Source organism: Procambarus clarkii, chromosome 60 (assembly GCF_040958095.1).
Source record: "Procambarus clarkii isolate CNS0578487 chromosome 60, FALCON_Pclarkii_2.0, whole genome shotgun sequence".
Lineage (NCBI taxonomy): Eukaryota > Metazoa > Arthropoda > Malacostraca > Decapoda > Cambaridae > Procambarus > Procambarus clarkii.
This window is the reverse complement of record NC_091209.1, coordinates 11,981,062-12,053,150: the sequence shown is the minus strand read 5'-3', so window position 1 is coordinate 12,053,150 and position 72,089 is coordinate 11,981,062. Positions and strand designations below refer to the sequence as shown.

Genomic DNA, 72,089 nt, shown 5'->3' with positions numbered 1-72,089 from the left:
AAATAATAGTTAATTTTAGACAATATAAACCAATCATACCATGAAGTTATACAAATTTGCATACCCTCAGCATTCTACATCAACAAATCGATAATGCAATAAAGCATAGTTAATCTTTATGATAAAAAATGAGTCAATAAAACAGTTATTAACCTTTATGATAAAAAAAATGAGACTAACAGGATTTATACACGTCAAGAGACCATTTTGAGAGACACAGGTTCGTTTTCTGATGTGCAGAGCGGCGCTCCTCCTTCCCTGTTTTCTGCCCCGGCGGCCGCGGGGGACACTGGTCTAAGTGGTATGATGTGATAACGCTGCCTCCGCTAATTGGTGTTTTGTTGAGCTCTAAATGGTGTTTTGAACGATCAAGTGTCTCGCGTAAAGGGGAAACTCAAGATTGTTGAGTGTGTGTGTGTGTGTAGGTGTTTGTGAGGCTGGTTGGCTCTCTCTCTCTCTCTCTCTCTCTCTCTCTCTCTCTCTCTCTCTCTCTCTCTCTCTCTCTCTCTCTCTCTCACCCTTGCCTCCAGTTACACATAATACTCCCGGACTTTATAGCTGGCCTTAAGGGATGCTGTCAGACGCAGTAAAGACACAAGAAATAGTTTTAGCTGCTGTAAAATTTAATGACAAAAAGGGGGGAGAGAGAGAGAGAGAGAGAGAGAGAGAGAGAGAGAGAGAGAGAGAGAGAGAGAGAGAGAGAGAGAGAGAGAGAGAGAGAGAGAGAGAGAGAGAGAGAGAGAGAGAGAGAGAGAGAGAGAGAGAGAGAGAGAGAGAGAGAGAGAGAGAGAGAAAGAGAGAGAGAAAGAGAGAGAGAAAGAGAGAGAGAGAGAGAGAGAGAGAGAGAGAGAGAGAGAGAGAGAGAGAGAGAGAGAGAGAGAGAGAGAGAGAGAGAGAGAGAGAGAGAGAGAGAGAGAGAGAATTTTCCATTATTTTTTGCTTCTAACTATTGAACTAGGGGGCATCTCTCAGGTGTTGTATCCCATGATAATTAGCTTCCTGGTTCATCTCCCGCCAGGCCAGTGTGATGCTGCGCTGGGGATGCAGTCGGGCGCCATCCCCGACGACCACATCTCCGCCTCCTCCTACTTTGACGCCGCCGTCAACGCCATCTATGGCAGGTGAGGACAACCTCCAATGTCAACATTGTATCTTGGAGAGTCGTGTGAGGCAGTTCATTTGCTTCAATTGCCTTGCTTCAAATTAAGTTTTGAGTCTTCAAAGAAGATCTTTTTTTCCATTTACATTTTCTTATCGATCAGGCTGTTTATATTGACACGTTTCCTGTAAATTAATCACGCTACTGAATTCGCTAAAGCAGTTGATAAACACAGTCAATTATAATGTTAAAAAAAAAGCTCTTGAGTAGTAATTGACCAATCACCGCCACTGTACTAGGGTTACTTGCCAATCACAGACAACATACCAGAGCTGTTGACCAATTAGCGTCAAGGTACCGAATCTTCTGGTCAATCAGCTGGAAGCTCAGACCAGGAAGGAATGTCTCAGGTAGCCTTGGGTACTGGTCCTATTTAATGTATAATGACCTGAATATTTGGCCCGCTTCTAGGTGCATATACAGCGAAAGATTACTTTAATAATCTAAAGATTACTTTAATAATCTAAAGATTACTTTAATAATCTTAAGATTACTTTAATAATCTAATATTACTAATAAATAAAGATTACTAATAAATAAAGATTAATAAAGATTATTAAAGTAATCTAAAGATTACTTTAATAATCTAAAGATTACTTTAATAATCTAAAGATTACTTTAATAATCTAAAGATTACTTTAATAATCTAAAGATTACTTTAATAATCTATATACAAATCTAATATATCTTCGCTGGTTAGTCAATAAGTCCTAGTGATGACCTTAACAACCCCCTTAGAGGCTAATTGCCCAATGGCCGTACGACAAACTGTATTTAAATTTGATACCATGTTAGTGTAACATTTTCTGATCAAATCACGCCGCAGGTTCGAGCCCTCTGCCCTGCTCCAAAGATTTGATCAGAAATATATCACGTTATTGTGATATTTTTCTGTTTGTTGTTGTTTAAGATTCGCTACATGGAACAAAAAGTTCCAAGTAGCACGGGCTATGGCGAGCCCGCAGGGATATTTTGCTGTTTACTGATATTTTCTTGTTGGGTACAGGGCGCACGTGGAGGTGGGAGGAGGGGCGTGGTGCCCGAGGGAGATGGTGTACCAGGAGGGCCTCCAGTACCTGGAGGTTAACCTCGGCGGCGTCCACGTCGTCACCAAGGTCGAGGTCCAGGGCAGGTTTGGCAACGGTCAGGGCAGAGAGTTCGCCAAGCAGTACAAGCTCCAGCTCTGGCGGCCCGGCATGGCCCACTGGACCACTTACAGCGACGGTCGTGGCGAGGAGGTGAGTACTGGTGGCCCGGTGTGGTCCACTGGTGGTCCGGCATGGTCCACTGGTGTTCCAACAAGGGCCAGTTCATCAACACCAGCAATGATTTTCGTTAATTTAAAAATGTATCCCTTACACCAGTGGTTCCCCACTCCCCCACTCCCCCCAGTCATTAATACCACCAATACCCAAGGTTGTATACACAAGAGAGGTGTATACTGCTCTCAGTGTGTATACTCTAGCAGTTTACAATAGTATACTGCCCAATAAACAAGTATAGTCTAGTCCTGGACTTTGTACAGAAATAAAGTGTATTTTAGGTCACTAAATTGGTCAATAGATCACTTAATAACCCTTCACAGTATTAAAGACCTCAAGCAAATGTCACTGTTGTTGTTGTTGTTGTTTAAGATTCGCTACTTGGAACAAAAAGTTCCAAGTAGCACGGGCTATGGTGAGCCCGTGATGTCACTGATGATATATCGTGATCCATAACGGTGTTACATAATTATAATTCATATAAACCATTATACAAAATAATTTAATACCAGGGCCTATAGGATTCATCAAATATATATACGAAACCTGTGTATCTTTCTTCAATCAATGCAGCTTTGTTGATGTTTATTGCAAACAATAAATGCACTACAGGGTTGTTTATAAGAAAATAACAACCTTGGGTTTTCAAGTTTCGATGCTCGTTAACTATTAAACCAGTGTAAACAAAGCCACTATGAATGAGGGAAAGATATATAGGTTTCGGAGGTGGGTTTGATGAAATGTTTGAGGGAACCTGGTCCCAGGAGATAGAGTCTGACTTCTAGAACTCTACACATGGAGTTTGTATTCCCAATTCCTAACATATCCTTTGTGATGTTCCGTGCTCATGGTGTAGGTATTAGGCAAGGATCTAGCCTCGAATGGTCCATCTGCATGACAGGAATTAATAGGGACAGATGTCTGTGTTTTCAAACTCCACACTCACCTCTCCCCCTCTCTCCCACACTCACCTCTCCCCCTCTCTCCCACACTCACCTCTCCCTCTCTCTCCCACACTCACCTCTCCCCCTCCCTCTCTCCCACACTCACCTCTCCCCCTCTCTCCCACACTCACCTCTCCCACTCTCCCACACTCACCTCTCCCCCTCCCCCTCTCTCCCACACTCACCTCTCCCCCTCTCTCCCACACTCACCTCTCCCCCTCTCTCCCACACTCACCTCTCCCCCTCCCTCTCTCCCACACTCACCTCTCCCCCTCTCTCCCACACTCACCTCTCCCACTCTCCCACACTCACCTCTCCCCCTCCCCCTCTCTCCCACACTCACCTCTCCCACTCTCCCACACTCACCTCTCCCACTCTCTCCCACACTCACCTCTCCCCCTCTCTCCCACACTCACCTCTCCCACTCTCCCACACTCACCTCTCCCACTCTCCCACAGCTACTGGAAGGGAACACGAACACGTACCTGGCCCAGACCTCACAGTTGAGTCCACCCATTATAGCGGCCAGGGTGAGGTTTGTGCCCTACAGCGACCACCCCCGTACAGTGTGCATGAGGGTGGAGGTCTACGGCTGCCGCTACACTGGTGAGTCCCACCGCTATATTGTAGCGTAGGTCTACGGCTGCCGCTACACTGGTGAGTCCCACCGCTATATTGTAGCGTAGGTCTACGGCTGCCGCTACACTGGTGAGTCCCGCCGCTATATTGTAGCGTAGGTCTACGGCTGCCGCTACACTGGTGAGTCCCACCGCTATATTGTAGCGTAGGTCTATAGCTGCCGCTACACTGGTGAGTCCCACCGCTATATTGTAGCGTAGGTCTATGGCTGCCGCTACACTGGTGAGTCCCACCGCTATATTGTAGCGTAGGTCTACGGCTGCCGCTACACTGGTGAGTCCCACCGCTACATTGTAGCGTAGGTCTACGGCTGCCGCTACACTGGTGAGTCCCGCCGCTATATTGTAGCGTAGGTCTACGGCTGCCGCTACACTGGTGAGTCCCACCGCTATATTGTAGCGTAGGTCTACGGCTGCCGCTACACTGGTGAGTCCCGCCGCTATATTGTAGCGTAGGTCTATAGCTGCCGCTACACTGGTGAGTCCCACCGCTATATTGTAGCGTAGGTCTACGGCTGCCGCTACACTGGTGAGTCCCACCGCTACATTGTAGCGTAGTGTTTCGGAGGGTTGGTAGTAAGATAAGCATGGTGGAGCTTCCTTGATGGTGTAGTATAGTAATTTAGCCGTCTGTGGCGACTGAACCCTTAAATAACTCAACGTCTCCATTATATTGCCATTTATCTTTGTTTTACCCCATTAGATGCAGCCTATTGACCCATTATATATTCAAGAGGTGAAGTTTATATGAAGACACTAACGACATAACTACCTTCCCTGGCCCCGCATTAATAACTGAATTACCTTCCCTGCTCTGCACTAATGACAGAATTATCTTCCCTGGCCACCAATAACGGCAGAACTACCTTCCCCGGCCCCTAATAACGACAGAACTACCCTCCCTGGCCCCTAATAACGACAGAACTACCTTCCCTGGCCACCAATAACGACAGAACTACCTTCCCTGGTCACCAATAACGACAGAACAACCCTCCCTGGCCACCAATAACGACAGAACTACCCCCTGGCTCCCACTAACGACAGAACTACCTTCCCTGGCCACCAATAACGACAGAACTACCTTCCCTGGCCACCAATAACGACAGAACTACCTTCCCTGGCCACCAATAACGACAGAACTACCTTCCCTGGCCACCAATAACGACAGAACAACCCTCCCTGGCCCCCACAAACGACAGAACTACTCTCCCTGGCTCCCAATAACGACAGAACAACCCTTCCTGGCCCCCACTAACGACAGAACTTCCCTCCCCGGCTCCAACTAACGACAGAACTACCTTCCCTGACCACCAATAACGACAGAACTACCTTCCCTGGCTCCCACTAACGACAGAACTACCCTCCCCGGCTCCCACTAACAACAGAACTACCCTCCCTGGTTCCCAATAACGACAGAACTACCCTCCCTGGCTCCCAATAACGACAGAACAACCCTCCCTGGCTCCCAATAACGACAGAACTACCCTCCCCGGCTCCCACTAACAACAGAACTACCCTCCCTGGTCCCCACTAACGACAGAACTACCCTCCCTGACCACCAATAACGACAGAACTACCCTCCCTGACCACCAATAACGACAGAACTACCCTCCCCGGCTCCCACTAACGACAGAACTACCCTCCCTGGCTCCCACTAACGACAGAACTACCCTCCCGGGCTCCCACTAACGACAGAACAACCTTCTCTCCTGCAGATGGACTGGTGTCGTACACGATGCCTGAGGGTGACCCCCGAGGGGGGGACAACAACCTCCGTGACCTGACCTACGACGGGTCACGTAAGGGCGGCTGGCTCTCTGGCGGCCTGGGTCAACTTACCGACGGGGAGACGGGTCACACTAACTTCCGGGTCGATGCCCTCGGCCGTGGCAGAGGTGAGTCTTACTCTTATCACTCTCGTGTAACTATCTAAGCTGGTTTTAGAAGTTATAGATCTTAGAGCAAATGGTTCACTTGGACCACAAGCTAGAGGAGTCAAAGGGAACTTTTTTAACTGGGAAGCAGGAGAAAAGGTCTAATCTATTAATCACACAGATAAATCACAATTGCGTGATGCATCAAATGAACAAATCCACAAGGGATTTGTGCTACCATGTCGTAGCTCAGTCGATTAAGACAGCGTCTGGGATGCTCTCGGACGCAGGTTCGAATCCTCGTCCGAGAGCCCTTGTGGATTTGTGCATTTTAGCCGATTCTTATTTAATATCAGATATATTCCCTTGGTTTTCGAGTTCAATCCACACTTAACGTAAATTCATCCCTCCCTTTTCAATTCACCGGGGATTAACCCTCAAGGATTTAATGGTTAATTGATTGATCCAACCAATAATTAATTAATTGTTATTGTTATATGGGTTGCTGGTGGAAATTGGAAGATCTTGAATTTGAAATTGGAAGATCTTGAGTTTGAAATTGGAAGATCTTGAGTTTGAAATTGGAAGATCTTGAGTTTGAAATTGGAAGATCTTGAGTTTAAAATTGGAAGATCTTGAATTTGAAATTGGAAGATCTTGAGTTTGAAATTGGAAGATCTTGAGTTTAAAATTGGAAGATCTTGAGTTTGAAATTGGAAGATCTTGAATTTGAAATTGGAAGATCTTGAATTTGAAATTGGAAGATCTTGAGTTTGAAATTGGAAGATCTTGAGTTTAAAATTGGAAGATCTTGAGTTTAAAATTGGAAGATCTTGAGTTTGCAAGGGGCCTGTACACAGTCCTCGTGTGTGTAGTATCTAAGGTTATCAAACGTCTAAGACCACAAGGAGTGGACTGAAGACTATAGCAGAACTCTGGGTTTTAAGTATTCGTTATTAACGACCAACTTTTAACTGGATAAAGTGAGGTTTAAGACCGGTCCCCTCGGCCGAGGTAGGGGTGAGTGAAGGTCTTACTTACCCTCTTACTTACCCTTACCCTTACCTTACTTACCGAGGTTGTAATACAGTGCCTTAAATTTTGCTATGATTACAAAGTTACAAATTTCCAGTTACCTTTATTTAACTGATCTCCCCCCCCCCACCCATTACACCTTATTCCTCACGTTCTACTCTAGGTGAGTACTAGGTGAGGTACACTACCCTCACCTTATAAAGCACAGGTATAAGGGGCCCTTATACACGGGAGACATCTCCCGTCACGCAGGGTGCAGTCGCACCTCCACAGATCTCCAGTATCATCTATTGATACTGGAAATGGCTCAAAAGGGCCACCACTTATGGGCTATTCATGCCCAAGCCACCTTTTGGGTGGCTTAATCTTCTCTCTCTCTCTCTCTCTCTCTCTCTCGGCCCTTATAAACGGGAGACATCTCCCGTCACGCAGGGTGCAGTTGCACCTCCACAGATCTCCAGTATCAGCTCTTGATACTGGTAATGGTTCAAAAGGGCCACCACTTACGGGTTATTCATGCCCGTGCCACCTCTTGGGTGGTTTAATCTTTATCAATCATTAATCGCCCTTATAACACATGAGAACAAGGGGAGGAGGACACATTCATTCTCTTGGTCCTTGGAGACACATGTATCGTCTCACAGCCTCAATCATCCCAAAAATGTATCGGTGATTCGGGGAGGATGAATTGATAGTTGGATTAGGCATTGAAACAAAGGAGGAATGATATAGCCTGGTGGATTAGGCACCATATTTGGTGGATTAGGCATCATATTTGGTGGATTAGGCACCATATTTGGTGGATTAGGCACCATATTTGGTGGATTTGGCACCATATTTGGTGGATTAGGCACCATATTTGGTGGATTAGGCATCATATTTGGTGGATTAGGCACCATATTTGGTGGATTAGGCACCATATTTGGTGGATTTGGCACCATAATTGGTGGATTAGGCACCATATTTGGTGGATTTGGCACCATATTTGGTGGATTTGGCACCATATTTAGTGGATTAGCACCATATTTGCCACTCACTAACTCAGCCACTCACTATCTCAGCCACTCACTATATCAGTCACTCACTAACTCAGCCACTCACTAACTCAGCCACTCACTATATCAGTCACTAACTCAGCCACTCACTAACTCAGCCACTCACTAACTCAGCCACTCACTATATCAGTCACTCACTATACCAGCCATTCACTATATCAGTCATTCACTATATCAGTCATTCACTATATTAGTCACTATTTCAGCCACTCACTAACTCAGCCACTCACTATCTCAGCCACTCACTATCTCAGCCACTCACTATCTCGGCCACTCACTAACTCAGCCACTCACTATCTCAGGCACTCACTAACTCAGCCACTCACTATCTCAGCCACTCACTATCTCAGCCACTCACTATCTCAGCCACTCACTACCTCGGCCACTCACTAACTCAGTCACTCACTATCTCAGGCACTCACTAACTCAGCCACTCACTAACTCAGCCACTCACTATCTCAGCCACTCACTATCTCAGCCACTCACTATCTCAGCCACTCACTAACTCAACCACTCACTATCTCAGCCACTCACTATCTCAGCCACTCACTATCTCAGCCACTCACTATCTCAGCCACTCACTATCTCAGCCACTCACTAACTCAGCCACTCACTAACTCAGCCACTCACTATCTCAGCCACTCACTATCTCAGCCACTCACTATCTCAGCCACTCACTAACTCAGCCACTCACTAACTCAGCCACTCACTATCTCAGCCACTCACTATCTCAGCCACTCACTATCTCAGCCACTCACTATCTCGGCCTGTCACTCACAGCGAAACTCACTGACTGTCTTGAAAGTGTTGTGGAGAAAGTCTCTAAACAATCCGGACCTACAAGAAAGTGCTCTTGAAGACAAACACAAAGTTAGACAGACTCCTTCTTGCTATCTGGCCCTTTCCCGCCTTCTTGATATCTTGCTATCTTTCTTCGTCTTGGGTGAAATGGCAAAATGGAGGCATAAGATATAACATATCCCCCGAATAACAGATCGTAAATCAGGGAAAATGATGTGAAACAGATCGTAAAAAACGGAAAATGATGTGAAACAGATTGTAAATAAGGGAAAATGATGTCAAACAGATCGTAAATAACGGAAAATGATGTCAAACAGATTGTAAATAAGGGAAAATGATGTCAAACAGATCGTAAAAAACGGAAAATGATGTCAAACAGATTGTAAATAAGGGAAAATGATGTCAAACAGATTGTAAATAAGGGAAAATGATGCCAAACAGATTGTAAATAACGGAAAATGATGCCAAACCGATTATAAATAACGAGAAGTGATGTCAAACAACCTCAGTTAACTGTGGGAACAGCAACAATGGTTGATGTCACAGAAACTATTAACAGTCTAAGCGAAGGAGAAGGAAATTTGAAAGAAAAAAAAAACACAGCCAAATGGAGGCACTGAAAGAGAGAGAGACAGATAAAAACACTGAAAAAGAGAGAGAGACAGATAAAAACACTGAAAAAGAGAGAGAGACAGATAAAAACACTGAAAAAGAGAGAGAGACAGACAAAAACACTGAAAGAGAGAGAGAGACAGACAAAAACAGAATTGTCTATAATGGACAATATATATACAAATGAACTAATCCACAAGAGCCGTGACGAGGATTCGAACCTACGTCCGAGAGCATCCCAGACGCTGCCTTAATCTAGCATTTGATTATCATTTGATACCTCACGCTATTGTGATTTCTGTGTGTAATATTTCCTCTCTATCCCCCAATCCTCTCTATTTTCCCCTATCCTCTCTATCCCCTATCCTCTCTATCTCCCTATCCTCTCTATCTCCCTATCCTCTCTATCCCCTATCCTCTCTATCCCCTATCCTCTCTATCCCCTATCCTCTCTATCCCCCATCCTCTCTATCCCCTATCCTCCCTATCCTCTCTATCCCCCTATCCTCTCTATCCCCTATCCTCTCTATCCCCCTATCCTCTCTATCCCCTATCCTCTCTATCCCCCATCCTCTCTATCCCCTATCCTCTCTATCCCCCATCCTCTCTATCCCCTATCCTCCCTATCCTCTCTATCCCCCTATCCTCTCTATCCCCTATCCTCTCTATCCCCCTATCCTCTCTATCCCCTATCCTCTCTATCCCCCATCCTCTCTATCCCCTATCCTCTCTATCCCCCTATCCTCTCTATCCCCCTATCCTCTCTATCCCCTATCCTCCCTATCCTCTCTATCCCCCTATCCTCTCTATCCCCCTATCCTCTCTATCCCATTATCCTCTATCCTCTCCAATAAACAAGTTGTAATATTGCGTATAATAAAAACAACGGCTAAACTATAATGTATAAATCACAACGGCTCACAAAATTAACAGACGGTCCCGTTTTCTGTTCGTGGTCCTCGGTTAAGTTCGAGTAATTTAGTACATCATTTTTGTGACGTTGTGAGAGCTGGCGAGAGGAGAGGCTGGTGTCCCACAAGGCAGGGTCCTCAGCCCCGACAAAGTAGACATATCTTGAGGTTATCTTGAGATGATTTCGGGGCTTTAGTGTCCCCGCGGCCCGGTCCTCGACCAGGCCTCCACCCCCAGGAAGCAGCCCGTGACAGCTGAGTAACACCCAGGTACCTATTTTACTGCTAGGTAACAGGGGCATAGGGTGAAAGAAACTCTGCCCATTGTTTCTCGCCGGCGCCTGGGATCGAACCCAGGATCACAAGTCCAGCGTGCTGTCCGCTCGGCCGACCGGCTCCCCATTGGACATAGAACATTGGACATAGAACATTGGACATAGAACATTGGACATAGGTTCTTGGACATGGAACCATAACCCTCACTTCTTGTCATCATTTGCAGATTGTACTGCAATAATTATGTACATTACAACGATGGAAGACACTGAATAAATACAAATCGATATCAACCCAATCAAAAATGCAAATAGATATCAACCCAATCAAAAATGCAAATAGATATCAACCCAATCAAAAATGCAAATAGATATCAACCCAATCAAAAATACAAATAGATATCAACCCAATCAAAAATACAAATAGATATCAACCCAATCAAAAATGCAAATAGATATCAACCCAATCAAAAATGCAAATAGATATCAACCCAATCAAAAATGCAAATAGATATCAACCCAATCAAAAATGCAAATCGATATCAACCCAATCAATAATGCAGCAGAAAATCATATGACGCTCAGAGGAAGATAAATCATTCAAATATTTCCGTATGGAAATCCGGAAAGGGAGCCGGTCGGCCGAGCGGACAGCACGCTGGGCTTGTGATCCTGTGGTCCTGGGTTCGATCTTCCCAGGCTCAGGCGCCACAGACTGAGCGATACAGAGACTGCACGCGACGATGAATCAGTGACACACAGTTACCAGTGGCCAGATTCACGAAAGCACTTACGAACCAGTACATCTTTTCTCAATCTTTGGCGGCTTTATTTCCAATTATTAAACAGTTAATGAGCTCCGAAGCACCAGGAGGCTGTTTATAACAATAACAACAGTTGAATGGGAAGTTTTCATGCTTGTAAACTGTTTAATAAATGTAACCAAAGCCGTCAAAGATTGAGGAAAGATGTACACGTTCGTAAGTGCTTGCGTAACTGCTTTCATGAATCCGGCCCCAGACCCGCCTGAAACTACTTAAACTGTACTCCTTGCAACGGAGAGGTGAACGATATCCAATGATATACAACTTGAAGATATTGCAAAGTGCAATCGTCAACCTGTGCAACGACTGATGCAACATGCTGGAAAGAGGGAATTATCAGGGGTAAAGCGCCAAGCTATTAGACTATATAGCACTTGGAAGGGGTCAGGATAAGGATTTGGGATGGGGGGGGGGAAGGAATGGTGCCCAACCACTTAATGGACGGTCGGGGATTGAACGCCGACCTGTATGAAGCAGGACCGTTGCTCTACCGTCCAGCCCAAGTGCAGAGAGAGAGAGAGAGAGAGAGAGAGAGAGACAGAGAGAGAGAGAGAGAGAGAGAGAGAGAGAGAGAGAGAGAGAGAGAGAGAGAGAGAGAGAGAGAGAGAGAGAGAGAGAGAGACAGACAGACAGACAGACAGACAGACAGACAGACAGACAGACAGACAGAGAGAGAGAGAGAGAGACGTGGTGGAAAGTTGATAAATAAATCCAAGGTGAAGACGGGTTGACATAGACAACATTAGAGGCTCACAACTCTTCCACCTCCTCACAGCAACTATAACAACGGTATACTTGTTATACTTGTCAGGTATAACAACCAAGTAGAGTTGTTATACCTGACCACCTCCTCCACAACACCTCCACAACGGTATAACCTGTCAGGAGAGAACTGGATAACTTTCTGTTGAAGTGATTGGATCAACTTGGCTGTGATGCAACCCGTTCTCGCACTTTCGTACAGTCAATATTGACTTATTAAATACGTGCATATGTGACATACTAATTTATTGTGAATATTTTAGTTTACTTTGAAAAGCTTCATAGAAAACACCGACCTTACCTAACCTTCTTAGTATGTTAAGATAAGCATCTTATTGCTTCGTAATTACAATTATTACTTAACCTATACCTATAATAGGTTACCTATACTTATAATAGGTTAAGTAATAATTGTAATTTCGAAGAAATAAGATGCTTATCTTAACATACTAAGAAGGTTAGGTAAGGTCGGTGTTTTCTATGAAGCTTTTCAAGGTAAACTAAAATATTCACAATAAATTAGTATGTCACATATGCACGTATTTAATAAGTCAATATTGACAATAAGAAAGTGCGAGAACGGGTTGTGTGATGACCCCGTGGCCGTGCGGGTCACAAACACAGTCTCATTGATCACTATGAGGGTTAGCCCCAGACGAGGATGCGATAGGAGGACTATTTAAATCGTCTACAGGTAAGCCAGAAGACACTAATCACTGACTCAGAGTCGTTCTCTTCGCTAAAACGTCACATTTCTTACGTAATCGACCGATCCGTAACAGTACAAAACTATAGCACCGTAATGTTGGTGTTTTGGATGTAATGGCTTCGAAAGGTTAGGTGGGTTGCTTGGGTTTAGGAGTTTCTGGTTATGCAAAACAGTTACGATTTTTTACGGAGTGACAAATTGAGAGAACAGACTCGACGAGAGAGAGAGAGAGAGAGAGAGAGAGAGAGAGAGAGAGAGAGAGAGAGAGAGAGAGAGAGAGAGACTCAAACATCACTTCATCTCCCAGAGAGAGAGAGAGTGAGAGAGAGAGAGAGAGAGAGAGAGAGAGAGAGAGAGAGAGAGAGAGAGAGAGAGAGAGAGAGAGAGAGAGAGAGAGAGAGAGAGAGAGAGAAAGAAAGAGAGAGAGAGAGACAGAGAGAGAGAGAGAGAGAGAGAGAGAGAGAGAGAGAGAGAGAGAGAGAGAGAGAGAGAGAGAGAGAGAGAGAGAGAGAGAGAGAGAGAGAGAGAGACAGAGAGAGAGAGAGAGAGAGAGAGAGAGAGAGAGAGAGAGAGAGAGAGAGAGAGAGAGAGAGAGAGAGAGAGAGAGAGAGACAGAGAGAGAGAGAGAGAGAGAGAGAGAGAGAGAGAGAGAGAGAGAGAGAGAGAGAGAGAGAGAGAGAGAGAGAGAGAGAGAGAGAGAGAGAGAGAGAGAGAGAGAGAGAGAGAGAGAGAGAGAGAGAGAGAGAGAGAGAGAGAGAGAGAGAGAGGCTCACCACCAATCAAGATGGAGGGAGATAGACTCACTGTTGTCTATGTTGTGTTAACAACGTTATTACTATACACATTAATCTTCCTTCACAGCTGATAGGTATTGTGTATGTAGGTGTGTATTAGTCACTGTAAGGAGGTGGTACTGTATGTTGGTGGTACTGTATGTTGGTGGTACTGTATGTTGGTGGTACTGTATATTGATGGTACTGTATGTTGGTGGTACTGTATGTTGGTATTGTATGTTGGTGGTATTGTATGTTGGTGGTATTGTATGTTGGTGGTACTGTATGTTGGTGGTACTGTATATTGATGGTACTGTATGTTGGTGGTACTGTATGTTGGTATTGTATATTGATGGTACTGTATGTTGGTGGTACTGTATGTTGGTGGTACTGTATGTTGGTGGTATTGTATGTTGGTGGTACTGTATGTTGGTGGTACTGTATGTTGGTGGTACTGTATGTTGGTGGTATTGTATGTTGGTGGTACTGTATGTTGGTGGTACTGTATGTTGGTGGTACTGTATGTTGGTGGTACTGTATGTTGGTGGTACTGTATGTTGGTGGTACTGTATGTTGGTGGTACTGTATGTTGGTGGTACTGTATGTTGGTGGTACTGTATGTTGGTGGTACTGTATGTTGGTGGTACTGTATGATGGTGGTACTGTATGTTGGTGGTACTGTATGATGGTGGTACTGTATGTTGGTGGTACTGTATGTTGGTGGTACTGTATGTTGGTATTGTATATTGATGGTACTGTATGTTGGTGGTACTGTATGTTGGTGGTACTGTATGTTGGTGGTACTGTATGATGGTGGTACTGTATGTTGGTGGTACTGTATGTTGGTGGTACTGTATGTTGGTGGTACTGTATGTTGGTGGTACTGTATGTTGGTGGTATTGTATGTTGGTGGTACTGTATGTTGGTGGTACTGTATGTTGGTGGTACTGTATGTTGGTGGTACTGTATGTTGGTGGTACTGTATGTTGGTGGTACTGTATGATGGTGGTACTGTATGATGGTGGTACTGTATGTTGGTGGTACTGTATGATGGTGGTACTGTATGTTGGTGGTATTTAAGTCAATGAAACGAAAGCACCAGGTATTATTTAATATATGTATATAAAGGTAACGTCATTCTGGCTTTAAATTATTATTATTTTTATTATAATTACAGATAATAATATTAATAATAATATATTTTTCCCCATGTCACTTGGAAAGTTAGTTTTGTAATTAACAACCAAGTCCTGCACGTTACAGGTACAGTTCTCTGTATCAAAGTGGGGGTTCTGTATTGTGAGGGAATATTATGGAGTATTTTTATATATCAATATGTTAGAATGTCAGTATATATATACGCAAAATACGCTACATAACTTGGCGTATTTCGGGCGGTAAAGGCAACGGAATTGCTCTCTTTGTGTGTTGGGAACATGGAATTGACTGGTTAGCAATTGAGTAACTTGGGTCACAAGATTGTCGCTTGCTTAGTTAAACGAACTATGGGGTTCATTTCCTGAACCCATTATGTGCCTATTCTTGAGGTTAGCTTGAGGTGATTTTGGGGCTTAGTGTCCCCGTGGCCCGGTCCTCGACTAATCCTCCTTTTTGTTGCACACCAATAGGAAGCAGCCCGTAGCAGCTGTCTAACTCCCAGGTACCTATTTTACTGCTAGGAAACAGGGGCATCAGGGTGAAACGAAACTCTGGCCATTTGTTTCCGCCTCCACCGGGGATCGAACCCGAAACCTCAGGACTATGAATCCGAAGCGCTGTCCACTTAGCTGTCAGGCCCCTACCTAACTTTCCCTCTCACTAGATGCGACGCCATCTTGAATTTTGTCCGACAACTTTAGATAAGACTGTGGACATGAATTTCAAATTAGTGAAGAGTACTACATTACAGATCCAATTTAGGAGTGGCCAAAGTGCTGTACTAAGTACTTCTCTTAGGTGATGCACAAGCCTCCGTTGAGGTTATCTTGAGATGATTTCGGGGCTTTTTAGTGTTCCCGCGGCCCGGTCCTCGACCAGGCCTCCACCCCCAGGAAGCAGCCCGTGACAGCTGACTAACACCCAGGTACCTATTTACTGCTAGGTAACAGGGGCATAGGGTGAAAGAAACTCTGCCCATTGTTTCTCGCCGGCGCCTGGGATCGAACCCAGGACCACAGGATCACAAGTACAGTGTGCTGTCCGCTCGGCCGACCGGCTCCCCCGGTAGGAGGTAGTTTTCTTGCGCATTTGGCTACAACTTCTTTTGCCACATCTTATAAAAGTCAGACTGTCATCAATTTCCACTCCTAATATAGCAATTGATGGCTTGCATATCAGTGATTTTCTTATCAAGTTTCTTGACTCAAATATATATAGTGGCGCCTCTGTGAGCTAATCATCAACTGTTTTTACGGGCTCACCATAGCCCGTGCTACTTGGAACTTGTTCCGAGTAGCTGAATCTATAACAACAACAACATCAACTGTTTTCATTATTATTATTATTGTTGTTGTTTTTGCTTTTCTTGTTATTGTAAAATCTATACTATTTTCCTCTCTACTGTTGCCGTCTCGCTCGGGGCTTAAACTTTATAAGTGAAGCAAATGTTGACATCTTTTTAGGAGACTGAATCTGAATATTCTCAGCGTCGCTCCTTTCACCCCCGCGAGTCAGAGGCGGAGAGTGTTCCATTATTATCTGTCCCGGGCCCGCCTCTGCCCCCTTCCCTCTCCCTGGGGTACGTGCCTCCCAGCCTCCTAGCTTCTCTTTTTTTAGGAAATAAAAGCTCTTTTGGGCGTGTTCCCTTTCAGGGAGCTTTCTTGAAGAAGTGTAGCGGAAGTCTGAGACTTTTCCTCCTACGTGATCTGGATTCAGAATGGTTCTCTCTCTTTCTCTCCTGTGAAGTTTATTTTCTGGTCTATGGAAGTTTCTTTCTATTTTCTTCCTTGCTTTCTCTCTCTCTCTCTCTCTCTCTCCTTCTATCCTTCTCTTTCTATTACACACACACACACACACAGTCACTCTTACTCTCACTCTCTTCCACCTTTCGCGCGCTCTCTCTCTCTCTCTCTCCTTCTATCCTTCTCTTTCTATTACACACACACACACACACAGTCACTCTTACTCTCACTCTCTTCCACCTTTCGCTCTCTCTCTCTCTCTCTCTCTCTCTCTCTCTCTCTCTCTCTCTCTCTCTCTCTCTCTCTCTCTCTCTCTCTCTCTTTCTCTCTCTCTCTCTCTATTACACACACACACACACACACACAGTCACTCTTACTCTCACTCTCTTCCACCTTTCGCGCTCTCTCTCTCTCTCTCTCTCTCCCCTACAGGTAGCAGTAGTACCAATCGTACTTCAGAGTTATCAATGTCACAAAAGTGAACATAGTCTCACAGTGTTGCACATGTCAGCGTTGCAACAGTCTCAACATCTAAGAATTTCCCAACCACTCTTAAGCCATCCAAAAATACAACGTTTAGGAGAAATGAGATTGACGCAAACCGGATATAGAGACACTCGCTTAGTGAGAGTCATAGTCTTAGCGTCACTGGTAACCACAACGTAACAAAGAACGTTTTAACGCAATTGCGTTTTTACGTTGAAAACTTAAGACAAGGCAAGGGAAGGGAACTATCAGGGACAAGCACCAAGCCATTACGACTATATAGCACTGGGAAGGGGGTCAGGATAAGGATTTGGGATGGGACGGGAGGGAAAGGAATGGTGCCCAACCACTTGGATGGTCGGGGATTGAACACCGACCTGCATAAAGTGAGACCGTCGCTCTACCGTCCAGCCCAAGTTATATAGTTGTGTTCGTGGACGAGGCTACTATATAAGTTTTAATCTAAGCCAATCGATAAATCTAACACACATTAAATCACTCAAAACATTGATATAAAAGACTATATTGATGTTAATATTAAATTGTTACTTGCTTTAGCTAAATGAACGCGTCGGGGTGTTCAGTTCCTGAACCCAGTATGTGTATATATATTCTTTTCCACTACCACCCACGAGATGAGTATGGGGTTCAACACCACCCACGGGATGGGTATGGGGTCCAACACCGCCCACGGGATGGGTATGGGGTCCAACACCGCCCACGGGATGGGTATGGGGTCCAACACCACCCACGGGATGGGTATGGGGTCCAACACCGCCCACGGGATGGGTATGGGGTCCACCACCACCCACGGGATGGGTATGGGGTCCCACACCGCCCACGGGATGGGTATGGGGTCCACCACCGCCCACGGGATGGGTATGGGATCCAACACCGCCCACAGGATGGGTATGGGATCCAACACCGCCCACAGGATGGGTATGGGATCCATCACCGCCCACAGGATGGGTATGGGGTCCACCATCGCAAACGGGATAGGTATGGGATCCAACACCGCCCACGGGATGGGTATGGGGTTCAACACCGCCCACAGGATGGGTATGGGGTCCACCATCGCCCAAGGGATAGGTATGGGATCCAACACCGCCCACGGGATGGGTATGGGGTCCACCACCGCCCACGGGATGGGTATGGGGTCCACCACCGCCCACGGGATGGGTATGGGATCCACCACCGCCCACGGGATGGGTACGGGATCCAAAAATAAATGAACAAACTAAAATAATGATTCCTTAACATTTCTGTATAGGAACAGCAGTCCCATTAAGACTGTGATTCACCCCATGTCCTCATGGCAGTTTAGAATGTTTACAGAGTTTATTAACTTCTAAGGGAGTCTGTAGCGTCGTGTTGGGCCGCCAGGGGTAACGAGGGGTTGATGGCGCGGGGTTTCACGTAAATGTACATTCCGTGTAGTGATTAATGGTGAGAGATAGTGAGGCGGGGTATGTGTGCCCGTGGGGTGGGCAGACCCTCTTTCCTGGGGCATCTCACACACGGCTCCGGAACACATATATGCACATACACACACGGCTCAGGAACCTGTACACCAGTTGATTGACAGTTGAGAGACGGGACCAAAGAGCCAGAGCTCAACCCCCGCATGAACAACTAGTGAGTACATACACACACACACACACACACACACACACACACACACACACACACACACAGGGGCCCGATGGCTGAGTGGACAGCGCTCTGGGGTCGTAGGTATAAGGACCTGGGTTCGATCCCCGGCGGAGGCGGAAACAAATGGGCAGTTTCTTTCAATCTAGTGCCCGTGTTCACCTAGCAGTAAATAGGTATCTGGGTGTTAGAGAGCTGCTACGGACTGCTTCCTGGGGATGTGTGTGTGTGCGTGTGTGTTAGAGAAATATAATAGAAGAAAATAGATTGATTGGAAAGACGGCGTCCAAGAGCTAATAGCTCGATTCTGAAGATACAAATAATAAATTCACACACACACACACACTATTTCTATATATTTTCCTATGACTCGCATGGTAAATGCAAGGATATATATATATATATATATATATATATATATATATATATATATATATATATATATATATATATATATATATATATATTATATATATATATATATTAAATATATATGTGTGTTTATGTATCTTGTCCGGAGGAAAAGACAATATTTCGTACGAATATTTTATTTACTTTTTCGACTATCGTCAGCCATATAATCCATACATTCGCAATTATATAAAAAATCATTTATATGTACCACAGTAACATGCTATATAAATTCTTTGCCTCCATCGCTTTACATATTTATATTGATTTATATTTAAATTGTAAGACGTGAGACTGCTTAACCTTAGCTTGTTGGTCTTAATGCGATCTTACGCTCACAATACGACGTATTAGTACACAGTAAAGCACCGTGATTCTGACGTTTTGTATGCATCGACCCCTGTAGGTTAGTTGGGTTTCTTGGGTTTGTTCACAAACAGTTGCATTTTTGACGGAGTGGTCAATCGAGAGAACGATGTTGAAAGTTCTCTCGATTGAAAGAAAGAAAAGAAAGTCTAAGTTGCTTATAACCCATCATGTGTGCTCTTTCCCTTGGCGCAGGGTACGAGTGGGTGGGCTGGAAGAACGACTCCCGCCAGGCCCAGCCCGTTGAGATCACCTTCGAGTTCGACTCCGTCAGGAACTTCTCCGCTGTTCACATCTACGCCAACAACTTCTTCACCAAGGACACCCAGGTAGGTCCTTTGTTTACATGTTCACCGAGTACACCCAGGTAAGATGGCGTCCTTCCTTGTTTATCTAGGTGTCCTTGGTGGAGATGTAAAGCCCTTCACCAACCACCAATAAGACACCTTGATGGGTCCCCCTGCCTATGACATCTGCACTAAGGCAACTCCTTGAGGTTACCTTGAGGTGTTTCCGGGGCTTAGCGTCCCCGCGGCCCGGTCGTCGACCAGGCCTCCTGGTTGCTGGACTGGTCAACCAGGCTATAACTCAGGTTTCCTCTTGCCACATCTACATTAAGAACACCTAGCTCACCACTACATTAACCCAGGTGACTCTGTTAACCACATCTACACTCAACACATGCCGCAAGCACACATGTTGGGACCTGAAAGATGAACTTCTCCTGGCCAGGATGAAGTTAGAGGGAGCTCTGATGGAGGCCCATAGCGATGCTGACGTGGATCCAACTATACCCCCAAACACTTTCTACTGAAACCCAATAGTCAAATTAACTTCAGGCTCGATCATTAGAGCCAAATGTATCGAATCATTAGAACAAATGCTTTTAGTATATTTCATTTCCCACCTCCGTGTACGGAGGTGTCCAGCAAAGCCAAGTATTGTCTCGCTCTGGACAGCTTTACGGCGCTCGTTATCGTCCAGTGCAATTTTCTTTGATGTTCTACTGAGTGAGACGACAAGGGCTGGAGGGTAGTATAGTATATAGGCGATTAACGAGATAATTAATGGAGCTTAACAACTTATGGATGGTTTTACGGTGTGATGCGATAGGAGAGGGCGGGGGGGGGGGTGAGATGGAGAGATGTGGTAAATAGTAAGGGAGGTTAGGGTGGCGAGGCCAGGTACATAGATTCGATCCCATGGGAATGCCTCAGTATTTTTCTTTCAATGTTATATATATATATATATATATATATATATATATATATATATATATATATATATATATACTTTTCTTTACATAACTGAGGTTGTGGAAAGCAGTCAAATTGGGTTAATAATTAACAGGGACACGATGATAATCAAAATGGTGTTTAAAGCACAATTAGACTTGTAGCAGTCATGTTCCTTCAGGCAGCCGCTATCTTATCTGAAGAGCCAGGTGGTCTCTCAAGGTTGTGAGAGGGGGAGATTACTGCCTTGAGCTGCCAGTGATAGGTGTTCTTCACCCAGTTCTCTGTGTGTGGCAGGTGTTCTTCACCCAGTTGTCTGTGTCTGGCAGGTGTTCTTCACCCAGTTGTCTGTGTCTGGCAGGTGTTCTTCACCCAGTTGTCTGTGTGTCTGGCAGGTGTTCTTCACCCAGTTCTCTGTGTGTGGCAGGTGTTCTTCACCCAGTTCTCTGTGTGTGGCAGGTGTTCTTCACCCAGTTCTGTGTGTCTGGCAGGTGTTCTTCACCCAGTTCTCTGTGTGTGGCAGGTGTTCTTCACCCAGTTCTCTCTGTGTCTGGCAGGTGTTCTTCACCCAGTTGTCTGTGTGTGGCAGGTGTTCTTCACCCAGTTCTGTGTGTGGCAGGTGTTCTTCACCCAGCTGTCTGTGTGTGGCAGGTGTTCTTCACCCAGTTCTCTCTGTGTCTGGCAGGTGTTCTTCACCCAGTTGTCTGTGTGTGGCAGGTGTTCTTCACCCAGTTCTGTGTGTGGCAGGTGTTCTTCACCCAGTTCTCTGTGTGTGGCAGGTGTTCTTCACCCAGTTCTCTGTGTGTGGCAGGTGTTCTCGAGGGCGAGGGTGCTGTTCAGCGTGGGCGGGGAACACTACCACGAGCAGTCAGCTGTTGAGTTCGAGTACGTGGTGGACCGGATCTTCGAGCACGCCCGCAACGTCACCATCAGACTCCACAATGCCGCCGCCAAGTTCGTCAAGCTGCAGCTCTTCTTCTCCCTCAGGTGGATCCTCATCTCCGAGGTCGCCTTCGACTCAGGTCAGTCTTTAAGGGTTACTGATGCTGCTACAGCATCTGCCGCTGATGCTGCTACGGCATTTATGACCGAAGCTGGATACTATCTGCCAGTTATAATAATACAGTTACTATTGGTATTGTCAAAGGAAGTTAAAAGTTATGGTTCAATTCAGTAAATGTACTGTTTCTCTGATTACTGATTTGAGGTAGGTCATGGCTCTATTGTATATAATTTCTTGGTGTTCTTAAGTACAGCCAGAATTTAAAATAGGATTGATTTATGTTCATATAGCATTATGTGTCAATGGAACTGACTCTGAGCGTTTTCTCCCCTCTCCAGAACCGTGTCGGTGTAATATGACAGAGGAAGCCCCGCCCTTGGCTTCAACGGAAGCTAGCGAGAAGGCTGTTCCTGTGGTTCCTGCCCACACTACATCTTCGGGCTTCCTGGTGGGGGGACTGGTGACTCTCGGCGTGGTGTTTGGGGTCGTCCCAGTGGCCCTTTGCGTCCTCTACTACCGCATGAGGCTCGTTAAGAAGACCAGCAAGTCTTCACCCTCCAAGGAGAACGGTGTCGATACCAGGAAGGTCTCCATGAAGATGAAAGATCTACACATCAATATGAACCTCTCACAGTTGTCGAATGGCTACTCTCGGGCGAAGGGAAATCTCTACGGGCACGTGGCGATGGAAGAGGAAGGTGGGTCGGTGTACCAAGAGCCTTACAAGGGACCATTACATAACCCCGGCTACCACACTCTAGGTCCCGCTATGGCCACATCGGACACGCCGTTCAAGTGTCCTTTGCCTCTGGACACCGACGATTCGGTGGACTATGCTGTGCCTGGCATGAATGTGACGCCTCCCCCGCCGTTTTCCGACGTCCGTTCCCCGGCTCCGCCTGTTCCTCTAACGCGGCCACCGCTGGCAAAGGTCATAGGTCAAGAACACGCTAACCTCTCGTCTCCGACGCCGCCAATACCACCGCCTCCAACACAACACTATTTCACAGCCTCTCAAGTGTGTCAAACTGTCAACATTCAGGGTGCTACAGGAAGTGTCATATATGCCGTGACTGATGCCTCCGAGCTGAGAAATGCTCAGTCAATCCCTGAAGTCGGAAGGCACAACCTACGTGTCTTGGAGACGATTAGTGAGGGCGCTTTTGGCACAGTCCAACTCTGTGAGGTCAAAAACACTTCTAGAGACGGATCGCAAACGTTAGTTCTAAAGACTCTCGATACTAGAGTTGACAACGAAGTTAAGGAAGGTTTCATACAAGAAGCTCATGTGCTTAGTTGCATTGACGACCCAAACATTGCACGGCTGGTTGGTATGACCACCCGCTCTGAGCCTCTGTGTATACTGCAAGAGTACCTCGAATATGGGGACCTCTATGAGTTCCTGCAAAGACACGGCCCTGAGAACTCCACGATAGCACAAAGAGCAGTTTTCAAAGACAGCAGCGACAGCCCTCTTCTAAGTTATGGTGCTCTGGTGTACATAGCTTCTCAGGTGGCCTCTGGAATGAAGCACTTGGAAAAACTAAATGTGGTTCACCGAGATCTGGCTATCCGAAACTGTCTCGTGGGTCGAAGTCTTCATATTAAAGTATCGGACTTGGGAATGAGCCAAGCAAAATACCACAGAGACTATTACCATCTGAGTGAAGACCATGCGATGCTGCCCATCAGATGGATGGCATGGGAGTCTATCCTCCAGGGCCGGTTCTCTACCAAGAGTGACGTGTGGGCGTTCGGAGTGACGCTGTGGGAGATCCTGACGATGGCCCGTCAGCAGCCCTACGACGAGCTGAGTGACGACGGCGTGCTGGAGAACATCTCTCACTGCTACCACGGCGACGGCTCTGGCATGATGGTGTTACCGCAGCCTCCCCTCTGCCCCCGCGAGATGTATGACATGATGACCGCATGCTGGAGACCCAACGACCGCCAGCGTCCCCCCTTCTGGGAGATCCACTTGTTCCTCCAACGGAAAAACCTGGGTTATGCCCTCGACTATCTGGACTGAGGAATCCTATGCCCTTCTTGGATGTCACGCTCCTATAATGTTGTGAGCCTAATGTTCCTGCTATGTAGTCTTGGAGTTATACCATCGACCAACCAGTCAGACATTCTGTAGCGTTCCAGATAACTCCTCCTACGTAACATCCTGTCCTGAACCATTGAGTGCAAAACGGTGTGTTTTACAGGATCCAATATTTCAAACAAATCCATGGCTTTATCCAACCGAGAGGACTCGTACACAAAATCTACTAGACAGATACTGTCACTAGGATACAGGAAGGATTACTATGAATGTATGGTTCCCTCACTGGCAGGTCCTCCCAATGTTTACATCTCTCAGCTAATGGCGCCCATGAGATCTTTCCTATGTTTCCAAACTGGCCGGGTATTTGAGGCCTTGAATTGGAAACCCGTGTGCAGAATACCGTATTGTGTTGTAGGGCTACCCCTGAAACAAGTATAGAGGCTACATGACCTCTACAAACATTTCATTTTTTCAGTTAAACATCGTTAGCCACAAACTGACACGTGGTGAGGTCTGTGATTAATCTGTGATATATTATAGTCAGGGAAATGGCCGTCAATATGGCGCCCAGTGAAATATTTTCTGTAATATTAGTTGTTTGTGCTACGCTAACTTTGTGAAAGCTTCAACTACTGACGCTCAACTTATCACTATTTTCAAGTGAAAAAAATAAAAACATGTATCTATCAATATTTTGTTAAACAAAACTTGGAACAGAAATATTGTGAAAATGAACTTATTAGTTTTAAATCTATAAGTGTCATTTAAAGTGAACTTGTTACAGTAGTTGGTAGTTTTCAGTGGTCGAGAATATATTTAGGAAATTTTCGTGCCGTTTATTTTGGCTTCGGATATTTTGTATAGTTGTATAATTATGTAAAAGCTTATTATCATGTGAGTTATACTTTGATGAAATCACTTTGAAACAACAATAAACAACCTTTTGAAACTGTGAACAATATATATATATATATATATATATATATATATATATATATATATATATATATATATATATATATATATATATATACCTAAGTGCCATGGTGGTATAACTTATTTGTATCATTTAATTTGAGGATGATTGATGTGACTTGAGTTTGAGTAGCTTAGTTGAGTGGTATTTTGAGAGTGCCTGACTTAACGTGCTCACGAGCGCTCATTCTTTTACCCCCTAGGCCCCAGGACATCCTAGTATCCTAGGTCCTAGGATGTGTTAATATCCTAGGCACTAAGGGCTAGTATTTTAGACACTAAGGGCTAGTATTCTAGACGCCCAGGGTTAGAATCCTAGACCCCCCCCAGGGTCTAGAATTCTTCTCTGCTACATCAAAACCTTAGACCGAGCAATTATAGAATATCTTTTTTAAAACTTGACTTTTCACGATGTAAATGTGCAGTTTTATTTATTGATTTGTTGTTCATGAATAAACAAGTTCAGCGTACAGGTACACATTGCTAAAATAAAATAAAGAATTGTGCCAAATTTGACCATTTCTCAAATCTCACAAATTTCTATGCTACCCAAAACCTACTGTTGTTGGTAAATCTCCACTGATGAGATGTTTTGCTCCTGTTGATATGATGTAAGAATTTTCATTCATGGTAGATGTGTGTGTGTGTGTGTGTATATATATATATATATATATATATATATATATATATATATATATATATATATATATATATAAGTATTATTTATTTACTATTTGTGCCTGCAGGATCGAGGTGTATGGTCGTGTGTATGGTGGTGTGTATGGTGGTGTGTATGGTGGTGTGTATGGTCGTGTGTATGGTTGTGTGTATGGTGGTGTGTATGGTGGTGTGTATGGTGGTGTGTATGGTCGTGTGTATAGTTGTGTGTATGGTGGTGTGTATGGTCGTGTGTATGGTCGTGTGTATAGCAGTAAGGTCGGGGTAAGTTTAGCACAGTCTCCCAAGCTCTACATCCCCCACACATTAGCACGCCTTACACCCACTAAGTTTTTGTAAACTTAGTGACTGCAATTAATGAATCTAAATCTAAGACTACTGTAGTTACATCCTACAGTAATTGTGGATGGAAGTCAATTTGTGTCATTCAGAAATATGTACAGTGTTCAAAATACATTGCTTTAAAATCTGTATCTTTTATTTTTTTATCTTTTTTTAAATATACATCAATTTCTGTTTGGAAATATGTTGCATTATATATATATATATATATATATATATATATATATATATATATATATATATATATATATATATATATATATATATATATCGATGGGGTATACTGCACTTCTGTGTGTATATATATACACTCAGGCTTGTCTTGAGGTATGCTGCAAGGATTACAGCATACTTGCTAATTGGTTAGTTTATTTCAAGTGGCTATAATACCCTTGGAGTTACGGCCCAATATCTAACCTAACTTAGCCACACTTAACCCAACCTAACTTAGGCAGATCGAAATATGCAATGTCTATAGTTATCAACATCTAGTCATCTAAATAAAATTAAATAAATTTATTTAGGTAAGACTGAATTGAAGATAATGGATATAAATGAATTGAAGATAATGGATATAAATGAATTGAAGATAATGGATATAACTGAATTGAAGATAATGGATATAACTGAATTGTAGATAATGGATATAACTGAATTGAAGATAATGGATATAAATGAATTGAAGATAATGGATGTAAATGAATTGAAGATAATGGATATAACTGAATTGAAGATAATGGATATAACTGAATTGAAGATAATGGATATAACACAGATAATCGGAAGGAATACAATTAGCAAAGGCAATTGATCGTCAACAGAGGCCAAACGATGCACGTTGGCAGTAATGGCCGCTGTGTACACGGCCCTCGACCAACGATGAATGCTGATTGGGCGAGAGCGCAAGCACCCTGACGTTAATTGGCTGACGTACGTGCGAATCATTGCGATGTTGCCAAACCCGAACATCGGAGTGGTTTCGACTTGACCTACTGGGGTTAAAGTCAGGGGTTTGTTATGGAATCCAATTCCGTTGACTCGCAGGAAGACTTGGCAATGAGGCAGCGTTGCTCCTTGGATTATATATGTGACCAGGTATGATAGTTTGCTTCGTTATCAAGCAATAACGAAGGCTAGCTATTGACCATAAGTTTTAATTAATATGAAAGTGAAGGGACGACGACGTTTCGGTCCGTCCTGGACCATTCTCAAGTCGATTGACAATTTTCCAGGACGGACCGAAACGTCGTCGTCCCTTCACTTTCTAGGTGTGTGGTCTGGTCAACACTTTAATTAATATGTCATTCCATATAACCACTTGGACTGGTCGGTATACCTGCAATCTCGCTTCTTAAAAGGTCGGAGTTCGATTCCCGGTGGCTTACATAGCTATACTGGCTTAGCACTTTCTCCTGATCCTTGCCCAGGATGCAACCCTATATCCCTATATGGCAGCTGACTTACTCCCGGGTACCTATTTACTGTCAGGTGAACAGATGGCATTAGGTGCGAGGAAACGTACCCAGCCATTTCTGTACCTGCCTGGAGATCGACTCCGGGATTCCCGACTACGAGTCGAGAATGTAGCCACTTGCGCCAGAGGTCAAGCACCGGTGCCTAAGGGTCAAGGAGACGCCTCTCAGGTCTGCCAGTAGTAGCACCGGCTATGGTGAGCCCATAGTGGACTTACCTGGGAGCCGGTCGGCCGAGCGAACAGCACGCTGGACTTGTGATCCTGTGGTCCTGGGTTCGATCCCAGGCGCCGGCGAGAAACAATGGGCAGAGTTTCTTTCACCCTATGCCCCTGTTACCTAGCTTTAAAATAGGTACCTGGGTGTTAGTCAGCTGTCACGGGCTGCTTCCTGGGGGTGGAGGCCTGGTCGAGGACCGGACCGCGGGGACACTAAAAGCCCCGAAATCATCTCAAGATAACCTCAAGATAACCTGGCACAGGAGCGGTGCTGCCAGTGTCATCTTGCTCCTTATAACAACTCTTCAGACTCTACGTAACTATCCTTAACTATCTCTTCCATCTCATTTCTCTCGTTTATCTTACATAATATCTCCTTACGTCCCTATTGCTTATCTTGGTTTCTAATTTACAACCATGCTCTCTCGTCTTGTTATTGTTCATATAAAGTATTTAGTTCCTGTCCGCTTCGTCAATAATCCCAACAATTGTGTATGTCGTGATCATGTCACACAGACCCTTGTCTTTCCCCTCCTCAGCGCTCAGCTTTCTCTGTTCAAGAATATCATACACTGAGAGGTGTGCTGAGCCTCTGTAGAAATACTGACCCCACATTTGGGGTAACCTAACCTAAACATTGTACCATGGTGGGTGTACCATCGTGGGTGTACCATCGTGGGTGTACCATCGTGGGTGTACCAGCGTGGGTGTACCATCGTGGGTGTACCAGCGTGGGTGTACCAGCGTGGGTGTACCAGCATGGGTGTACCAGCGTGGGTGTACCAGCGTGGGTGTACCATCGTGGGTGTACCAGCGTGGGTGTACCAGCGTGGGTGTACCATCATGGTGTACCATCGTGGGTGTACCATCGTGGGTGTACCAGCGTGGGTGTACCATCATGGTGTACCATCATATAGTACCATCATGGTGTACCATCATGGTGTACCATCATGGTGTACCATCATGGTGTACCATCATGGGGTGCATAATAAACGAATAAAACGGAAAACAATGGATGGAGACGCATCAGGGCCGTACTACCATAAACATATATATATATATATATATATATATATATATATATATATATATATATATATATATATATATATATATATATATATATATATATATGCAGAATAACCACATATGAAAAATAGAAAATGCTTAACGCGTTTTCGGCTAATTCGCCTTCATCAGAGCAAAGTAGAATCGAGATTCTACTTTGCTCTGATGAAGGCGAATTAGCCGAAAACGCGTTAAGCATTTTCTATTTTTCATATGTGGTTATTCTGCATACTTGGATCAGTGTTTTTGTGATCATTGTTGCATATATATATATATATATATATATATATATATATATATATATATATATATATATATATATATATATATATATATATATATATATATATATAATTTGGCAGGGTTGACAATATTAGACTCTCTCTCTTCCACCTTCCACCTCCAGCATAACGGCTGCTCCACCTCCCTCCCCCCCCTCCCTAGTTTCAACCATAATTGCACTTCAAGCCCCTTATGGTATGCAAGCGGCTGCCTCTGCTACATGGGGGGGGGGGAGGGAGGGGGGGATGGAAGAGAGGGGAAGGGGGTAAGGGAGAGGGAAGGAGTTGAGGAATGACAATTAAAACGCCCCCTTGCCCGCATCTGTCAACATTTTTGACCGCCTGAAATCAGTGTCGCCGAGTGGCGTTACCAGAGACCGCTGTCAAGTATTCCCAGTGTGACGTTACCAGAGACCGCTGTCAAGTATTCCCAGAGTGACGTTACCAGAGACCGCTGTCAAGTATTCCCAGAGTGACGTTACCAGAGACCGCTGTCAAGTATTCCCAGAGTGACGTTACCAGAGACCACTGTCAAGTGTTCCCAGAGTGACGTTACCAGAGACCGCTGTCAAGTGTTCCCAGCGTGACGTTACCGGAGACCGCTGTCAAGTATTCCCAGAGTGACGTTACCAGAGACCGCTGTCAAGTGTTCTCAGCGTGACGTTACCAGAGACCACTGTCAAGTATTCCTAGAGTGACGTTACCAGAGACCACTGTCAAGTATTCCCAGTGTGACGTTACCAGAGACGGTTGTCAAGTCTGTGTTACGACCATTTTAATTTATTGATTTTATTAACGACAATAATATTATTATTTTAATTGTTATTCGTCGTATGGTAATTATGCACGATCTTCTTAATTGCTGCCTCGTCCAGCCAATGGCGTGGCTGGCGGCCGTCGTCCAATAGAAATCCTTTTCCATTTGCATTCCGAGACTCTTGTGCCCTTCTTGCTCTCAAGCCTCGGTTATTGCTATATGCATAAATCTTCAGGACAAACTTAATTACAAAGTTTGAAAGGACGTAACCACCACCACCACTCGTTCCCTATCAATTGGCAGGTGGGCTGTTATGTGGAAGTGTGTGTGTGTGTGTGTGTGCGTGTGTCTGTGTGTGTCTGTTTGTGTGTGTGTGTGTGTGTGTGTGTGTGTGTGTGTGTGTGTGTGTGTGTGTGTGTGTGTGTGTGTGTGTGTGTGTGTGTGTGTGTGTGTGTGTGTGTGTGTGTGTGTGTGTGTGTGTGTGTGTGTGTGTGTGTGTGTGTGTGTGTGTGTGTGTGTGTGTGTGTGTGTGTGTGTACTCACCTGTGCTTGCGGGGGTTGAGCTCTGACTCTTTGGTCCCGCCTCTCAACTGTGTGTGTGTGTGTGTGTGTGTGTGTGTGTGTGTGTGTGTGTGTGTGTGTGTGTGTGTGTGTGTGTATGTCTGTGTGTGTGTCACGTCTGTGTGTACCCCATGTTGGCGTGTCCGTATTAGCCTCTTTCTATCTATATATGTGGTCTTGCCTAATATCACTTACCTAGCTGTGCTTGCCAGGGTTGAGTTTCAGTCCCTGGTCCAGTTGTTGTAATTGTTAAAGTGTTGAGTGAGCAGCCGTTTCTCCCTACTGACTTACCACCTGTATACTGTCTTGAGAAATGACGAATCTTCCCAAGCAACGAATCACATATTCCTCCATTTGCCCTAATTACCTCAAGTAATTAAGGTAATTACTTAATTACCTTAATTAAGCTGTCCTGAATGGGGTTATTAATAACTTCTGGTCTCTAAATATCGTTGCAAACAACAGTTAACAACCTTATGGGTTTGTTTCACTTTCCAGTCATTATATATTTGGCTTGTATTCACCTAGTTGTATTCACCTTGTTGTGCTTGTGGGGGTTGAGCTTTGCTCTTTCAGCCCGTCTCTCAACTGTCAATCAACTGTTTACTAACTACTTTTTTTTTCACCACACATCACACACGCACACATCCCAGGAAGCAGTCCGTGACAGCTGATTAACTCCCAGGTACCTTTTTACTGCTAGGTAACAGGGGCATTCAGGGTGAAAGAAACTTTGCCCATTTGTTTCTGCCTGGTGCGGGAATCGAACCCGCGCCACAGAATTACGAGCCCTGCGCGCTATCCACCAGGCCACCAGGCCCCCCCTGGTAGCCTGGTGTTGGTTACAATTAGGCTCTAGTGTTATTACAACACAACCCTTCCCTCGTCTTCCTGTTTCTGTTCAATAATATCCAGTCTGTGAGAAACGTTTTTGGAGCAGGGCGGTGGGCTCGAACGCGCGCTTTATACGTCGCCTTCTCAAAGATATATCTTGAGAATTTGATTTCAGTTGGTATTAACTATCCAATTATTGAACTCTGATATTCCTAACTAAAAATATATTCCTATTTTAGGTATTATACTGTCCATGTCCCCCTTCCTCCTACCCCCCCCCCCCTCTTCCTCCCCTCCTAACTACACTAATCTAGTGGCACTGAAAAAGAGTGCCACGAGGGTGAAACTACAGCATCAGTAAGTGCAGTTGTTCTCACACTAACAATCTTCCAGCCCTAAGATGAGTGGCGCTGCCCAATAAACTCACCCCTTGGGGCAAAATTTAAATTTAAACTTCCAGTTATTGGCCCTCTGGCGTGTAGATGACACAGAGATCTTCTCAACCTGACAAGGAACCAGTCCTGCATTTGATATTTCCGCTTCACTCGTCAAACTTACACGAAAATGTTATGCAAGAAAAGAAAGTTACATATGCAGAAAGGTACAGAGGGAGTGAACTATCAGGAGAAAGCTCCAAGTCATTACGACTATATAGCACTTGGAAAGGGGGTCAGGATAAGGATTTTTGATGGAACGGGGAAAAGGAATGGTAACTAACCACTTATGAACGATTGGGGGATTGAACGCCGACCTGCAAAGGGAAAAAGCGAAGATAGAAAATTTGGATGAAAATGCGGATTCTACCCTATTCTTCTTATCCTTTTTTTTCAACACAAACGTTCAACCCAAAGCTCTCGCCTCCCCCCCCTCCTCCATGCTCAATAAGGGAATAGCCTCCTAAATATTGGGTGGGCTTACTATAACAATATACCCCCCAAGATGGGGAACCGTTTTCATGGATTAAGGCCACAACGACATTGTCCTTAGCTCCGGCCTCTTCTGCCCCCTCGAAACCACCTCCGACGATCGAGAAAAAGAGACGACCAATATATTACGGAGGCAATATGTGGGCGTTCCTCTCTAGGGCGGAGACTGGTCCCATGGCGGAGGTGGTCTCCGTACCTGGGGTGAGACATGCTGGGTGAGAGACGCCTGGTGAGGCATGCTGGGTGAGAGACGCCATGTGAGGCATGCTGGGTGAGAGACGCCTGGTGAGGCATGCTGGGTGAGAAACCCCTGGTGAGGCATGCTGGGTGAGAGACGCCTGGTGAGGCATGCTGGGTGAGAGACGCCTGGTGAGACATGCTGGGTGAGAGACGCCTGGTGAGGCATGCTGGGTGAGAGACGCCTGGTGAGGCATGCTGGGTGAGAAACGTCTGGTGAGGCATGCTGGGTGAGAGACGCCTGGTGAGACATGCTGGGTGAGAGACGCCATGTGAGACATGCTGGGTGAGAAATGCTGCATAAAGGTTGCTCTGAGCCAACATCAATCATCAGTACCACACAACCCACTTCTTATCTCCATCTATTATCGTCCTCATCTTAACCCATATCTCTCTTCTATATATTTACACCACCCACATCCGCCCACCTCTACCCATATCCGCCCACACCCACCCACTTCCGCCCACCTCCGCCTTTCAAGACTTCCACTACGCGCAGGAGAGCGGGATAGTCCTATGGCTTTTAGAGAGAGAGAGAGAGAGAGAGAGAGAGAGAGAGAGAGAGAGAGAGAGAGAGAGAGAGAGAGAGAGAGAGAGAGAGAGAGAGAGAGAGAGAGAGAGAGAGAGAGATCTTAGCCCTCAAGAACACAACACAGACATGTTCTGACCTTCCTATAGCTTTCAGGTCAAAATACATCATAATTACAATTCGATTTAATAGTATAAACGACAAAATGTACTTAGATACGGCTAATGGGCCACGGGCCACGGGCCACGGGCCACGGGCCATGGGCCATACGGCAAACGGGTCCCCAGCATTATCTCTAACACACACCAATATCTTAGGGAGAGGAAACAATTTGCTTCTCTCTCTAAATGATATGACTTGTTGAGCAATCATCGCAGAGTAACTATGAGCCTCACATGTACTGTTGGCAGCGTTTGGGGGCCCATTGAACTGAACAGAAACATTGTCTAAATCATTATATGCAATTATGCAATTGCATCCATTGAATAAGCGAGGCTTAATCGCTTCATTATAGGAGCACTAAATACGAGGTATGTCATTACTTAAGACCAGGGGGGGGGAGGGTCTTAATCTCTTTACGATTACAGACCCTCGGTGGATTACCGAGTATGACGATAATGGCTATCACTACATTCTTCATACTTCCACACATCCCCAGTACCAGCTATTGATTCTGGTAATGGCTCCAAAGGGCCTACACTTACGGGCTATTCATGCCCGTGCCACCGTTTGGGTGGTTTAATTTTTATCAATCAATCACTCAATTCTTCATACTCTCTTTCAAAATCTCACTCTTTTCTCGCGTGCAAAATTGACTCTGATAAGATATTAAATATCAGTTGTGTGTGTGTGTGTAAAACGTTGGGACAGATTCTGGAGCAAATCAATTAACAATGGATTTTCAATCAATAATTTTAATCAATAATTAACGCGATGATCACTTGGAAGCGTTGGGTTGTATTTGAAGGCCCTTGTTGATGTCTTTGGTCACACCCGTGCCCCGTGCCCCCGGGCCCTGTGCCCCGTGCCCTGTGCCCTATGCCCTGTACCCTGGGCCCTGTGGCATGTACCTCGTGCCCTGTGCCCCGTGCCCGGAGCCCTGTGCCCCGTGCCCTGTGCCTCGTGCCCTGTGCCCTGTACCCCGTGCCCCGTGCCCTGTGCCCTGTGCCCTGTACCCCGTGCCCTGTGCCCTGTGCCCTGTACCCCGTGCCCTGTGCCCTGTGCCCTGTACCCTGTGCCCCGAGCCCTGTGCCCTGTGCCCCGTACCCTGTGCCCTATGCCCCGTGCCCCATGCCCCGTACCCGTCCAAGACACGACAGGAAGGCAGACGCCATAAATCCAAGACCCATCTTGAGGAAAAGGACGTCGACAAAACATCTTCACAAGTTCCCCATTTGTCCCCAAAGCCCAGACCACAAGACGTCACTCAAAGCTCCTCAGACCCCCATGTATATTTGCCATTCTTACCTCTAAGACAAATGGGCTCTATCTTGTCCCCCCTTAAACCCCCTCTCCTTCAAGACTTTCAGCCCCGTAAACTCCCCCCAACCACCTCAACCATAGACTGTCTACCCCCCCTCCCTCACGTCAACTCTTAAACCACAAGAAGCACTTTCCACTCCCCCCCCCCCCAACTCTTAGACCATTACTGCCCCCCCCCCAACCCACTTCAACTCTCAGATCGTAATTGTGTCCTGCTCAAGACTCAGACTACAGCACTGTATTCCTCCTTCACCAGCCCTAGACCACATCCGCCACTCTCACCTCTCACACTTTCACACGACCGCCGCCTTGTTAGGTCCGCCACTCTTAGGTCACACCACCTCGGCGGGCCAGGTGGCCAGGGTGAGGAGAGGGCCAGGTGGCCAGGGTGAGGAGAGGGCCAGGTGGCCAGGGTGAGGAGAGGACCAGGTGGCCAGGGTGAGGAGAGGACCAGGTGGCCAGGGTGAGGAAAGGACCAGGTGGCCAGGGTGAGGAGAGGACCAGGTGGCCAGGGTGAGGAGAGGACCAGGTGGCCAGGGTGAAGAGAGGGCCAGGTGGCCAGGGAGGAGGACTCGTTAATGGTCCAGGGACGCCTCTGGGTCTCCCGGTGAGTCTGGAATTGGTGGGTGAGGAAGGTGAAACAATTGGTACCAGACTATGGGATTACGTGAAAGAATGAGATGGAGGCGAGTGGGAGGGTGGGAGTGAGGGAGGATGGGTGGGAGACAGGAAGGTAAGGGGGGCATGGGAGGGGAAGGGAGAGGTTGTGGGACAGAGAAAGGGATTCTTTTGAGTGTATATACTCACCTGGTGTGTACTCACCTAGTAGTGATTGCAGGATCGAGCAATCAATTTATTCTTCTTCGTGTGATTTTCTTTATCATATTTACATTTTGTGTGTTTATGTACTTACCTACATGTACTCATGGAGTCACCTAACGCTTTTATAGTCGAGCTCCAGCTTCTGGCCCCTCCTTACCAGCTCTCAGTCGTCCAAACACAGTAACCTTTCACACTTCTGTTTCTTGTCATATCAACTTTTTAAAACTATATATTCCATTAATTAGTGCACTCTATACCATTTCCCATTTCTATTATTACTTTTTATTGTGCTCTTCCTAGCATCCTTATGCCTCACCTTCGCCTCCCATTATCATCCCTATCCCTTGTTCTACCCTGCTTTACACTGACCTACGTATTCTGTGTCGACCTATCCTCTCTTTTTATCCATTTTTCTTCTCCCTTTCCCTTCTCTCTCTCTCCCTCTCTTGCCATCTCCCCCCCCCCACACACATACCACCTCTATCTTGACGTTATCTTGAGATGATTTCGGGGCTTTAGTGTCCCCGCGGCCCGGTCTTCGACCAGGCCTCCACCCCCAGGAAGCAGCCCGTGACAGCTGACTAACACCCAGGTACCTATTTACTGCTAGGTAACAGGGGCATTCAGGGTGAAAGAAACTTTGCCCATTTGTTTCTGCCTCGTGCGGGAATCGAACCCGCGCCACAGAATTACGAGTCCTGCGCGCTATCCACCAGGCTACGAGGCCCCCTCTAGGCGCCAGTGTCATTAAGAAGAGCTCCAGAGTGACGTAACAGTAAACGGAGCCCGTCCACGAGGGAGACCCGCTATTACCAACGATCCGAATGTTAATATAATTTAACCCATTGTGTAAACAGCAAGACAGAAGAGACAGACAATCAGACAGGTTGGCTGAAAGAATGTGAGAGAACAAAAATGATATAAAAACCTGTCCAAATGGTTTAAAGAAAGGTGGAGGGTGAAGAGAGAGGTAAACTTCAATATTTGGAGGTGAGATAAGGAACTTGGAGGAGGGAGGAGGATATTAAGAACAGGCGAGTCATCGAAGGTAAGGAAAGGTCGATAGGGTGAGAAATGGAAGGAGTGGTGGTATGGACAGGTGGGATGGAGAGAGAGAGAGAGAGAGAGAGAGAGAGAGAGAGAGAGAGAGAGAGAGAGAGAGAGAGAGAGAGAGAGAGAGAGAGAGAGAGAGAGAGAGAGAGAGAGACAGAGACAGAGAGAATTAGACTATTCCCACTCGTTTCAATGCCATACTCTCCATCATTGTCCTAATTTCTTAAGGTTCCCAACCTGGCCCAACCTCCTGGACGACTACAAGTTGGCAATGACAACACAATACGCTCAGCCCCTTAACAGCCTCATACTGACTATGCCATCGTTTGGAACATCACTCTCTAAACTACCATTCATTCCTTAACTACCAGGCACTGGCAACATGCTCCCTGAACGACTCGAGTCTTGTGAAATCAAAACAAACCGACTACAATTCAAACACAGTTGTAAGTCGTGTGTAAAATGTTTGTCATTCATAAGTAAGGGGGTTTGTTGACTAGATTAACGAGCAGTTGACAACTGTTGATGAGGACGCAACCTGTCCTCGAATCAAGTCCATCACATCCATGGACCCGGTCCATGGATAGGCGCTCTGTGGCGGTCGACCCCACAGACGCATTCATAAATTTTTACATGCTGTTCATTCAAAACGGGAATTTTCTTAAATATAAATTAATATTATAATATATTAGCATATTGTGCATATATATAAGCCTAGGTTAGGTTAGGTTAGGTTAGGTTAGGTGTTTAGGTTCTGTTGGCGATTATTTGCATTTGTAGTACGTGGGTGAAGCATTTATAGCGTTGTGATTCGAACAAAATTCGTCAGTGAAACACTTGTTCCGGATATGTTCGAACGTCAGCAGTTGTGAGTCGTGTGTAAACCGCTTTTCATTCATAAACCAGGGGGTTTGGCGGGTGCATGGAATCACTTTTGGGTCTTTGTTTGGAGGACGGACTGCCCCTCCACGCATGACTGCTCAGTCATACGGGTGGTCCAGGAGGTTGACGTGGGGTTCGAACCTGCTTCAAAGTCTTAACATCATCCTGAGTTAATTTGATTTGTCCATTTTGATCCCGGTTTGTTATTATTTAGCGTTCTTATCATAACTTTGGGAACCAGAGCCCAAAAGGTTCCTTTTTGGGAACCAACAATGCCAAAATTGAGCTGAGAAAAGAACATATAACGAAGAACATTATTATTATTAATAATACACAAAAAAATCTCAATAACGTGATGCATCAATAACAAAATCAGTGGGAGCCGTGAGGAGGATTCGAACCAATGCACACTGGGTACCCCCCCGGCAAAACCTACGTCTGGGAGCACCAAACGCATAGACTCGAATCCTCCTCATAACTCCTAATGATCTTCCCATTATTAATAATAACAAAAACAAACACAGGAAACAGTAATAATGACTGCAGGAGTTATAAAATAATACATCCCAGAAATACTTAAGTAAAAGAGAAGTAGTTAAGTATCCCAGAAGTAAAAAAAAAACCGGGTCTATATAAACCCGTAACTTGTATATCTCTCCCTATACAAGGGCTGCCAGCCGCGCTTGCCACAGCCGCCGTGACGAAGCTTCTTCCTCCCACATCCTTTCCAAGCTCTTTGGAAATCAAAGCTAAAGCTAAAATAGCAAAACTCAGACTTAAACGCACAAACTTACGTCACCGGGAGACTTGCGCAAAACTATTAAAAAAAAAAGGCATAGGTCACTAGAGTTGTGAAACACAGATTGCATTAACTGGTAAATATATATATATATATATATATATATATATATATATATATATATATATATATATATATATATCGCTTCTCGGCCTTTTGGCTAAGATCAAAGTGTAGTAATCAAGCCTCAAGAGGTTCAAAGGTACCCTGCTACGTCGTTATTAGTGCGCTGAGTCCACTGAAAGCGATAGTCATGTAGCTACAGGAGCTTGCTTTGCCATTGATTGGCTTGCTACACCCCTTGCGGGTTGGCATCCCAGGTCTGTTGAGCACAAGAGTAGCTGGCTGAACTCTTGTCTAGTGATGCACACTTAGTGTGCATTGCTCACTTGCTTTTGCAGTGCTCACAGACCACCCCCGACCGACCTGCCCCCCCTCTCATCAGGCCATGTTCTCCTGTTGAGGGGCTCGGCGAGGCCGGCCCTGATACGTGGGACTTCCATGCTTTTTCCGAGTAAGATTGACCCCTACTGCGAGGATCCCGTTGCCACTCCTATATGCTGCCACTCCTATATCCAGCAACGGCCCTAACACACTGGACTTTATTGCTCGCTGAAATGAGCTGCCGCCCAATATAAGCAGCAAGCAGATGTCTTAGAAGAAAGAAGGAGATGCAAGCAGATGTCTTAGAAGAAAGAAGAAGATGTTGGATGAAGAAGATGTCTTAGAAGAAAGAAAAAGATGTTGGAAGAAGAAGACTTCAGCAGCGATGACGACTTCAGGATAGACGACTTCATGAACTTCAGGAACTACAAATTCAGGAAAATTACAGATGAAGCTGACGCCTTCTTTGAGGGAACACAGCGCTCCACCATCGACCTGCCTGAGCCTACACCTCGAGTCCGAGACCGTGGACTCCAGCTCCAGGACCCACCTCCAGCCCCATTCCGCTTCAGGATCCCCCCAGACGATGCTGATGGCTTCTACAATGGAACGCAGCGCTCCCTCATCGACCTGCCTGAGCCTACCCCTCCAGTTCGAGACCCTAGACTCCAGCCTCAGCTCCTGGACCCGCCTCCAGCTCAATTCCGCTTCAGGAGCCTCCCAGATGATGCTGATGGCTTCTACAATGGAACACAGCGCTCCCTCATCGAATCACCAGAGCCTACACCCCGGGACCAAGTTCCTGGGCTCCAGCTCCAGGACCCGCCTCCAGTCAATGAGGAGTTCCAGCCACCGACACTGCCTGCAGACGAAGAAGAAGAGTCCCAGCCACCGACACTGCCTGCAGATGAAGAAGAAGAGTTCCAGCCGCCACCCCGAGTTGAGGAAGAGCTTCAGCCACTCAGGCTGTCTCCAGTTGGTGAAGAAACTGATGTGGAGATACAGTCATCGTTTTTACCTGATGAAGAGAACCAGCCGCCGACGCCACCCAGGGCAGAAGATGAAAGTGAAGAAGAGCTTCAGTCCTTGGGCCCGCCTCCTCCTCAGCAAGACCCCCAACCAGCTACCCTCAGCCAGCAAATTGGAGAACTTATCAACCAGGGAAGGAACGACCAACTCGCCCCTGTAGCAGATGAAGAAGATGCAGATGGACAGACCCTTGTGCGACAACCCCAACGAGATGGAGAAGTGCTCATCACTTGGTTCCCCCTGCCCCCTTACTTCAGCTGCCCTGAGACGTTTTGCCATAAGAAGTATACTGGATGTGTATGGACAAGCAAGCAGCAGTCACTCACCCGCCACCTTCGAGAAATCCATACCCTACCAATAACCTCGACTATTCAGAAGTGTGCAGGTTGCTCTGAAACCTTAGGACTCCGCCCAACCAGACACAAATGCCAAGCATTACGACGATTCTTTGAAGGCAGACCCCAAGCAGAAGAAGAAGTTAGACACCATTTCCAGTGTCCCACATGTACTTCAAGCTTCACCACCAAAACAGGGCTCAACAACCATCGCAGAACCCACCGACAACAAGATGCAGTGGCCCGCCGACGACCCAGACCTAACTCCCCACCCAACCCACAGCCTGCCCAGTCCTCACCTTCCTCCTCCTCCTCCTCTCCTCGATCCTCACTCAACCCCCAGTCTGCCCAGTCCTCACCTGCCCCCTCTCCTCATCCACCGCCCAGCCCACAGTCTGCCTACTCCACACCAGTCTCCTCTCCAGCCCATCCTGCACCTGACAACCCTCTAACCCAACACCACCTGCCTCAGCAACAAATCCCCCCCCATCCTTCCCCCCTACCCCCTCTCCCCCCTCTTAGCCCTCTTCCAGAGCCTGATGATGATGCCCCGCTGTCTCCAGCCTCCAACACTGACAACCAAGACCAGTCACAACCCCAAGATGATGATGATGGTGGAGACGACGCCGGCGATGAAGAACAAGACCAACCCCAACAACAAGAGGAGAATGTTCCAGATGAAGCTGAGGAACATTGGTTATTAGAAGAATTCTCTGCGCCCCTGCACAATCTCCTCCACCACCCAGACTGGGACGCCTTCACCGAGCTTCTGCAGCAGATAACAACAACAATGCAGGAGCACTTCAAGATCCAAACTGATGGTAGTTCGACGACTTCAACCCCAATCGACGTCAACGACTGTGCTGCCATACAACGACTCTACAGAAGAAATCGGAGGAGGGCAATCAGATTGATCACGACAGGTGAAAGTGCCCGCTGCGCCATTCCCAAGGAACGAGTCGAAGAGCACTTTACCCGCACACTTAGTGCACAAGACCCCCTCCAAAACTTTGACATCATCACTGCCATTCCTGAACCACCTGAAGACCGCACAGAAATGGACACAGGAGAGTTTCGAGAACGTGAAGTAGCAACAAGACTCTCCAGAACAGAAAACACCGCTCCAGGAGACGACAGACTTACATACAGCCACTGGAAGCGAGCAGACCCAGAATGCCGTGTCATCACAGCAATCTTCAACATCTGCTTGAGTCAACAGAGGATCCCAGAGGCCTGGAAGTCTTCCCGGACAGTGCTCATCCCCAAGCCAGGCGACCCAGACGACATCACGAACTGGAGACCCATTGCACTCTGCCGCACCATATACAAGCTGTATACTGGCTGCCTCTCATCAAGACTACGAAACTGGATCGTGGAGAACAAAGTGCTGTGCCCTGCCCAGAAAGGATTCATGCCGACTGACGGAGTTTTAGAACATAACTTCGTCCTACAACACTACCTGGATGCAGCAAGAACAGGGCATGGCAATAAGGACATATACATCGCTTCCTTAGACATCACCAACGCCTTCGGCTCAGTCCCAACTGAGCTCATCTCTGCAGCACTCCAGAGGATGGGAGCTGGAGATGACTTCTTAGCAGTCGTCAACAGCATCACCAACGGAAACACCACAAGGATTATGACAACCGGCGGCGAAACAGCAGAGATCCCAGCCAACTGTGGAGTCAGACAAGGATGCCCAATTAGTGGACTCCTCTTCAACATCGCAATAGAAGCTATCCTGAGGACTGCAATCAACACAGGACTCGAAGCTGACCCTGACCTGAAACACCCCTGCCTAGCATATGCTGACGACATCACCTTGCTAGCCGGGACAGAAGAGAGGTTGCAAGCTCTACTGAACACAGTTGGAAGAGCCTGCCAAGCTGCAAACCTCACACTTAACCCGAACAAGTGCTACTCCATGCACTTGTCAGGACAGACACCAGTGGGTCTGAGAGAAACCCAGTTCCAGATTGCCGGAAGAAACATCCAGTATCGACTTGGGGGAGAACACTCCAAGTTCTTGGGACGCCCTGTCGGCTTCCAGCTGATGTCTGGAGACTCCTCAATCGACGAGTACATTGAACTTGGGAAGAAAGTCCTCATGAGCAAGTTGGCCCCATGGCAGAGACTCGACGCACTGAAGACATTTGTTTTCTCCTCGACAGTCTTTGCCATGAGGACTTGGCAGTTTAAGAAGACCACTTGGACCAAACTGGACGACGCATTGAAACCCCACATCAAGAAGACCCTCTACCTACCAAGCCGCGCAGCCAACGGATACCTGTATGGCAGCACACGAGCAGGATCCTGTGGGATCCCTCTAGCAGCAGAAGACTCCGACCTATTCCTAATCGACACTGCATTCAAACTCCTAAACTCGCCAGATGTTGATACAAGGGATATCGCACGAGAAGACTGCCGCCTCGTAGTTGCAAAAAGAAGACAAGAAGAAGAAGAAGAAGTAACTCCTGAACATGTCTGCTCCTATCTCTCCAAGGCCGAACTACCTGGAAGATCCAGCACTATCCAAACCATCTGGTCTCGGGCAAGAGATGCCTCGGGAAGAATGGAAACGACATGGACAGCTGATGGAGAAAACATCTCCATAACCTGTGGTGACAAGACCTTGAAGGCTGCTGCAAGAAGAATTGTAGCCAGAACCATCAGAAACCATCACAGACAACTTCGCGACGCCCGCCTACACACCCTGCGAGACCAAGGAAAGGCGATGTGTGTAGTGTCTCAAGAAAAAGCCTCCTCCCACTTCATGAGAGAGGGGGAGCACACAACGTTTGCTGACTGGCGCTTCATTCACCGAGCAAGGTTGAACTTGCTTCCCCTGAATGGAGCCACCCGACGACCAAACACCAACAAGAACTGCCGACGATGCGCCTGGCAAAATGAAACTTTGCCACATGTCATGTGTCACTGCATGACATACTCGGACGCCTACAGAAGACGCCACAACGCCTTGGTGGACAGGATCAAGACGGCCGCCTTGGGACGCCACTGGAAAGTGACAGCAGAAAACCAGCGAGTTCCAAGAGCAGACAGTGTTCTGAAGCCCGACCTCGTCATTGAGAAGGACAACGAACTGCTGATCATAGATGTCACCTGCCCCTTCGAGAACACGGAAGCCGCCTTCACGGAAGCTCGGACCGAAAAGGAGATGAAGTACGCCGACCTCGCCGCCGAGATGAGGGCCCTGCCGCGGTACAACAGAGTGACCGTCCACGCCTTCATCGTAGGACCCCTAGGATCGTACGACCCCCACAACGAGCGTCTGATGAAGAGATTGGCTTCGAAGAAGTACCTCGCGACCTTCAGGAAGCTGTGTGTGAGCGACGCCATCAGATGGTCGAGGATGCGGTACATCGAGCACATCACTGGAGCACGACAGTATGAATGATATGTATAATATGTATATTAGCTTGTATGTCAAATTTTTTATTGTATAAATGTTAGGCTCAAAATGAATTCATACTATGTAAATTGCATAAAAGCTCCTTTGTAAACCTTAGCTGTTGCTGTAAAATGTTAAGCTAGGCTATGAAAGCATTGTAAAAAGACACTCTGTACCATTTTTTGAAAATAAAATCTGTTCTTATCAGCTTTATATCTGATACGATCCCCATGTGGGATCCTTGATATTAAACTGATTTTTTGCAACATGGCGAAGTGCTAGGAGCTTGCTCCACCTTTGCCGCGGATCGGCCCGGTATTGCAGTACCTCTGGGATAAAAAAAAAAAAAAAAAAAAAAAAAAAAAAAAAAAAAAAAAGGGAAGGGGGTGGTAGGAGAAAAGCACACAGAAACTGTATTGGAGGGGACCCACATTCCCTCCAATGCGTTATGTGTGGTTTCCTCCGAGGCTATGGGTCCCCCTTCTTCCAGCCAGAGGTGGTACTCCCTTCCATTTTTATATATATATATATATATATATATATGTTTCATTGAATATGACCGCATATTCTGTATTTATTATTTTCTGGTTTAGGGCTTCTATCCCTCTAACTATTTTCTTAGCATCAGGGCTTAATTTCAATTAAGCCCTGATGCTAAGAAAATAGTTAGAGGGATAGAAGCCCTAAACCAGAAAATAATAAATACAGAATATGCGGTCATATTCAATGAAACATGTTTGAAAGAAAACCTGCTGCCAGTATACACCAATATATATATATATATATATATATATATATATATATATATATATATATATATATATATATATATATATATATATATATATATATATATATATATATATATATTATTCAGTGATGAAATAGAGAGCAGGAGGAAACGAGAAATGAGAAAAAATGAGCATAAAGTTTTGTGAAAGATATTGCAAATGTGTGTTGCAACCACACTGACTGTGTATTTGTCTCGGTATATGTGTGTCTCTCCCTTTCTCTCTTCTGATTATCTCTTCTCTCTCTCTCTCGTATCCTGTAAAAAATATGCTACAAATTGAGAGCCTAAGCCTAAAGAATAAATATTGAACCTTATCATCGGTATTTATCTGCAGTCACTTTACCGGTTTACGTAAATGGTCTGAATAATCCGGTTATCAGAGTAAAATCCGGTTTTCCGGGTAAAATCTAAACTGGTCGCCGCCGTGTTTACCAAGATCCCCAATGATTGCGATTTACGAGAGAGGCGAAGGATCCTTATATTACCTCATTGGTCTTTTGACCATTGTGTAACTTCCACCATTGTTACCCCCCGCTGCCACCATTGTAACCCCCCGCTGCCACCATTGTTACCACCGCTGCCACCATTGTAACCCCCCGCAGCCACCATTGTAACCCCCCGCTGCCACCATTGTTACCACCGCTGCCACCATTGTAACCCCCCGCTGCCACCATTGTAACCCCCCGCTGCCACCATTGTTACCACCGCTGCCACCATTGTAACCCCCCGCTGCCACCATTGTTACCACCGCTGCCACCATTGTAACCCCCCGCTGCCACCATTGTAACCCCCCCGCTGCCACCATTGTAACCCCCGCTGCCACCATTGGAACCCCCCGCTGCCACCATTGTAACCCCCCGCTGCCACCATTGTAACCCCCCGCTGTCACCATTGTAACCCCCGCTGACACCATTGTAACCCCCCGCAGCCACCATTGTAACCCCCCGCTGCCACCATTGTTACCACCGCTGCCACCATTGTAACCCCCCGCTGCCACCATTGTAACCCCCCGCTGCCACCATTGTTACCACCGCTGCCACCATTGTAACCCCCCGCTGCCACCATTGTAACCCCCCCGCTGCCACCATTGTAACCCCCGCTGCCACCATTGTAACCCCCCGCTGCCACCATTGTAACCCCCCGCTGCCACCATTGTAACCCCCCGCTGTCACCATTGTAACCCCCGCTGACACCATTGTAACCCCCCGCTGCCACCATTGTTACCCCCACTGCCACCATTGTTATCCCCGCTGCCACCATTGTAACCCCCGCTGCCACCATTGTTACCACCTCTGCCACCATTATCAGCATCTCTGTCACCCATATCACCACACGTCCCATCAGGCAATTCTCGTCCTAACAGCAGCAATACCAAGACGAATTCGATTATTATGTTGTAATGAAAAATAAGAAACTTGATTTTATCAAATATTAATATTATGTATTAAAGTTTTACAGTTAAGCCTAGGGTAGGTTTGGTTAAGTGTTTTGTATGTTGGAGTTTTGTTCATGTGAAGAGCCATGAACAACATTGCTTTTGAAACATACTGAAGCACTTACTTGAATATTAAAATAAATTAGTTGTTAAATGTAGTTGTTCTGGACAGTGATATTAGGAAGGCTGTATTGAAACATTAACACAATTACTGAAATAAATTGATAATTGAATCAATTTTCTTTAAAGTAAAACTGAAATTTTCAGAAGTAGTGGCTCTTGAACATTGAAAACTTATACAGCCAATATACCCTCAGGATGATATATGGGTACACAAGTTATTTTGACCTTTGTGGTCTGGTGGGTAATGCATGCGTTTAGGTTCACCCGGAACGCGAGTTTGAGTCCATCGCATTCATCCAAAATATTTTTTTTCAGCGAGTGATTTGGTCAGGGCAGAAGTCTTGGCAAGAGGGAATAGATAGGGCGCCAATCCTAGTCCCTCTTTACCCAGCAGTAATTGGGTAACTGGTTGTTAACCAACTGGTGGAGGGTCGTGTTCCAGGGAAAACTAATAGAGTAAAGCCTACCAGGTTATCTTGAGGTTATCTTGAGATGATTTCGGGGCTTTTTTTAGTGTCCCCGCGGCCCGGTCCTCGACCAGGCCTCCACCCCCAGGAAGCAGCCCGTGACAGCTGACTAACACCCAGGTACCTATTTTACTGCTAGGTAACAGGGGCATAGGGTGAAAGAAACTCTGCCCATTGTTTCTCGCCGGCGCCTGGGATCGAACCCAGGACCACAGGATCACAAGTCCAGCGTGCTGTCCGCTCGGCCGACCGGCTCTCCTGCAGGAGCTATTTGAAGGAAAGCTCTCAGCCTGCTAACAGGAGGACTTTTACATGTTAGGATTTCTAAAGGTTGAGATGTGGGTCAGTCGGATGTCTTAAGGATTTCTCCTTCGCTATTAACTGATCCATATTTCCTTCGCTGGTTCCAGAGACTTGCAAGGCTTTATCACTACTGCCTCCGTCGTAAGACTAATATATAAGGAGTCTGAACGTCTTCTAAGTTTAGAAGTCTTATCGCTATTTTTTTTGGTCAATACCACGTCACTCAGAGGTCTGAAGTTTTGGCTGCTGATGCATAGGTCTTAAGACTAATTCACAAATAGGTCGAAAGTCTTGTAATGGTGTTTAGAAGGCTTATCACTGGTTCTTCGGTCGTAAGTCTTTCGTAGATGGCTAATACGTTGCCTCAGAGTTCCTGGTTTCAAGTCTTTCTGTAGATGCTCTAGTTTTTAAACATAAACATAAAAGTCTTATCGTGGGTTGACTCGAAAAGTATGAGGAGGAGGGGGGGGGGAAAGAGAAGGGTGGAGGGGGAGAGAGAGAAAGTGAAAGGGGGGAGAGGGAGAGAAGAAGGAAGAGAGAGGGAAGAGAGGCTGAAAAAAGGGAGAATGAGAGAGAGAGAGAGAGGTAACAGAAGAACCGGTCAGAATTGCAGAACTACACGGTCTCGCAACAGTGCATCTAATGCTGCAAACTAATTAATATTGCAAATGAATAGTTTGTAATTAAAAAAATGTGGTCTCGTGATAAATAGTCGTAATAATTATGTTTAAAGAGCCACCATTGACAATGCTCTTTCTTCATTAACTTGTAGCTATTTAAGCTGTTCTGGTTTAAGTGGAAGACCTACTTAAGCCTCCTACCTGATCTTGTTAAGCATCTTACCTGATCTTGTACTCAAGCATCCTGCCTCATCTCGCTCCAAAGCATCCTACCTGATCTCATTCCTAAACCTCTCAAGATATCTCTCTCATGCCAGATCGAGGAAGAGAAAGTCCCTCGGCCTTAGGGGAAGAGATGTGTCACTGCCACGTCCAGTAACCAAAGGCCTGTGCCGGACGGTATTCGAACCTGTGTCTGGGGGCGCCAGAGGGTCGTGTTTACCTCGTCCCGAGGAGCCAGAGCGAGAAGTAATGCCAGTTTTTAAACACACTTGCAAAAGTTAAATTCATTAGTGATATTTGTGGATGTCATAGGGGTGGAGGTAATGGGTAGGGGGGGGAGGGGTTGGGGAAAGGTTGAGTGAGGGGGGGAATAGAGGTGGGGGAGAGGTTGAATGAGAGAATGGAGTCATAAGAGGCGATGGGAGAAGGAGAGAGAAAGGAGGGGGTGCTGGGGAGGGGGTTGAGTGGATAGGGAGAGGCTGAGTGAGAGAGTGGGAAGGGGGTAAGTGGGTATGGGGAGAGGTTGAGGGAGGTAGGAAAGATAAATGAGAAAGAGGAAATGAGGGAAGGGGGAGAAAGGAAGGCAGGGAGTAGTGAGAGGGGGAGAGGGGTGGAGGTAGGGAAGCTGCATGGTTGGCTGACTTTCTGCAACTGAGTTGGAACCTTAGAGGAAGATGGCGGGGGGGGGGGGTGTAAGGGGAAGAAGCGGAGGAGGAGGAAAAGGCAGAGAAGGAAGAAGAGGGAGGCTGGATTAAAGATAAAGAAGAAGCACATGTGACGGAGTAATTATGAAGAGAAAACATTTCAAACAATTATCTGCAGGTCGTTAAGGTGGACCAGTTGTTGTTGTTGAAGAGGACGAGCGGGTCCTAGACAAGTGCGACCCTCCGCCTCCACACCTCCACGATGACACAACCTCCTGCTGGGGTTGCCCAACCACTTCAGCTGGACGGTAGAGCTTCATGCAGGTCAGCGTTCAATCCCCAACCGTCCACAAGTGGTTGGGCACCATTCTTTCCCCCCGTCCCATCCCAAATCCATATCCTGACCCCTTCCAAGGGCTATATAGTCGTAATGGCTTGGCGCTTTCCCCCCCTGATAGTTTCCCTTCCCTTCCTACTAGGGTTACTGGATCAGCCTGGCTGTGATGGCTGTATATGGCCCCTTGTGGGCTATGCAGACAGCCTCGCAGACCCAGGGAGGAATAACTCTCGAAATCATCCACGGGTAACCCACTGGTGATACCAGAACACTGATACTGACGAATCGTTCGTCTGGCGATGGTCTCCCGGCAGCCCTTGAGGTAAAGTCAGCAAGTGCGCGTGTTATCGTACGCCGGACGCGCCTTCGCCAGTCTTAAAATACCAGTAGTACTGTTTTTATTGTGTCAATCTCAGAGACAGTAAAAATAGACTTGTATTACTCCAGCTCTATCTTGCAGTCTTGGCTGAAAATCTATTTCTCAAGACTTAAATTTCCACCTTATTGGTGATTAAATTCCACTGATATTCCTGAACAACTGCTTCCAAAATGAAAATTTCTTTCGTTTAAATGTTAAAAACATTGTAGGAAATGTTCAAGAATTCTTCATCAATTTGAATTAATGTTTTGTCCAATAAAAACGACAATTTCGCGTATATAAATGAATAATATTATATATTAGAATTTTGTACATAGGCAGAGAAGAGAAGATCAACACACAACATGATTAGGTTCGAACAAGGTGTTTAGGTTCTGTTGGTTTAGGTTCAAATTATTAGTATTTGTAGTTCGAACATAAACCGAGAATGAAGCAGTGTTCGAGATAAGTTTGAATACAATCGGTTGTTAGTCAAGTGTAGAGCTTGTTTTCATTCATAGATGGTTTGAACTTTGGTTTTAATTGATGAGTACAGTGTTGATGATTACAGACAGTGTTGATGAGGACAGACAGTATTGATGAGGACAGACAGTATTGATGAGGACATACAGTATTGATGAGGACGGACAGTGTTGATGAGGACAGACAGTATTGATGAGGACAGACAGTGTTGATGAGGATAGACAGTGTTGATGAGGACAGACAGTATTGATGAGGACAGACAGTGTTGATGAGGACAGACAGTATTGATGAGGACAGACAGTGTTGATGAGGACAGACAGTATTGATGAGGACAGACAGTGTTGATGAGGACAGTGTTGATGAGGATAGACAGTGTTGATGAGGACAGACAGTGTTGATGAGGACAGACAGTGTTGATGAGGACAGACAGTATTGATGAGGACAGACAGTGTTGATGAGGACAGACAGTGTTGATGAGGACAGACAGTGTTGATGAGGACAGACAGTGTTGATGAGGACAGACAGTGTTGATGAGGACAGACAGTGTTGATGAGGACAGACAGTGTTGATGAGGACAGACAGTATTGATGAGGACAGACAGTATTGATGAGGACAGACAGTATTGATGAGGACAGACAGTGTTGATGAGGATAGACTGACTGACATCAAGAGTGATCAGTGTTTTTCAATCATAAATAGATGGGTTAACGGTTAAATTAACTAGCACAGGTTTGGTGTTAGGTATAAGGCATATTAACCAGGGAAGGGTTATTAAGGTCACCCCAAATGTGTCTTGACCAAACGGTGTGTACACCTTCCACCTGGATACAGTCCACCACTAAATTACACCCTCAGTGTATGTACACAGGGAAGCGGGGTATACCTCTCGCTCGACGAGCATTTAGCTAATGTTTATGAAGGTAGAGTAGGGAAGGGGAGTGGAGGCATGGAAGGGGGAGAGGGAGATAGAGAGGAAGAGGAGAAGGAAGGAAGAAAGGAAGGAAGGAAGGAAGGAAGGAAGGAAGGAAGGAAGGAAGGAAGGAAGGAAGGAAGGAAGGAAGGAAGGAAGGGAAGGATCCGTCTTGGATACAAATATCCATGGCGATTCGGAATGGAAACAACAGCTGAGCAGCGGAAGTTGCAGAATCTGTGGTGAGAGTGATGGACACCGCCTTGACCACTATCTACGTGAATGTGAACACCTGAGAGACATTAGAAATAAGTGTAGAATAATGAACCCCACATTGTGTTAGGAAAACACTATTTGTCAAATATTGATACTGTTCTTAAAAGATTTCCCTATTTTGCACTCGCAAGATAACGTAAGATCTTAAGAGTTGACAGATGTTAATCTTCTTGTTTGAGGAGCTGTTCACTTGATACAGTTAAGGAAGTCCCAGCTGTGTCTGGGTACACGTGACAGGATGAACAACCCAGCGGGTTTTCTTCCTATTGGGGAGTGTTGTGCATGCTGCTATGGCGGTGTGTCCACTCACAAGATGAATGGCGCTTGCACAATAAACTCGCTCCTCGGGGCAAAATTAGAATTTTAGGAAGGGATGGGGAGGCAAGGATGGGTTGAGACAAGGTGGTTATCTTGAGGTTATCTTGAGATGATTTCGGGGCTTTAGTGTCCCCACGGCCCGGTCCTCGACCAGGCCTCCACCCCCAGGAAGCAGCCCGTGACAGCTGACTAACACCCAGGTACCTATTTTACTGCTAGGTAACAGGGGCATAGGGTGAAAGAAACTTTGCCCATTGTTTCTCGCCGGCGCCTGGGATCGAACCCGGGACCACAGGATCACAAGTCCAGTGTGCTGTCCGCTCGGCCGACCGGCTCCCCGGTCAGGCAGGGAAGGGAAATGTAATAGAGTGAAAGGAGTTGGTTTGAGGGTAAAATGTGTAGGGAGGGTTGTAGGGTAGGGATTATTATTATTATTAACATCTTTATTGACAAAATTAATTACAATTTTGCCTAATCTGAGGATTTTGATAGTCTTATTAAAGTGAGGATAATGGTGGTATTCACTGTCACGCAGGACAGAGGGTCATACATAAGACAATAGGTCTAAACTGTAGGCTGAAGCACAGGGAGGGTCAGAAGTAGGGAGGTAAAGAAAGGCGGGGTAGCGAGCGTGAGAAAAGCCGATACAAGCGCCCAGCAATCCGCAGGTGACCCAAAAACTGACCTCTAACAGCCCGTTATCGCCATTGCAGTAGATTGCATCACGGGTGACCTTTGTCCCTCCTGTCACGCTCGCTTGAGGGTGAGTCCAATCACGCTTGAGGGGTCAATCAGCTCATGTTTCTCAATCAGGAATTAGGGTGAGGGGGGCTTTCCCAGGTGACCTGACCTCGCCCTCTGAGGTCTTCACGCAAGAACGAAAAACATGAACCTCTGAGTAATTGTAACCTGTGTCTACCTGTATCCACAATCTCTAACAATCGTATTGATAATGATAATAATGATTGTTGACCAGACCACACACTAGAAGTTGAAGGGACGACGACGTTTCGTTTCGTTTCGTCGACGACGTTTCGACAATCAACTTGAGAATGGTCCAGGACGGACCGAAACGTCGTCGTCCCTTCAACTTCTAGTGTGAGGTCTGGTCAACATACTTCAGCCACGTTATTGTGACTCATCGCCTGCATACTAATGATAGTTGTAATCCTTCTACCACCACAACAACTACTACAACTACTACTTCAGGTCATACCATGGCCTGAAGCCACACAGATGGCCATCTGGGACTGGGACTTAAAAGAAAATAGTTATGCATTGACCTGAGGGTTGATATCTGTAGAGGGGCCCAGATGGCCGCCTGGAGGCAGAGTGGGTGGCTGACAGCTGCCTTCTGCTGCTGTGTGTGTGTGTGAGGGGGGGAGACGGATCTCTCCTTCACCACCACCACTTCCTTCTTTATTCCCCCCTCTCTTCCTTCATTCCTTGCCTTCATTTCTATATCTCTTTCCTTCCATTCCTCTCGTTTACCTTCCGTCCTACCCCCTGACACCTCCCCCCGCCCCCCCCCCGCCGTGTTTTTGCTTTGTTTCCCGGGGGTGACAAGTCTGGTGTCAGAGGGTGCCACGGGGTGTCAGACGGGTGCCAAGTGGTGGCAGAGGGTGCCAAGTGGTGTCAGACGGGTGCCAAGTGGTGGCAGAGGGTGCCAAGTGGTGTCAGACGGGTGCCAAGTGGTGGCAGAGGGTGCCAAGTGGTGTCAGACGGGTGCCAAGTGGTGTCAGAGGGTGCCAAGTGGTGGCAGAGGGTGCCAAGTGGTGTCAGACGGGTGCCAAGTGGTGTCAGAGGGTGCCAAGTGGTGTCAGAGGGTGCCAAGTGGTGTTAGAAGGGTGCCAAGTGGTGTCAGAGGGTGCCAAGTGGTGTCAGAGGGTGCCAAGTGGTGTTAGAGGGGTGCCAAGTGGTGTCAGAGGGTGCCAAGTGGTGTTAGAGGGGTGCCAAGTGGTGTCAGAGGGTGCCAGGTGGTGGCAGAGGGTGCCAGGTGGTGGCAGAGGGTGCCAAGCAGTGGCAGAGGGTGCCAAGTGGTGGCAAAGGGTGCCAAGTTGTGGCAGAGGGTGCCAAGTGGTGTTAGAGGGTGCAACATGGTGTCATAGGGTGCCAAGATGTGTCAGAGGGTGCCAAATGATGTCAGAAGGTGCCAGTGGATACCAAGTAATCTCAAAGGGTGCAAATGTGATTCAAATAGAGACAAAGAGCACCAAGAGCTACAAAAATATACAAATAACTGCCTAAAATGCATATTATATATATATATATATATATATATATATATATATATATATATATATATATATATATATATATATATATATATATATATATATATTATTAAATATGACCGAAAAAGTAAGACTAATAATTCTAACACGAATTTTCTCGATCTTTCGTACTTTTCTTTTCACTGTTGGTGGTAATTCAAAAATCAATTCTCCAAAATTCATTTTTATTTCTAGTCTGACGCGACACTTGAGCGCGTTTCGTAAAACTTATTACATTTTCAAAGACTTTAGCTTACACATACACAACTGAATAGAACTTACACATCTTCGATTTGTTTATATCTACATTTGAGTGAGGTGGTATTAATCGCTGTTGGCATTTAGACTGCCCAGACAGGTACAAGAGGAGTGTTGTTAACGCTTATGTCGACCGTGCTCTCAGCCACAGCTCAGAATGGAAGCAAGTCGACGAAGAACTCTGCAGGGTAAGGCAGGTCCTAGTCAACAACGGCTTCTCCAATGGTTTCGTCGAAGACATCATAAGAAGGAAAGTGAAACGCCTTGCAACCTCTGAAGAGACAACTAACACAACACCTATACCCCCTATTAGACTATTTTACAGGAACTTCTTTTCAACAGCTCATAAAACGGAGGAAAGGGTCCTGAAAGATATTGTTAATAGAAACGTTATCCCTACAGACAAAAATCAGAAGATACAACTGACGATTTACTATAAAACCAGAAAAACGGCCAGCCTACTCATGAGAAACTCTCCAGACACAAAACAGAACGCTTTAAAAGAGACTAATGTCGTCTATGCCTTCAAATGCCCACTTGGGGACTGTAAGCTCCAAAAAAACCAGTATATAGGCAAGACAACAACATCTCTTTCTAGGCGTTTAACGATGCATAAGCAACAGGGCTCCATTAAGGAACATATAATCTCTTCCCACAACCAAACCATCGCCAGAGAAATCCTAGTAAACAACACAGAAATCATCGATAGCTACAGCGATAGCAGGCGGCTTGACGTTTGCGAGGCACTACACATCAAGAAGTCAACACCAGCAATCAACAGCCAATTATTGCACAACTATATTCTACCCACCTCAAGACTCCGCTCCAATATAGAAGCATCAAGAAATATGGACCAATAGGCTTTCTACAAACACTTCTATTCAATACCCATTGTTTCTGTTCTGTCTTGTGTTGATACTTTTAATACCCTATTAATATCCCCTGTTCTGTCTTGTGTTAATGCCACATCATCCTTCCCACCTCACTCAAATGTAGATATAATATCAGAGAGACGTAAGTTCTAATCAGTTGTGTATTTGTGAAAGTCTTTGAAAATGTAATAAGTTTTACGAAACGCGCCCGTGTCGCGTCAGACTAGAAATAAAAATGAATTTTGGAGAAGTGATTTTTTATTTACCTCCAACAGTGAAGCGTAATGTACGAAAGATTGAGAAAATTCGTGTTAGAATTATTAATCTTACTTTTTCGGTCATATTTAATAATATATGTCTACAGGAAAGACTGCTACCAAAATATACTAATATATATATATATATATATATATATATATATATATATATATATATATATATATATATATATATATATATATATATATATATATATATATATACACTACCCCTCGTCACCCCTTCATCCGTGGATTTAAAAGTCAGAGTGAGAGAGAGGGAGAGAGACAGGTGCATCCCAGCTAAGCTCTGAAGGGAAAGGGAAGGGGGGGGGAGGGAGGAGAGAGAAATGGGAGAGGAGAGGGTAGAAATGGGAGAGGAGAGGTTAAGAAAGGAGGAGGAGGAGAATGGGGAAGATGGGTGACCAGAAAATGAGATTGAGAAGGGGTGGATAGAAAGAAATAAGAAAGTATGGGAGGGTAGGAAGAGAGAGAAAGAGATGGAAAGGCGGTAGATGAAAATAAGAGAAAGAGTAAAGAAGAGAAGGCAGAGAGTGACTGAAAGAGGAAGAAGCAAGAGAAAGGAAAAGTAGAAGCCGAAAGAGATCAAATAAGTGACACAGGCGAAACAGCCAGAGGAACAGGGATATACAATCAAACGTGATGTGACTGAGAGAGAGTAGCTGAGTGAGTGAGTTGGTGAGTGCATGAGTGAATAGATGAGTGAGAGGGAAGAGGATGGGGGAGGGGGAGATGAGGTAGATACCTCAGGCGCGCGGAGTTCAACCCCCTTATTGACTCCTGTGATAGACAGCCCGCCTCTGTTCATCTATCTACTTCTTCTGTTCATCTATCTACTTCTTCTGTTCATCTATCTACTTCTTCTGTTCATCTATCTACTTCTTCTGTTCATCTATCTACTTCTTGTTCATCTATCTACTTCTTGTTCATCTATCTACTTCTTCTGTTCATCTATCTACTTCTTGTTCATCTATCTACTTCTTGTTCATCTATCTACTTCTTCTGTTCATCTATCTACTTCTTCTGTTCATCTATCTACTTCTTCTGTTCATCTATCTACTTATTCTGTTCATCTATCTACTTCTTCTGTTCACATATCTACTTCTTCTGTTCATCTATCTACTTCTTCTGTTCATCTATCTACTACTTCTGTTCATCTATCTACTTCTTCTGTTCATCTATCTACTTCTTCTGTTCATCTATCTACTTATTCTGTTCATGTATCTACTTCTTCTGTTCACATATCTACTTCTTCTGTTCATCCATCTACTTCTTCTGTTCATCTATCTACTACTTCTGTTCATCTATCTACGTCTTCTGTTCATCTATCTACTACTTCTGTTCATCTATCTACTTCTTCTGTTCATCTATCTACTTCTTCTGTTCATCGATCTACTTCTGTTCATCTATCTACTTCTTCTGTTCATCTATCTACTTCTGACGCTTGTCATCTACTTCTTACAAGTCTTCTCATCTACGTCTGAGGGGATCCCAGACGCGCCTTAATCGACTGTGCCACGACGTGGAAACGAAGGTTCGAACCCTCATAACGGCCCTTGTTTATTTGTTCATTTGAAGCATCAGGCTATTGTGATTTCTGTGTGCAACATCTGTTATTTTCCTGAAAGTTTGTGATCAAATTACAAGGGTAATTACAGCACTGAAATTAATGTTGCAGTGGCAGTTGCAACAGACAAACTTGGGCTGTTTCATTTGGATTATGTGTAACACGTTATCCTGGGGTCCCGGGATCGATCCCGGGCGTACAGCGAGAAACGATGGGCAGATGGGTTTCTTTCACCCTATGTCCCTGTTACCTAGCAGTAAATAGGTACCTGGGAGTTAGTCAGCTGTCACGGGCTGCTTCCTGGTGTATGTGTAGTGTTGAAAAAAAGTAGTAGTAGTAGAAACAGTTGATTGACAGTTGAGAGTCGGGCCGAAAGAAGCAGAGCTCAACCCCCGCAAGCACAACTAGGTGAATACAACTAGGTGGTACAGAGGTACAGCAGGTAACTTGTAGCCTGAGCCTAAGCCTAGCAGCAGTAGCATGTAGACGTCTGCTCACCTTACCGCGTGACGCACATAGTGGTATGATGGAACATACCACTATGATGGAACGACGCACTTAGATGGGACACTTCCTGCATAGTGGTATGATGGTAGACATAGGGAAAGTAGTGAAGATTTCCCTCTGTATTCCCAATTATATCACCGCCAGTAGAACTCCCCCAAAACAACCCCCATTTTAAGCTTTAACAGCACATACTATGGCAAACTCATCACCTCATGCAAACTCATCACCTCACCCCCAGGCCAACACAGGCTGGGACACACAGGAAACACGCCGACGTAATTACGGAGAGGAAGCATTAAACCAGTGTAACACTGAAACAGTTGGCCTATGGAGACAAGCATATGGGATATGGGGACGGAGGAAAGGCTTAGTGCCCATTCAATCAGACCCTTCGCGAGTGAACCCCACCTGTGTGTGTAGAGATATACGAGGTCTTTAGACATACCCTGACCCCATCAATGAGGATCTTATTATATCTGGTCCTGTTATATCTGGTCCTATTATATCTGGTCCTGTTATATCTGGTCCTATTATATCTGGTCCTATTATATCTGGTCCTGTTATATCTGGTCCTGTTATATCTGGTCCTGTTATATCTGGTCCTATTATATCTGGTCCTGTTATATCTGGTCTGGTTCAGGCACGACGCAGTTATGTCTCGAGGAGCGGAACTGGTGTTTGGGAGTCAGTTGTGAGAACATGTGTATGTCTTGAGTGTAAGGAGTAGGAGAAACACCTGTAGGAGCTCCACATGCTTGGGGAACACAAGAACTCTCAGGTACACTCAAGGTATACTCCAAATACACTCCAGGTGTACTTCCAGCTACACCATAGGGTGGTGTAGGGACCCATAGGTATGTGTATGGTTTGGGAATAACTTGTCTACACACTTAATACAAAGAGCTTTCAAGGTACTCAAACACGCAGTTAAGAGAGTGAGAGAGAGAGAGAGAGAGAGAGAGAGAGAGAGAGAGAGAGAGAGAGAGAGAGAGAGAGAGAGAGAGAGAGAGAGAGAGAGAGAGAGAGAGAGAGAAGGGGGGGGGGGAGAACGGAGTGAGGGGGAAGGAAAGAAGCACTTGAGGGGTTGATCAAAGGGGCAAGGAGAAGGGGAGACTGAAACACTCTAAGTGAGAGAAGGGGGGAGATGGAGAGTGAGGATATTTAGTCAGAGAGGGTAGGAGAGAGAGTGAGTGAAGAAATAGAGAGGAATAAAGAGAGCGTACAAGAAGTTCATGTACGAGACATGAAGAAAGTACTCTAACAGTACAGGGCGAGGTGTCTACTGGGAAACACGATCCAGAAATTGGACTACAAGGCCAATTTGATATCACAGAACAGCATAAGGCTCCCTTGCTGTTCTTTTTACCGCTAGGTAACAGGGGCATCAGGGTGAAATAAACTCTGCCCATTAGTTTCCGCCTCCACCTGGGATCGAACCCGGAACCTCAGGAATACGAATCCGAAGCGCTGTCCACTCAGCTGTCAGGCCCCACATACCACGCACACATACCACCACTGGTGCAATTGTTCGGACCCGTAGCCTCGAAGAAGAAAATAAAGAGTATTCACAGAAGACCTTGTGGATTCTCACTCTATATATATATATATATATATATATATATATATATATATATATATATATATATATATATATATATATATATATATATACTGGACCTGACTTGTTTAAGATGGACATAGAAGTCAGTTAAAGCGAGAACGGGTGACTAACATGGTGCCTGGTTGATGGAGGGACCGGGCTGGTCTGGAGGGGCGTGACATACAAGGACGTGAAGCCACTTCAAGGGGAATGTAGTTACTAAAGGAAGGAGTTATATTGGTATAGTCTGGGAGGATGTAGAGGCTTCGGAGTTACTTCCAAACAGGTGTGTGAGATTCCTGTGGAATTGTTAAGGCTACTCCTATAGAATTTATATGGCTATTCCTGTAGAATTCTTGAAGCTCTTCCTGTTGAATTACTGCGCCTATTCCTGTTGAATTACTGCGCCTATTCCTGTTGAATTACTGCGCCTATTCCTGTTGAATTACTGCGCCTATTCCTGTTGAATTACTGCGCCTATTCCTGTTGAATTACTGCGCCTATTCCTGTTGAATTACTGCGCCTATTCCTGTAGAAATGTTAAGGCTATAGACATTCAATAGGAGTCTTGATGTAAATAAAGACAGAAACATTGTTGGATTGACAGCATATGCGGGACAGTAATTGGCATACAGACAGGAGGCAGCTAATCAGAGACAGTCTGTCTGAGATTGGGACCGTTCGACACAGGTACAGACAGGGAACAATCGGGCCCCAGACAGTCAGTTCCAGACAGACAGACAGACAAGACAGTAGAGACAGACCTAAACAGCAGTTCAAAGAGAGTGAGAGAGACGGAAAGAGACACCCGGCCAGCAAGCTACAAGTCCCAGACTTAAGTCCTGTCTCACATATTTATCATTCACTAGATAAGACCTCTGAGGGAGCGGGAGTGACTTAAGGACAAGTGCCGTTGGCTCCTGGTGGTCGACTGGTAGCCACAGACTGGTCGACTGGTAGCCACAGACTGATCGACTTTATAAACTGGTCAACTGGTAGCCACAGGTCGACTGGTAGCCACAGATCGACTGGTAGCCACAGACTGGTCGACTGGTAGCCACAGACTGGTCGACTGGTAGCCACAGACTGGTCGACTGTATAAACTGGTCAACTGGTAACCACAGGTCGACTGGTAGCCACTGGTCGACTGGTAACCACAGGTCGACTGGTAGCAACTGGTCGACTGGTAGCAACTGGTCGACTGGTAGCAACTGGTCGACTGGTAGCCACAGATCGACTGGTAGCCACAGATCGACTGGTAGCCACAGATCGACTGGCAGCCACAGATCGACTGGTAGCCACAGATCGACTGGTAGCCACAGGTCGACTGGTAACCACAGGTCGACTGGTAGCCACAGATCGACTGGTAGCCACAGATCGACTGGTAGCAACTGGTCGACTGGCAGCAACTGGTCGACTGGTAGCCACAGGTCGACTGGTAACCACAGGTCGACTGGTAGCCACTGATCGACTGGTAGCCACAGATCGACTGGCAGCCACAGATCGACTGGTAGCCACAGATCGACTGGTAGCCACAGATCGACTGGTAGCCACAGATGGACTGGCAGCAACTGGTCGACTGGTAGCAACTGGTCGACTGGTAGCCACAGATCGACTGGTAGCAACTGAATTCCTTGCGACCTAAGGTGGCCCATTGAAACCTAGGTGATTTACTGATAAGTAATACAATTCCTATCACAGATGTGGTCATTGATTTGCCAATACTAACCAGTACTGTGGCGCAGCAGCTGGTCGTAAATAGGCACATGGGAGCCAGTCGACTGTTGTGGGCTGCATCCAGACAGGCTTCCTAACCCCCCGACAATGGGAAACCATACAGTTTCGTGTGTCCTGTATGGTCAGAGTTAGAAAGTTGTGACGTATACCTGGGGTATACGTATACCCCAGGTATAGTGGGGGTATACCTGGAGTATATACACCTGGAGTGGGTTCCCAGGACACCCCAGGCCTTGGTCATTAGGCCTTAGCCCCCCCCCCCCACACACACCTTCAGTGCAAGAGTTACAAATAAATTTAATGGAATACATGAAGAGATGACTGAAGCAAATTCAATCCACAGATAACACGTAACAAAGAACTGCAAATGAACCACAAAATGGCACAAAATAGCTTGGGGAAGGAAGGAAGGGTTTCGAAGCTGAAGTTCAACCCTGCAGCGCACATGTAGGTAAGCACATATAGGGGAGTAGACACGTCAACAGTCAACACACACATATCTGGTCAACAGGCTGTTATCCCACATGATCAACACATTGAGCCCAAACTGATCAACTAGGCTTCCAAAAGGCCAACTGTAACAGTGATCAACAGATCACTATCGCGCCAGATACACTCGCGGCTCCACCGTGAAAATAACGGATCGACGCAGCTTGATATGACGTATGAGAAAAACAGAATAGGTGAAGAGGGAAGGATACAAAATTATGTCTATAATTTAATTTAGCGAGTTAATAATGCTAGGACACTCACGTAGTTATTAAGCCTGTCCGCTCAGCCGGTGGCTAAGCGGACAGAAGCACTGGACGCGTAGATCCTGTGGTGTCGGGTTCGATCCCGGGCGCCGGCAAGAAACAATGGGTTTCTTTCACCCTGATGCTCTGTTACCTAGCAGTAAACAGGTACCTGGGAGTTAGTCAGCTGTCACGGGCTGCTTCCTGGGGGGTGTAGACCTGGTCGAGGACCGGGCCTGCGGGGACACTAAGCCCCCGAAATCACCTCAAGATAAGCCTCGCGTGGTTAAGACTCGTAGCAACCGAGTACTCTGTGGTCGCAGGCCCTGGATAACTCCACTACGGGCTCACCATAGCCCGTGCTACCTGGAACGAAGTTCCAGGTAGCGAATCTTTAACAACAGCAGGCCTGGAAACCCGCTTCTCAAGGGCCATCTTTTACACTCATCCTGGAAGGCATTTAGCATTGTTTCCAGGTTCAGCGGGAGCAGGAAAATGTCCTGGAACGAGTGTGGTTGACCTTGAAGAGTGGGAGATAAGCATAGTAATCCCGTTGGCCAGGCTCCGTGCTCGCCCTCTCATGGAGACCTCTTCTTGCCGTGGGAATTTGACTGGAAAATGATGGGTTGTTGACAGAGAACTCGGTGGTGGTTTTTGACTGACGGATCATGTGAGTGGTGGTGTGTGCGTGTTGGTGGTAGTGGTTGTTGATAGTGTGGTTTGTGGTGGTGGTTAGTGATGGTGTTGTTGGGTGGTGGGTGATGGTGCTCCTGGGTGGTGAGTAATGAGTAACTCATCACTCAACATCTTCCTTTAATTCGTCACGGATATAACGACATAATTCCCCCGCTAAGATTGGTTTGTTAGAGCGTTACATAGTTAAGACTCTCTCCCACCCCTCCCACTCTCCCCTCCCACCTCTCCCATCCTCCCTATATAACCTCTCGTTCCGGGCTCACCTTACACGGCACCGCTCCTGTGCCAGGTAAGTCCACTACGGGCTCACCATAGCCCGTGCTATTTGCCCCGCTCTTGTGCCAGGTAAGTTACGGGCTCACCATAGCCCGTGCTACTTGGAACTTTTTGTTCTGAGTAGCTGAATCTTAAACAACAACAACAATGGTCACCAGTTAGGTGTTAAATACTGAGGATATTTCTTGTGTACAATCTGTTGGCGTAATTGGTAATTATTATAATGTAATTATAGTAATGTAATGTTGTTCAATAGTGTAAGGTCGAGTGTCTTTGTCTCATACAGGACAATCACCTGATTTTAGCAAATAACCTGATTTTAGCAAATAACTAATATATTCCCTATCACTCAGTCTCAACTTCTCTAACCATATGTCTTTCTCTCTCCATACCTAAGTAATTGATCAGCTATTATGATCCCCCCCCCCCATACACACAGGAGGCACTGAAATACAGACCAGTGTCCCTAACTTGCACACCATGCCGTGTGAAGATTGTGCGAAAAAAACTAGTGGAATATCTGGAGCGGAAGAACTTTGCATCACAACATCAGCATGGGTTCAAGGATGGCAGATCATGCCTCACAGGATTGATTGAATTCTATGACCAGGCAACAAAAATCAGGCAAGAAAGAGAGGGCTGGGCAGACTGCATATTTTTGAATTGCCAGAAAGTCTTTGTCACAGTACCACATAAGAGACTAGTGCACAAACTGGAGATGCAGTCGGGAGTGAAAGGGAAGGAACTCCACTGAATAAGGGAGTACCTAAGCAACAGAAGACAGAGTCACTGTGAGGGGGGTGAAGTCTCGGAGTGGTGAGACGTCACCAGTGGAGTCCCGCAGGGGTCAGGTCTTGGACCTATACTGTTCCTGATATATGTAAATGATCTTCCAGAGGAAATAGACTCGTTCCTCTTAATGTTTGCGGACGATGCAAAAATTATGAGGACTAAAACGGAGGAAGATAGTATGAGGCTACAAGATGACCAAAACAAACTGAATGAATGGTCCAACAAGTGGCTACTTAAGTTCAACCCAAGTAAATGTAAGGTAATGAAACTAGAAGGAAATAGAAGGCCAGACACTGGATACAGAATGGGAGATGAAGTCCTTCACGAAACGGACAGAAAGATCTAGGAGTTGATATCACACCAAACCTGTCTCCCGAAGCCCACATCAAAAGAATGACATCGACGGCGTATGCAAGGCTGGCTAACATCAGAACTGCCTTCAGAAACTTGTGTAAGGAATCTTTCAGAACCTTGTATACCACATATGTAGGGCCAGTCCTGGAGTATGCGGCCCCAGCATGGAGCCCGTACCTTGTAAAGCACAAGACGAAACTAGAAAAAGTTGAGAGGAATGCCACCAGACTAGTCACAGAACTAAGAGGCATGAGTTACGAGGAAAGGCTGAAGGAACTGCACCTCACGTCGCTGGAAGACAGAAGAGCTCTGGGAGACATGATCACCACATACAAAATTCTCAGGGAAATTGACAGGGTAGACAAGGATGGATTATTAAATACGGGTGGTACACGCACAAGGGGACACAGGTGGAAGCTGAGTACCCAAATGAGCCAGAGACATTAGTAAGAACTTTTTCAGTGTCAGAGTAGTTGACAAATGTAATGCATTAGGCAGTGATGTGGTGGAGGCTGACTCCATACACAGTTTCAAATGTAGATATGATAGAGCCCAGTAGGCTCAGGAACCTGTACACCAGTTGATAGACAGTTGAAAGGCGGGACCAAAGAGCCAGAGCTCAACCCCCGCAAGCACAACTAGGTGAGTACACACACACACACACCCACACACACACACACACACAAACACACACACACACACACACACACACACACACACACACACACACACACACACACACACACACACACACACTAGCACACTAGCTAGTTTTCTTACTAGCTCTGCTGGTAAGAAAAGGCTGGGATTTTGAGGAGATGGATATTCAGGGCTGTGAAGGTTTCAGTGACTACATAGCAGGTACTGTAACAAATGGAGGGAAAAAAATTATAGTCGCAGTCATATATAATCCACCACCAAATGACAGAAGACCTAGACAGGAATATGATAGAAACAACATGGCCACCATTAACATAATAGAAAGAGCAGCTTCTGTTGCTAGCAGGAATGGATCTGGACTACTAATTATGGGAGACTTCAACCATGGGAAGATAGATTGGAAGAACAGAGACCCGCATGGAGGACCAGAAACATGGAGAGCTAAGCTGCTGGACGTGGCAACAAGAAACTTTCTAAGCCAGCATACCAAAGAGCCAACAAGAATGAGAGGAGAAGATGAACCAGCAATGCTTGATTTGATATTTACCCTAAATGAATGGGATATAAGGGAAGTTAAGATGGAAGCGCCCTTGGGAATGAGTGACCACAGTGTATTGAACTTTGAGTACCTGGTAGAGCTAGGACTTATCTCCCCCCAAAAAGAACTAGGAATCAAAAGGCTGGCATACCGAAAGGGGAATTATGAACAGATGAGAAGTTTCCTAAGTGAATTACCTTGGGACACAGACCTCAGAGACAAGTCTGTACAGGGTATGATGGACTATGTTACCCAAAAGTGTCAGGAGGCAGTAAACAGGTTCATCCCGGCCCAAAGGGAAAAATCCGAGAAGCAACAAAAGAATCCATGGTATAATAGGGCATGTATGGAAGCGAAGAAACTGAACAAGAAGGCGTGGAGGAACTTCCGGAATAACAGAACACCAGAAAGCCGGGAGAGATACCAGAGAACCAGGAATGAGTACGTCAGGGTGAGAAGAGAAGCAGAGAAAATTTTTGAAAATGATATAGCAAACAAAGCCAAGACCGAACCAAAGCTACTCCACAGTCACATCAGAAGGAAAACAACAGTGAAAGAACAGGTATTGAAACTTAGAACAGGCGAGGACAGGTATACAGAGAATGACAGAGAGGTGTGTGAGGAACTCAACAAGAGGTTCCAGGAGGTCTTCACAATAGAACAGGGTGAGGTCACTGTGCTAGGAGAAAGGGAGGTAAACCAGGCGGCCTTGGAGGAGTTCGAAATTACGAGAGAGGAGGTCAAGAGACACCTGCTGGATCTGGATGTTAGCAAGGCGGTTGGTCCAGATGGGATCTCACCATGGGTACTGAAAGAGTGTGCAGAGGCACTTTGCTTGCCACTCTCCATAGTGTATAGTAAATCACTAGAGACGGGAGACCTACCAGAAATATGGAAGACGGCGAATGTGGTCCCAATATACAAAAAGGGCGACAGACAAGAGGCACTGAACTACAGGCCAGTGTCCTTGACTTGTATACCATGCAAGGTGATGGAGAAGATCGTGAGAAAAAACCTGGTAACACATCTGGAGAGAAGGGACTTCGTGACAAATCGCCAACATGGATTCAGGGAGGGTAAATCTTGCCTTACAGGCTTGATAGAATTCTACGATCAGGTGACACAGATTAAGCAAGAAAGAGAGGGCTGGGCGGACTGCATTTTCTTGGATTGTCGGAAAGCCTTTGACACAGTACCGCATAAGAGGCTGGTACATAAGCTGGAGAGACAGGCAGGTGTAGCTGGTAAGGTGCTCCAGTGGATAAGGGAGTATCTAAGCAATAGGAAGCAGAGAGTTACGGTGAGGGGTGAGACCTCCGATTGGCGTGAAGTCACCAGTGGAGTCCCACAGGGCTCTGTACTCGGTCCTATCTTGTTTCTGATATATGTAAATGATCTCCCGGAGGGTATCGATTCATTTCTCTCAATGTTTGCGGACGATGCTAAAATTATGAGAAGGATTAAAACAGAAGAGGACTGTTTGAGGCTTCAAGAAGACCTAGACAAGCTGAAGGAATGGTCGAACAAATGGTTGTTAGAGTTTAACCCAACCAAATGTAATGTAATGAAGATAGGTGTAGGGAGCAGGAGGCCAGATACAAGGTATCATCTGGGAGAGGAAATTCTTCAGGAGTCAGAGAAGGAAAAAGACTTGGGGGTTGATATCACGCCAGACCTGTCTCCTGCAGCACATATCAAGCGGATAACATCAGCGGCATATGCCAGGCTGGCCAACATACGAACGGCATTCAGAAACTTGTGTAAAGAATCATTCAGAACTTTGTATACCACATATGTCAGGCCAATCCTGGAGTATGCAGCCCCAGCATGGAGTCCATATCTAGTCAAGGATAAGACTAAACTGGAAAAGGTTCAAAGGTTTGCCACCAGACTAGTACCCGAGCTGAGAGGTATGAGCTACGAGGAGAGACTACGGGAATTAAACCTCACTTCGCTGGAAGACAGAAGAGTTAGGGGGGACATGATCACCACATTCAAGATTCTGAAGGGGATTGATAGGGTAGATAAAGACAGTCTATTTAACACAAGGGGAACACGCACAAGGGGACACAGGTGGAAACTGAGTGCCCAAATGAGCCACAGAGATATTAGAAAGAACTTTTTTAGTGTCAGAGTGGTTGACAAATGGAATGCATTAGGGGGTGATGTGGTGGAGGCTCACTCCATACACAGTTTCAAGTGTAGATATGATAGAGCCCAATAGGCTCAGGAACCTGTACACCTGTTGATTGACGGTTGAGAGGCGGGGCCAAAGAGCCAGAGCTCAACCCCCGCAAACACAACTAGGTGAGTACAACTAGGTGAGTACACACACCCACACACACCCACACACACCCAATATGACAATATAGCACATGGAAAGGACCAAATTAGGAAAAGGAACTGGGAAAGGACGGAAGGCAGGAATGGTCCCACCCCAATCCACCCAGGTCCCTACCCATCCCAACACCTTCCCCCCTACAGCCGGCTCCCTCCTCAGATGCCCTTTGGGAATCATTCCCTGGAACCGTATTGGGAATGCCCTCCCTCCCCCCCCCTCCCGTCTCCTCCCCCCCACTCCCGTCTCCTCCCCCCCCCCCCTCCCGTCTCCTCCCCCCCCCTTCCCGTCTCTCCCACCTCCCCTGGCATTCATATTCCTAACCGGCTTCCAAGATTCCAGATTTTCAAGATTCCTGCGAGGCGTGGCCCCCAGCTGTTGCTCCAACCCGACAGACGGTAGAGAATAAAATTTGAAATTTCTTTTTGGTTGGGAGAGGCTGTGAGAGGTCACTAAAGGCTGTGAGAGGTCACTGAAGGCTGTGAGAGGTCACTAAAGGCTGTGAGAGGTCACTGAAGGCTGTGAGAGGTCACTGAAGGCTGTGAGAGGTCACTGATGACCTGTGAGAGGTCACTGAAGGCTGTGAGAGGTCACTGAAGGCTGTGAGAGGTCACTGATGACCTGTGAGAGGTCACTGAAGGCTGTGAGAGGTCACTGAAGGCTGTGAGAGGTCACTGAAGGCTGTGAGAGGTCACTGAAGGCTGTGAGAGGTCACTGAAGGCTGTGAGAGGTCACTGAAGGCTGTGAGAGGTCACTGAAGGCTGTGAGAGGTCACTGAAGGCTGTGAGAGGTCACTGAAGGCTGTGAGAGGTCACTGAAGGCTGTGAGAGGTCACTGAAGGCTGTGAGAGGTCACTGAAGGCTGTGAGATGTCACTGGAGGCTGTGAGAGGTCACTGAAGGCTGTGAGAGGTCACTGAAGGCTGTGAGAAGGCTGTGAGAGGTCACTGAAGGCTGTGAGAGGTCACTGAAGGCTGTGAGAGGTCACTGATGGCTGTGAGAGGTCACTGAAGGCTGTGAGAGGTCACTGATGGCCTGTGAGAGGTCACTGAAGGCTGTGAGAGGTCACTGATGGCCTGTGAGAGGTCACTGAAGGCTGTGAGAGGTCACTGATGGCCTGTGAGAGGTCACTGAAGGCTGTGAGAGGTCACTGAAGGCTGTGAGAGGTCACTGAAGGCTGTGAGAGGTCACTGAAGGCTGTGAGAGGTCACTGAAGGCTGTGAGAGGTCACTGAAGGCTGTGAGATGTCACTGGAGGCTGTGAGAGGTCACTGAAGGCTGTGAGAGGTCACTGAAGGCTGTGAGAAGGCTGTGAGAGGTCACTGAAGGCTGTGAGAGGTCACTGAAGGCTGTGAGAGGTCACTGATGGCTGTGAGAGGTCACTGAAGGCAGTGAGAGGTCACTGAAGGCTGTGAGAGGTCACTGAAGGCTGTGAGAGGTCACTGAAGGCTGTGAGAGGTCACTGAAGGCTGTGAGAGGTCACTGAAGGCTGTGAGAGGTCACTGAAGGCTGTGAGAGGTCACTGAAGGCTGTGAGAGGTCACTGAAGGCTGTGAGAGGTCACTGAAGGCTGTGAGAGGTCACTGAAGGCTGTGAGAGGTCACTGAAGGCTGTGAGAGGTCACTGAAGGCAGTGAGAGGTCACTAAAGGCTGTGAGAGGTCACTGAAGGCTGTGAGAGGTCACTGATGGCTGTGAGAGGTCACTGAAGGCAGTGAGAGGTCACTGAAGGCAGTGAGAGGTCACTGAAGGCTGTGAGAGGTCACTGGTGGCTGTGAGAGGTCACTGAAGGCTGTGAGAGGTCACTGAAGGCTGTGAGAGGTCACTGAAGGCAGTGAGAGGTCACTAAAGGCTGTGAGAGGTCACTGAAGGCTGTGAGAGGTCACTGAGACTATGAGAGGTCACTGAAGGCTGTGAGAGGTCACTGAAGGCTGTGAGAGGTCACTGAAGGCTGTGAGAGGTCACTGAAGCCTGTGAGAGGTTACTGAAGGCTGTGAGAGGTCACTGAAGCCTGTGAGAGGTCACTGAAGGCTGTGAGAGGTTACTGAAGGCTGTGAGAGGTCACTGAAGGCTGTGAGAGGTCACTGAAGGCTGTGAGAGGTCACTGAAGGCTGTGAGAGGTCACTGAAGGCTGTGAGAGGTCACTGAAGGCTGTGAAAGGTCACTGATGGCTGTGAGAGGTCACTGAAGGCAGTGAGAGGTCACTGAAGGCTGTGAGAGGTCACTGGTGGCTGTGAGAGGTCACTGAAGGCTGTGAGAGGTCACTGAAGGCTGTGAGAGGTCACTGGTGGCTGTGAGAGGTCACTGAAGGCTGTGAGAGGTCACTGAAGGCTGTGAGAGGTCACTGAAGGCAGTGAGAGGTCACTAAAGGCTGTGAGAGGTCACTGAAGGCTGTGAGAGGTCACTGAGACTATGAGAGGTCACTGAAGGCTGTGAGAGGTCACTGAAGGCTGTGAGAGGTCACTGAAGGCTGTGAGAGGTCACTGAAGCCTGTGAGAGGTTACTGAAGGCTGTGAGAGGTCACTGAAGCCTGTGAGAGGTCACTGAAGGCTGTGAGAGGTTACTGAAGGCTGTGAGAGGTCACTGAAGGCTGTGAGAGGTCACTGAAGGCTGTGAGAGGTCACTGAAGGCTGTGAGAGGTCACTGAAGGCTGTGAGAGGTCACTGAAGGCTGTGAAAGGTCACTGATGGCTGTGAGAGGTCACTAAAGGCTGTGAGAGGTCACTGAAGGCTGTGAGAGGTCACTGAGACTATGAGAGGTCACTGAAGGCTGTGAGAGGTCACTGAAGGCTGTGAGAGGTCACTGAAGCCTGTGAGAGGTCACTGAAGGCTGTGAGAGGTCACTGAAGCTTGTGAGAGGTCACTGAAGGCTGTGAGAGGTCACTGAAGCTTGTGAGAGGTCACTGAAGGCTGTGAGAGGTCACTGAAGGCTGTGAGAGGTCACTGAAGGCTGTGAGAGGTCACTGAAGGCTGTGAGAGGTCACTGAAGGCTGTGAGAGGTCACTGAAGGCTGTGAAAGGTCACTGATGGCTGTGAGAGGTCACTGAAGGCAGTGAGAGGTCACTGAAGGCTGTGAGAGGTCACTGGTGGCTGTGAGAGGTCACTGAAGGCTGTGAGAAGTCACTGAAGGCTGTGAGAGGTCACTGAAGGCAGCGAGAGGTCACTGAACGCTGAGACCAATGTCGTGAGATGTCACAGAGGCCGTGAGAGGTCAGCAACGTCGTGAGAGGTCATCTATCCCGTGAAAGGTCACCGTCGACTCTCAGGAGAGGGCGAAAGGCCTCACCCAAGGCACGATAGATCACTATAAGGTCAAGCGATGTTATAAAATGGTTCAGATAGATAATAGATAGATAATACAGGCCGAGGTCACCAATGACAGTAAAGGTCACCAATAAATTAGTATATGAGGAACAGAGGAGGGGTGGTAGGAGGGAGGGAGAGGTGAGGGAATGAGGGAGGGGTCTCCTCACCCCTACCTCACACATCTCCCCCCCCCCCACCCCCTTCCTTCTCGTAATTCTCTGATGGGTAATAAGATGGAGTGTTTACCTTCCATCACTGTGAGAAAGAGGGCAGGAAAGAGGGCAGGAAGGAGGGCAGGAAAGAGGGCAGGAAAAAGGGCAGGAAAGAGGGCAGGAAAGAGGGAAGGAAATTGGGTCCGAAGGAGGATTGGTGAGATGGGAGAGAGAGAGAGGGAGAGTAGAAAGAGGGGAGGAGAAAGAGGTGAGAAGAAAGGGTACGAGAGAAAGGAGAGATAAAGAGAGAGGAGCAATAGGAGGAGAGAGGGGGAGAGAGATGAGGGGAGAGAGAGAGAGAGGGGAGGGACGAGGGGGATAGGAGAGTGGGGAAGAGAGAGGGGAGAGGTAAGGAAGGAGAGAGGGGGGGGAGAGGGGAGTAAGGGAGACAACCCTCACCTCGTTACAGTAACACAATAACGTCTCCCAGAGCAAGAAGGGTATAACTCAGCACATTGAGAGGACATTGTTGATATGTAAAGCTTTTATGCCCTTCTTTAATGAGTATTAATAATATTTATAAGTAGTAGTAGTAGTAGTAGTAGTAGTAGTAGTAGTAGTAGTAGTAGTAGTACAAGTAGTAGTAGTAGTAGTAGTAGTAGTAGTAGTAGTAGTACAAGTAGTAGTAGTAGTAGTAGTCGTAGTAGTAGTAGTAGTAGTACAAGTAGTAGTAGTAGTAGTAGTAGTAGTAGTAGTAGTACAAGTAGTAGTAGTAGTAGTAGTAGTAGTAGTAGTAGTACAAGTAGTAGTAGTAGTAGTAGTAGTAGTAGTAGTAGTAGTAGTAGTACAAGTAGTAGTAGTAGTAGTAGTAGTAGTAGTAGTAGTACAAGTAGTAGTAGTAGTAGTAGTAGTAGTAGTAGTAGTAGTAGTAGTACAAGTAGTAGTAGTAGTAGTAGTAGTAGTAGTAGTAGTACAAGTAGTAGTAGTAGTAGTAGTAGTAGTAGTAGTAGTAGTAGTACAAGTAGTAGTAGTAGTAGTAGTAGTAGTAGTAGTAGTACAAGTAGTAGTAGTAGTAGTAGTACAAGTAGTAGTAGTAGTAGTAGTAGTAGTAGTAGCCGTAGTAGTACAAGTAGTAGTAGTAGTAGTCGTAGTAGTAGTAGTAGTACAAGTAGTAGTAGTAGTAGTAGTAGTAGTAGTAGTAGTAGTCGTAGTAGTAGTAGTAGTAGTAGTAGTAGTAGTAGTAGTAGTAGTCGTAGTAGTAGTAGTAGTAGTAGTAGTAGTCGTAGTAGTAGTAGTAGTAGTAGTACAAGTAGTAGTAGTAGTAGTAGTACAAGTAGTAGTAGTAGTAGTAGTAGTAGTAGTAGTAGTACAAGTAGTAGTAGTAGTAGTAGTAGTAGTAGTAGTAGTAGTACAAGTAGTAGTAGTAGTAGTAGTAGTAGTAGTAGTAGTAGTAGTAGTAGTAGTAGTAGTACAAGTAGTAGTAGTAGTAGTAGTAGTAGTAGTAGTAGTAGTAGTAGTACAAGTAGTAGTAGTAGTAGTAGTAGTAGTAGTAGTAGTACAAGTAGTAGTAGTAGTAGTAGTAGTACAAGTAGTAGTAGTAGTAGTAGTAGTAGTAGTAGTAGTAGTAGTAGTAGTAGTACAAGTAGTAGTAGTAGTAGTAGTAGTAGTAGTAGTAGTAGTAGTAGTAGTACAAGTAGTAGTAGTAGTAGTAGTAGTAGTAGTAGTACAAGTAGTAGTAGTAGTAGTAGTAGTACAAGTAGTAGTAGTAGTAGTAGTAGTACAAGTAGTAGTAGTAGTAGTAGTAGTAGTAGTAGTAGTAGTAGTAGTAGTAGTACAAGTAGTAGTAGTAGTAGTAGTAGTAGTAGTAGTAGTAGTAGTAGTAGTACAAGTAGTAGTAGTAGTAGTAGTAGAAGTATTGACATGTTCATTCATGCTGATATTTATCATATAAATTAGTGAAGGATTTTCAAGAATTTATCAACTGAACAGTTCCTGTTCAACACATTTCAGTGTTGTAGATCCAGCTACTTGGAACAAAAAGTTGCAAGTAGCACGGGCTATGGTGAGCCCGTAGTGAACTTGTCAGTTTTGTTAAAACAAAAACCCATAATCTCAAAAAAATAAAAAAAAATGTAATTCTATCATGCATTTTCATGGAATTATAGCACTTCTGTGCATTTTCATCACTACATCACTATCCAAATTGTTATCACTACATCACTATCCAAATTGTTATCACTACTTCACTATCATTCATTTTCATAACTACAGCACAAAAATCTAAATTATATCAAAATTTTCGTCAAATTTAATCCAGTGTCCAAGAGAGAGTTTGCATCTAATTCCCACTATGCTTTTTTTTTCTTTATTAAAAAAGTTCTCTAGTTCAAACTTAAAAACTTTATCAATTTCTGTTCATATATATATATATATATGACAATGTCAGACCACGGAGGAAAATGAAACAGGAAATTTCCTTAAGTACTTTCGTATATTAATTCCTTCATTCCTTCATTCATTCAGATTCATTCCTTCTGAAGATGTATTTAATATACGAAAGTACTTAAGGAAATTTCCTGTTTCATTTTCCTCCGTGGTCTGACATTGTCACATTCTTAATCACGTGTTTATTTTCGTGATATACACACACACACACACACACATATATATATATATATATATATATATATATATATATATATATATATATATATATATATATATATATATATATATATATTAAAGTTTACCTAAAATTACTGTAGATAAATAAAGTTTTAATAAAGTCATCAATTATACTGATCATAATTATTATACAATGTATAATTTGCATTTAGATTAAAATCAATCTCCAAAAATGCTTAATTAATTTCTAAATTATATAACGAAAACCTTCATATCTACTATTTGACATTTGCGTCTACCATATGACAGTCTACCGTATCTACCATATGACAGTCTACCGTATCTACCATCTGTGTCTACCATATGACAGTCTACCGTATCTCCCATCTGTGTCTACCATATGACAGTCTACCGTATCTACCATCTGTGTCTACCA

General features: G+C 45.9%; 3 protein-coding genes and 1 pseudogene across 4 annotated transcripts in view; 3 read left to right on the top strand and 1 right to left on the bottom strand.

Annotated features, from left to right (window-relative positions):
• Positions 1-25,859, top strand: part of LOC123767034 (discoidin domain-containing receptor 2) — a 33,095-nt gene extending 7,236 nt beyond the window's left edge. For both annotated transcript variants that reach the window (XM_069307503.1, XM_069307504.1), the window contains 7 exons: positions 1,019-1,121; positions 2,166-2,397; positions 3,824-3,971; positions 5,719-5,898; positions 19,643-19,776; positions 21,494-21,704; positions 22,024-25,859. In XM_069307503.1, coding sequence (XP_069163604.1) covers positions 1,019-1,121; positions 2,166-2,397; positions 3,824-3,971; positions 5,719-5,898; positions 19,643-19,776; positions 21,494-21,704; positions 22,024-23,714 — 2,699 coding nt within the window. In that variant the 3' untranslated portion in view covers positions 23,715-25,859. The remainder of the gene's footprint in view (positions 1-1,018; positions 1,122-2,165; positions 2,398-3,823; positions 3,972-5,718; positions 5,899-19,642; positions 19,777-21,493; positions 21,705-22,023) is intronic.
• A 12,533-nt stretch (positions 25,860-38,392) lies between these two features.
• On the top strand, positions 38,393-42,814 carry LOC138353851 (uncharacterized). The gene has a single exon (XM_069307279.1). The coding sequence runs from the start codon at positions 38,393-38,395 to the stop codon at positions 42,812-42,814; it is 4,422 nt and encodes a 1,473-aa protein (XP_069163380.1).
• A 166-nt stretch (positions 42,815-42,980) lies between these two features.
• Positions 42,981-43,157, top strand: LOC138354001 (U2 spliceosomal RNA; annotated as a pseudogene).
• Positions 43,158-58,559: 15,402 nt separating this feature from the next.
• LOC138353850 (uncharacterized) lies at positions 58,560-60,358 on the bottom strand. Its single transcript, XM_069307278.1, has 2 exons — positions 60,275-60,358; positions 58,560-59,093 (listed from the first exon to the last, which is right to left on the bottom strand). Exons 1-2 carry the CDS (start codon positions 60,356-60,358, stop codon positions 58,560-58,562), a joined length of 618 nt encoding a protein of 205 aa, XP_069163379.1.
• Between the last annotated feature and the right edge of the window lie 11,731 nt (positions 60,359-72,089).

Bases quoted from the DNA above. Each gene is read 5' to 3' on its own strand.
- LOC138353851 (XM_069307279.1), top strand. From the start codon at position 38,393: ATGTTGGAAGAAGAAGACTTCAGCAGCGATGACGACTTCAGGATAGAC.
- LOC138353850 (XM_069307278.1), bottom strand. From the start codon at position 60,358: ATGGCCCTTGAGAAGCGGGTTTCCAGGCCTGCTGTTGTTAAAGATTCG. The intron at 59,094-60,274 runs GTGAGCCCGTAG...GGGCCACCTTAG, and splicing joins TCCAGGTAGCACGGGCTATG to GTCGCAAGGAATTCAGTTGC.